The sequence below is a fragment of the Euprymna scolopes genome, chromosome 27 (assembly GCF_053919585.1).
Source record: "Euprymna scolopes isolate OS-2025 chromosome 27, ASM5391958v1, whole genome shotgun sequence".
NCBI lineage: Eukaryota > Metazoa > Mollusca > Cephalopoda > Sepiida > Sepiolidae > Euprymna > Euprymna scolopes.
In genome coordinates, this window is record NC_136508.1 from 83,314,749 (window position 1) to 83,386,837 (window position 72,089).

At 34.7% G+C, this 72,089-nt stretch overlaps 1 protein-coding gene across 1 annotated transcript; it reads left to right on the forward strand.

Annotated features, from left to right (window-relative positions):
• The first annotated feature begins 12,739 nt into the window (after positions 1-12,739).
• Positions 12,740-46,164, forward strand: LOC145248948 (leucine-rich repeat-containing protein 58-like). The gene is made up of 3 exons (XM_080110747.1): positions 12,740-13,488; positions 23,425-23,828; positions 40,196-46,164. Exons 1-3 carry the CDS (start codon positions 13,010-13,012, stop codon positions 40,387-40,389), a joined length of 1,077 nt encoding a protein of 358 aa, XP_079966873.1. The 5' UTR covers positions 12,740-13,009; the 3' UTR covers positions 40,390-46,164.
• The last annotated feature ends 25,925 nt before the right edge of the window (positions 46,165-72,089 follow it).

Below are 72,089 nucleotides of genomic sequence, written 5' to 3' on the forward strand. Positions count from 1 at the left end.
GATAGTGATTTCAATCCTACCCAAAAAGGCCAGAAGATTAGTTGGCCAAAACGTGATGAGACAACTATGGAAGGCAGTAATTACTGGGGATTAGTTATGAGACTCAGCATTCCTATTCTGTCATGGTTAATCATCTGAAGAAGACCAGAGGATGAGTTAGCCGAAACGTGGTGAAACAACAATAACTATGAAGATGAAGATAACAATCCACAAAAAGAATGAATGCACAAATTATGAAGCTTCATCTCAAAAGTATTCCAAAAATTAAAATAAATAATTGATTTTATTTTATTTGATAAAATTAACTGCTGTTTATGCATTGACGAATAGATTTTGAATGTTTATCAATATGTCATTTCACAATAAGTAATTGAAATACTGAAACAACAGAATGACTCATTGCGTTCGTTATATGCAATGCGAACAAATCTGACAAATCATCCTATAAAATGACCTGCTTAATAAAACTATGTTAAGACTTAAACATCAAAATTGTTAACTATTAGATAAGTAACACCTTTGATAACATCATCTTCCACTGTATAATAAAGTGCAATGTGTATTTATTTGTAACACAAAAAGCCTGCCCGCAAATGAGAGAAGGGAAATTGCATCTCTATTTCTGTAATCCTTGTAAATAGAACTGAACCCTAAGCATTTTATGAATATTAGCCGTGGTGTACCAACACTCAAATTTAGAAATGTATGATTTAGGTGTTTCATAAGAAAAAAATAAAGATAGATTTTAAAATTTATCATAAACCGTAATCATAAATAATGAATTCAATCATTTTGTTGCAGACCATCTACTAATTGGCCAGTTTTGTACAAGAGCGATAGGAGCCTTCTATCATGTCTGAAAGTGACACAATGTTCAATGAGTGAGATTGGAGATGTGCTGCTGTACCACCCATACTCTCTACCGATCCAGGTTATAACAGGACCATTGCCAGCACCCTTAAAATGTATTGTTGGATTGCCATGAATAATAGGAACATGCACAGAGTGATGAAAACAAAGTTTCCAACCACAGTTATGGTTTTTGGTGTGGTTTCAAGTGAGGGCCACATCATGCCACCTCACATCTTTGAAGTCGACTTGAAAGTCAACACCAAAGTGTACCTAGATGTGCTGAAAAGTGGGGTGATCCCCTAGTGAAATCAGGTGGCCACTGGCAGACCTTGGATATGACAGCAGGACTCGGCACCGGCCCACAAGTCCAAAGAGACCCAGGCTTGGCTTCAGAAGGAGTGCTACAACTTTGTACCCTTCTCTTACTGGCTCCCCTTTCTCCCCTGTACTGAACTCGCTGGACTACTTCATTTGATCATACATTGAGAACATCACCAACATGACCTCCCACAACATCAAAGCCAGCCTGATCGCCACCATCCACCAAATATTCACTGAGCTCTTGCCGGTGCTTGAGGATAAATGCTTGCTCCCAGTTCCAGGCCCATATTGAGATGGTAATTGAGGCTGAAAGCAGCTACATTGAATAGACTACATAATCTCTACTACATAATCAAGTTACCTGATTTGATTAATTTCAATAAAAGTTTTAAAATAAAGCTGTAGTGTTGTTTTCTTTAGGCGACACTTTTATCATTCCATCCTGTAAATTCATCAAATAATGAGTCAGCATTAGTACATACTAAAAAGCTGACTCTCTCTGAAGAAACTTGGCTCAGTTGACCCTCCGAGAATGAATATTTGGTTCTAACTTATTATTATTCATCCAGGGCAAAGCCGATTAAGAATATAACAACTTTGTTTTGTAGGTTTTGCCTTTTAGCTGGAGATACAAACACACATGCACACAAACAACTGCCATTTATATAATAGACTAGCAGAGCTACCTGATATTGTTTGGGACCATAAAAAAACTAAATAAATATCGTTAAATAGGGTTAGGTTTTTCACCCCCCCCCCCCACACACACACACAAAATTCCTTTTTTTACATGAGGAGTAAAAAAGTAAAACTTAGAAGGTTTTCAGATCGTTACTAAAAGCGCCAAATAAAATTAAGGATCACCCCCCCCCCTTCCCGAGTTCTAAAACTAAATTTTTCTCACCTCATTTCTTTGTAGATGAATGACAATAATTAATGATAAATTAAATCCTGCAATTAGTGTCTTTCAATTTGAAAAAATGCTGACTCATTTTCTGAGTTGTATTAAAATCATGATAGCATAAAAAAAAAAAATTGTTTAATTCTTACTAGCATTTTATGATACAAATGGCCATTTGAGTCCCAAAGCATAAATAATTATTTTTATAAATTTTAGATATTATTTTTCTGGGGTTATGCTGATTAAAATAAATGCTATCTTTGTAGGGTGTTTGTTGTGTGTGTGTTTAAAGTATTAGCTGGATATACAAACATACAAACATGCAGACAACTTTATATAATAGATTAGTTAGATAACATCATACTCAAATTTATGTTACAACTGTTTATTTGGAAGGTCAAGGTCATTTTTCCTTTGTCCATACAATTTGGTTTCTTCTTATTTTTTCTGCTCTCATTGATTGTTTAATTAATTAATAATGGAGTGTTGTTAGGTGTGTCCCGGTTGGTTGCACTGTTCCTAGATGACTTCAATTCCTACGTTTATCTTATGATACTAAATTCTTCCTCTGAAATTTCTCATGAAAATATGTAGACATCTGATGAATTGATGCAGAAATTTATCTCTTGCTGAACTTGGAATGGTTTTGGTTGAGATAAGTATAAATTGTTTACCAAACATATTGCAAACGGAAAAGATTAAGCTCGGCTGTAAGGAGCTCTCTAGTAGGTAATAATATAAAAGCAAATTTATGTAGTTCAGATCGATTCGAATAGAAATTGATATCCAAAAACAAAAATGAAGCTGAATATTTCATATTTAAACTTTAAATATCAAATTGAGCTATTAATAAATAAAATATTAAATGCAAGATAATATCACTATGATTTAATAACAATTTTGTAGCAAAATAATGTTACATAAGGGAGGGAGAAGAAGAGGATTTGACTTGGACACTTTACTTGAGGGATACTGGTACGCTGGTGATGACGTGTCCATTTTACTAATGAAGAGAAGAAGTTTACGACGATGAGAGAGAGAGATATTACGAGTGTTAAGAGACGAGAGAACGGGAGCCAAGATCCCTTAAACCGTTTGTCTAGTAGTTAGGACGCTTGTTGTATATTTATGTGTTTGAATTAAAGAAGATTCATACCTGGTTCCGTTGCTCTGGGAGAGTCTTCATCTGGGTGGAGCTCTCTTGCTGTTTTCGCCGGAATACACAAGATGAAGACAGATGTTGGGTTTTCAACCTTTTATTCTCCCAGGCATGATCTGCAGATGCCGCCATCGATGGTCTCCACTGTGGGTACCTACCACGTCCCACGTCTGGGGCGCGCATCTCCCCCCTTACTTAGGAGAGAACCATTTTAGATTTCTGCTCAGCTCAGCATTTTCTGAGAGACTCAACGTTTCACCAACCTTGCCACGTAGCATCACATGACATCCGGTTAGATGAAACGTCACTTCCTGCAACGTGGATTAACTACAAAAATATCTCTCTGACCTCCTCCCACCCTCTCCCTCTCTCTCTCGATCTACTATCTAATACAGACACAGAGAGAGAAAATAGAGAGAGTATGAAAGAGCCAGAGAGAGAGAGAGAGGAGAGATGCTCTTTAACATTCCTCCACCCCTTTTTTATCAAAATGTATGGCAAAGCCATACATTTTGAATAACTAACTAACTAAACTAAGGAGGGAATACATACGCTACCCACTGGCAAGAAGATTGTCCTACGATAAATCGATAAGCTCAAAATTAAATAAATACAACAATAAAACTGCCATGTAGCGCTACCCTGCGCTCTTCAAGGTCAAACTCCTTTATGACCCCATGGCTTCTTCGTACCCATCTCGGGACTTCCAGAGCATCCTTTGCTCCCGGTCGACACTACTCGTGGTCGATAATTTCACGGCTCCTAGCCGAACAACAATAAAACACAAAATCGAGGTCCATCTGCCTCCTACTTACATCTCAGGATTTACGGACAATCTTCTTTACTCCTAGGTAGCACAAAAACAAAAAAAATCCTATCCCAAACCTTCACCATTTCACATCAAATGTTCTTAATTAATTTACCGCCTCTATGACTATACTTAATTGGTCCAAGAGTAATCAAGTCGGTTTTATTTATTCTACCCCATTTACCCCCGTGTGGTCAACACACAATGGACACGTCCTCCAACTGTCCATATTAGTTACAGAGATTGCCCATTTCTCTATAACTATCTCGTGCTTCCCTGAGCACCTACCAAAATATGGATTTTTTTATTTTATTTATTACGAGGACGTTCTGTACCGCCCTCCACTGAATTACGCATCCGGAACAAAAAAAAAATCTGTCGAAACTACAAGAACAAAACAACAAACAAAAAATATGTATACATGACCACCTGGTCACAGCACCAATTAATACTATGTTGTATTGTGGTGTGGCCCCCAGGTTGGGAATCGTAGTAGTTCGTAGGACCCCCTGGTTGTGGCACATAGCAGTTTTAATTACGTCGATCGTCCGTGGTTTCACCTGTTTACTAAGCGGTTGTCATGACAACGAGTTAAGACTAGTGAGTTATCTCACCTTAGACTGGCACTTTTTCCTTATCTTGCCTCTCGTCAATTGTCAAAAATGTCATAACAACGTTGAACCTGAAAACAAATCGGTTGACAACTTAGAACGATCAGCCGTAACTTAAAAATATGCATTAAAGACGTAAGTCACAATTGCGTTTGTTTTTGTATAAAATTATATTTTACAATATTATACATATTTACAATTTAAACAGTTCGTCTTTTTTTCTTTTGGTGGTTTTGAAGTTCACAGCGATAGTAACAGTGTTCTCACAGTGATCTGAGGAGGGAAATTGACGTTTCAACGATCCGGTCTTTAGCCACGTTCTGTCCCTTGTTTCTCCTCTCTCTGCTAGCTCTGTTATCTGTCGCGCGTCTGTTCCTTATATGGCATTCAGCTCAACTTTCTGACGTCACGCGTCCTAGAGCTAATTTACATATAACTAACAGAATATTTAGGTCTCGGCTTCCACGTGAGTCCTTAGCATGTTTTTGTTTTATTTATTTAGTCGGACGATTACTTCTGCACGTGCCGATAATTCACCTGTCATCAGGAAATTCCATTCATTGTTTGCCGTAGAATGCCGTGCAAAATATGCGAATTCCAGTAACCTGTCAACAATTACGATCATCCGACTTTTTCTATTTACACTGCGAATTCTTTTTCTTTAATTCATACTAGTGGTCTATCAACATTCGAAGTCCACCTATCAAGTTATTAAAAAGGGATTTTATTTTAACCTTTATGTATCGGTTGGCCCTAGCCAAATGCTACATAACAATAACATTTACACATGTTTCTAGAAGTTTTGGAAGTAAACACAATCCAGATTGCTTACTTGAAGATTCCCTTTATCAGAAAGCTGAAAGGAAGACATACTATCGCAGTTGCATGTTATCGCTCCTTTATTTGCAATTGGAATAAAGCAAATGCAAGCATGCTGCCAGATTTGTTGTAATTTGCCAGATCGCTAATCCCATGTTTGTAAACAAAAACACCCTGTATTACTTACAGTTAAAAGTGTCTTCGGTGTTTATTAACTGTATTGATTTTAATCTAGGGTTGAAATAATAATCCTTTGTATTTGTTCAGTTTGTGAAAAATTAAGTTTTTGTTTTTTCTTTGTTATTGAAGAAAGGCGGAGTTCTCTGTTATTTTGTTCCAGATTAACATCATGAGAGGAAGTTGAAGAAAAGTTTGATTCATATTTCACATTAAAAAATAAAGAATTTTCCAAGCGAGATATTTATGAGCTCATGGAAAGATAGAATTAAGTTAAATAAAGCACAGGTCATTATTGTTATGGATAAAAATTTTCAAAAACATAGTTTTTCATTTTCAAGACGAAATTTTAAATCAGCAAAACTTTTGCACCCAGCTAATATATACTTATTGAGAAGTTTTCATTCCAACACCAAGCCATCATCTCTACAAATCAAGCAAAAAATGTACTATAATCACTTCTGTTTAATTACTGCATCCTGAACCCCCAAAATCAAAATGTAATAATCCGGTCTCAGTTGATTTTGTAGTGGGAAATAAGTTCTGTACAGTTTTAGGAGGCCCACCCTCCCAGGCTTTGCCGTCTTTCTTTAAGAAGGGGTTCGTTTATTGTTAATTGCCAGAAGCGTTCTCACTGGAGAATGCCGACGGAGCTTCCCAGGCACTTTTTGCAAGTCAGAGTGCTTCTCTTCTGGGGCGCTTACTTCTCAATGCCACTTTCCGACCCTGGTGTCTAAGTTCTTGCAGTGGGAGAAAACTAAATTCCGATTCTGTTCCATGGAACAACCTCCTAAAGGTAGTGACAATATCTATGATATTCAGGATTAAAGTCACCTTAGACAAAACATTTGGATGGTATATAAGTATACAAATCTTCTGACTTTTATGTAACTTGTACTTTGCTATTTTTTGCTAATAAAGTTGGTTTGAATTTATTTGATTTGGTAACATTTTCTGTTGTTTCTACATTTACGAATAAATGCTTGAATATTTATCAATAGGCCATTTAGATTCCAGTGACCAAATTTCTTTAAAGTTTTCCTGTTCATTTTTTTTCCAAACTCAAAATTTCAAAACATTTTCAAAATTAATATGCCAATTTCAAAGCTTTTGACCAAATGTTCTTCAGAAATTCAAAGTTTGCATACAGAAAAGTATATTATAAAGTAGTGTTGGGACGATTAATCAGAAACAGAATCAGAAAAATCGAAACTTTTTGGGGTATCACAATCGGTATTGGAAAAATGTGTGCCTATATTCTGATAGCAAAAACAATTATTTTAATTGTCTTTTTTATTTGATTTTGTTTAAAACTAATCTTCCATTGATAGATTTAGTTATCAATTCAATAACGCTTTTCATACCAAGGTATTTCAAAGCCTAACGCTTTTCATCAGAAGAGGAAAGGGGATGCTAGGTAAAAAATAATAAATGCTTCATCTAATGATAAGCACATTAAGAAAGAATATTGGGGTATCTTGGATAGAAGGTAAATATTAGAAAGGTGGAGGGATGGAAAGCTGGATAACTATTGCATGGAATAATAATGGATGTAAGAAGCATGGAATAGGTTTAGGGGGTTTGCCATGATATTTTAGAGGATATGAGTTCAATACATTTGACATTGGAGAAGATGTACACAATTAAATTCAAGTAAAACTAGAAGAAGTAATCTTTTTCTATTATATCAATCTCACCTGTCTGTTTAAATGTATGTATGTATGTTTGTATGTCTGCCTAGAACTTTCGATAAAGGCGATGGATTTTCATAAGATCGGTATCGTTTTGAAGCTCAACCCTTCGGATGACAAATATTGAAAAATTGGCTAAAAACATTAATTCCTTCACCTTCAACTGGACATTTTTCTATAAGGAGGGGTCGCTTTTTTCACTGATATTTTCGAAAGTCATTCCATTGTCTAGCTTTAATTAAAACAGTTGCCACTTCCGGTTTGGCGATGGACGCAACGACAAAGACATCACTTTTTTTTTTCACATTCTTTTCCTCCTTCGCTGTACAGGTTCGAGCCTGCTTGCCTACAACAAATTTTTTATTTTTGTTTTTGCTCAACACACATCTCCAAACACCCAGACAACGTCGGGCACCCAGGCTAGTAAGAAATAATTGCAAAAAAGATCTTATAGAATTTGTATTCTATAAGATCTTATAGAATTTGTATTCTATAAGATCTAAGAATAGGAGGGTAGCTTGATTAAGAATTACCTAAGTATAAAAAGCATTTATATCTCTTACCTCTTTTGATGTAATTTTATTATTGAATTGATGATTACATCAATATATATGTTTTGTTTATTTTTGTAGTGTCAATTTTTTTCCTTTTTATATATTAGGTTGAGAAGAAAGTTCTTGCGGAATTTTTAATTTTGATTTCAAATGATGTACTTTTTCAAATATGTTTTCATTATAATACCTTTAATTTATATATCATTTTAAAGAGCGTTTTTCGGTCTATCTAATCGTTTAAATTACAATTGTTTTATAACAATTATGTCCTCTTTTCAGAACATTGGATACAAGATGGAAAAAAGCAGATTCGCACAGTTTTCTTATTTCAATTCCAGCTAGGCCGAAAAGCTGCTGAAACAGCTTGCGATATCAATGTAGCATTTGGACCAGGAACAACTACTGAACACACAGCACATTGGTGGTTTAAAAAATTTCGTGGTGGCAACAAGAATCTTGAAGATGATTAGCGTAGTGGTCAGCTATCAAATGATCATAATGATCAATTAACTAGTCAAAACCAATCCACGCACAACTGTTCGAGAACTTGCTTCTGAATTAGATGTAACACACATAATGATCTCCAACCACTAGAAAGAGATTGAAAAGACAAAAAACTTGATAAAAATGTGCCTCACGAATTGAACGACAACCAAAAGAAACAATGTTATGAAGTGTCATCTTCCCTTCTTTTACGCAACAAGAACGACCTATTTCTCGATCGGGTTGTTACTTTCAATGAAAAGTGGGTTCTTTACAACAACCGGCGATGCTCAGAGTTGTACCAAAAGAAGGTCATGTTAACTGTTTGGTGGTGTATGACCGGTCTCATCCATTACAGTCTTTTGAATGCAAGTGAAACCATTATGGTGTAGAAGTATTATTAACAAATGAATGAAATGCAACAGAAACTTCGACAACAATACCCAGCATTAGTCAACAGAAAATGACAATGTCCGACCACACGTTGCTAAACTGACCCCGCAGAAGTTGAATGAATTGGGCTACAAAACTCTACCTCATCTGCCATACTCTCCAGACCTCTCACCCACCGACTACCACTTTTTCAAGCATCTCAACAACTTTCTGCATGAGAAATGCTTCAAAAACCTAATCAAAATCAAAAATACCTTCAGCAACTTCATTGCCACCAGAATGCAAGATTTTTAATTATTTACATAAATACACTTGTTTCGTGTTAAGTGTGTTAATTCTGGTGGTACTTATTTTGATCAATAAATTTTTGTTTGAGCCGAGATATGTTCATCTGAATTTAAAAGTTAAAAACTGCAAGAACTTTCTTGTCAGCCTGATATATATATATATATATATATATATATATATATATATATATATATATATATATATATATATATATTACATTGACTAAAACGTAAAAATAACTAAGATGGGAATGGTAGTCTGAATAGTACAAAATAAAAAGAATTCATATTAAAAATAAACAACAATTGTCTTCCAAGACTTCATCTAAGAGTCCGTTCTTGTTCGATATGAACTTGTGTGTAAATGTAGTTGACCCTTTTCAGACTTCATTTGCTTCACTTATCAGCTGTTTTGCTTTTTCATCTGTCTTTATACTGATAAGTCCATCATCCACATTGAAGTTTCTTTGGATCAATGCCGCAGCCAGAGGATACTCCTTTTGATATTTGTTGGCTAAATATTTGAATCTATAATTCGCACAACTCGGATATGAGCATGCACCCAAAATGTGGACTTGCATACGATATTCCTTCGGTTCAGTTTTTTTGTCTCCATCCTTCCACCAGATGAATCTAAGAAAGTCTCTATCTTCAGGACTTACATGAAAGTGACGGAACATTCTTTTACATCACATATAAGAGCGATACCATGTTCTCGGAACCTGCACAGCTAGTGCATTGGATCTGTCAGGAGGTAATCATTTAATGATGTGTTTGGAATTTAGCAGAACAGTCAAACACAACTCTGATTTTCCCAGGTTTTCTTGGTGAGGAATGTGCCATGTGCTTTCCCAGGTTTTCCATGGTGAGGAATGTGCCATGTGCTACCATCATTTAACGCCTCACAGACTTCTTTGGCATCTCCTTCGTTGATGATTTGCTCCATAAATTTGATGTAATCTTCTTCAAATTTTGGATTTTTTATAAATTTGGTCTTCAGATGTTTAAGACGAACTTCGGCCAAATGTTTATTTTTTGGAAGATGGGGACATGCATGAAAAACGTTTCTAGACGTTCCTCATTATTATGTTGAATTTCTAGATGTTCCTCATTATTATGTTGAATTTCTAGATGTTCCTCATTATTATGTTGAATTTCTAGATGTTCCTCATTATTATGTTGAATTTCTAGATGTTCCTCATTATTATATTGAATTTCTTCATTTAATATCTGGAGGAATTTTACGTCTTCTTGAGACACATGATTTTGGGATTTATATTATGGAAGTCCATCTCCAAGGCTCTTATTACTGAAGTAGGAGTAATAGGTGGAATTTCTTTGGAAGAGATTTGGTAACAATGTCCAACTGTGTTTCCTGGGTTGTTCAGATGTGCTGTTGGTCCCATTATACACCACCCAAGATTTGTCTTGACAGCGAATGGATCTTTATCCTTCCCTGTGATCACCTTTCTTGGTTTTAGCGCACCTGCATAGTCATACCCAATTAACAGTCCAACAGGACAGCCTAACTCATCTGGCATTTCCTTTGCTATACTTATGCGGTGCTCCCATGCTTCAGCTGTTTTACAGGTAGGTATATTATTTCTTTCCAGAAGGATGTATTCTCAATTGTAGGAAGGCGGCAATTCTATTTGTTTTTGTGAGAAATACCCTCCTACTTCCAGTTTTAATATACGTCAGCAGTTCTCTATTGTATTTCGACTGGCTATTAATGATAACTTCAATCAAATGAACTGTTTACCTTAATTCATTCACAAATATCTTCATTGATAAATGTGTTGCTGCTTTGGGTATCTAGTAAGGCAGTCACTAATATTTCTGGACTTTCAGAATCTGTGCAGGAGAGCCAAACAGGTATGATCATAGATGTATGATTGTTGTTGCTCATCCTTTTGCAGTACAAGGTTGTAGCACTGATTTTCTTACCCGGTTATTTCAACTTCCTTGCACTTAAGTTTGCCCTCATGAAGTGGTGTTGGATGTGCCCATTTGCAAATGTTGCAAGTAACTTTCTTCTTACAATCCTTTGAAAAGTGGCCCACCCTGAGAGAACTAAGGCACATATTGTTGCCGAGGACAAAACTCCTTTTCTCGTCAAGCAATAGAGCTCAAAACTCTTCACATTTGTAAATAAAGTGGTCATGCTCACAGCAGTGGCACTGCATTGGCTGTAATATAATGGTCTCTGAATCATTACATTTGGGTGATTTCTTACCTTCCTTTATCATGGGGTTTCTTCCTTTGGGTGAGGTTGCTGATGTCGCTAGTGCATTAGCTCTGGTCTGAATTTTATCCGAACCCTTTTCGGCTTGGTTCAAGGCATAAAGGGAGGATTGCATGCTATTCATACTTCCTCCACCAAATTCCTGAAAGCTCGGGTATGGTAGGTTCTTAGTGATGTACCTATTCCAGCGATCTGTGATCCAATTAGAAAGTTTTTCAAGTAATTTCTGATTCTGTTCACAGTCATTCAACACGTACAGACCAGAAATATACGACATTGCACTGCAGCATGTTGTAAGAAAGTCACTGAATGTCCTCAGCTTGAAGGATTCTCTGGGTCCTATTCTCGCCAGTTTTTGAGCTTTTCTCTGAATGCTCTTTGTATTGAAAGGGGTGTCCATAGCGCTTCTGTAGAATATCCCAAGATTTGGTATCTGCCACTTCATCTGTTCGATAGAACATTCCCTGTAATGCTAAAAGAGTTTCACCACCTATGTATTTTTTTAAAGTAAAATAACTTATGCAGTGGGTTCTTACAACCCATTTTAACTAGCAACTTAAATGTGGTGTTCCACTCAATAAATTTGGGAGGGTCTCCTTTAAAAACAAATGGCTCTAGTGTGGGGAGTTTAGATAAAATAATTTTTAAGCCAGTAATGGGAATTCATAGTCAGTACAATAAAAATCTCACAAGTCTGAATTATGCTGAATTATCTCCCTGGTTTCTTGAGACTTTTTCAAAATGGCGTCACGAGACAGTCTCTCCTAGGTTAGCCTTAGCGATTTTCTTATTTAAAAATAAAATTACTTGATCAATTTACATGATTTTTGGAATATGATATTTTCTTTTCGCCACAAGTACATATATCGTACAAATTTTTCTTTGTTTTTGTTTTTAATATAGGGGGAATTCTGGACAAGCACCAAAACATTTTTTACTAATTATTAATAATAAATAAATAAATAAATTTACGTTTTCCGTTTCTGGAAGCTGGTTTTCATTTTTTGTAGGTGCCTCCTGCCCCCCTCAGCGATTTTCTTAACTCGTTACTGGATTTAACTTGGCCACGGGGCGATGATGCACCGCACCGAATTAAACATAAAATTTGTAATCAATATGTTAGGATGCGGCATTGTAACCGACTCACTCATGTAAAAAATTACACATTTTTGAAAGAAGGGTACTTGTTTTTGTTTTCTTCCTTTCTCGACAGTAAAGATTTGGGAGGGGAGGGGGTGACTCTAAACACATGGACTCCGAAAATAGAGCAAATAATAAAATAATACAGGCTTAACGCCGATCGCCCATCGTTTTTTTATTTATTTTATTTTATTCTCTCTCTCTCTCTCTCTCTCTCTCTCTCTCTCTCTCTCTCTCTCTCGCTCTCTCTTACCCCCCTCCCCCCGATTATCACCCTCCTCTCCCTCTTCTTCCTCTTCCTCCAAATCAAGTATCTTATGTAACGTCGGAGAGAGAGAGAGAGAGAGAGAGAAAGAAAGGCCGACCTGGAGAACCGTGTACCGCCGCGTGTTACGGACGGTCGGGCGCATCGACCGACTGAAAAGCAGCTGATCGTGGTCAGTAAAGTCGCAATCACCAAGTTTCAAAGACGACCCGAAACAAACTAAAACGAATGAAATAAAGGAAAAATCTGACCGTATATACAACAACAATAACATCGCCAAAATAAAAACAACAACAATCCAAGATGGATTCTGTTTTTACGGACACCGAGAACTCTAGCAGTTCCGACTTTAGTGGCGAATATGCCGAGGATTTATCTTATTCCTCGTTGCAGGACATTCCGGGTCCCGTGCTGAATAGAGCATCGGAACTGCGGGCCCTTTCTCTCGCCTACAACCATCTATCGCCTTTCATCGGTCAGAGTATCGCCGCTTTTCGAAACTTGGTGAAACTGGACATTAGTAACAACGACCTCTTCCAATTCAGCGAGGAAATCGGTGGACTGGTCAAGCTGCGTACTCTGATCGCCCGCAACAACCACCTTTGCTCTGAGAACATCCCGAAATCTCTGGCCAATTTGAAGACTCTGGAAGTGGTCAACATGAGTGGCAATCAATTCGTAGACGTTCCTCCTATCTTTTTAAAATTGGAAAAACTCCGTTACTTACACTTAGGAGCAAATCAAATCAAAGAACTTCCCGTACAAATCAAAGAACTGACCCAGTGAGTAACTTTGTTATTTCATTCGATTTTGCAAGATGAATCTATGGGAGACCAGTGGTGCTATAAAATAACTAGATAATAGTGTCGCCAGAAAATACACAATAGTTTGAAAGTAATACTTGTTCGTAATCATTTGGGTCTGAGCGACTTAGAATCTCAAATAATAATTAGAGTCTTCGAATAATAGTTCGGTTGGTCCGGTCCAAGGTTAGAGGGATGCTTAAGTATTAGGTTGGTGCAAAAATAATGTCATTTTTATATATATACTTACACATCAAAAAACGATATTATTTTTGCACCAACTTATTATCTTCACATTTGGATAATTTTAGACTCCCTCCCTTCTCCAAACGGGTGTTTTTGTTTTGTTTTATTTTTTTTTTTTTCGAATGCCATAAAAAGATACTTAAAATAAAATATTCGTTTTTAACGGCTTAACATATGTAGGGGGGGGGACGGTTTGGAGCCGGGAGTGATTCTGTAAATACCTTCATTCGAGTAGGAGATGGGTTCATCGGCCGCTGTCGTCTGAGGCCGATTAGTCTGATTCAGCCTAAGTTATTTTTATAACCTATCAGTGTCCCCGACGCCCCAGTAAGGGATCTGAAACCCCTCCTCACTCAACGTTAAATTGACTTCATGTCTAACTATACAGTGGAAAGAAACGAATAAAAAACGGTGCTAATGCAGAGAGTGATGATCCGCGCTATTTTTTTAAATCGTATTTCCACGTTTAATTAAAGTTTTATGATATGTTTTTATTCAATTGTTACAAAACGCCCCCTCCCATGTTAATAATGGCTTTTTAAATAATAATGTTATTATTTCAGCACGAATCACTCTCTGCATGACTCATGCAGAGAGTGATCCGTGGTTATTAGTTTTTTGGTACTCATGCACTGCATGAGTACCAAAAAACTAATAACCTCCTTTTTATTTCAAGAAACGTGATTGATCTTATTAACCTACTTTATTTCAGGAAATCTTAAGTGTTTGCTTTTATTACTAAGTTTTATTTTTTTGTCTGTTTGTGTAGTTTGTTTTTAACCGTATTTTTTCTGACAAAAAAATTTTTTTTTTTTTTTAGTTTTATGGCATTCCATACAATTTTTTTATGTAACAGTATCCAAACACGATGAAAGACCAGATGCATAGCAGTTGGTGTTCGTTTTAATAAGTAAAACCTAATTTTCAGAAAGGCAATTTCCAGTGGTTTATCAATCATATTATTGTTCTCCATAATTTTAATTGCATTTGACGAAGTCAATATTATTTGGTGAATAAACTTTGCGAAAGTGGAGTTTAGTTTTATCGGAGAAAATGACTGCAATTTCTTTCTCCTTTGTCTCATTTTCTTTAAGATTATCTTAAAAATGATGCTAAAAATTTATTTCTAAGCAAATTATTATTTTAGTATTTGTAAGAAATAGGCAGCCTGAAATGGCGGTTGTTATGGAGTCAGTTCCCAGTATTAACGGAAAATTTCAGAAATGGCCAAAGATGTTTACTATTTGGAAGCTACTTTGGCGGACGTTTACGAAACTGCCCCCCTCCCTTCTAAATTCTACAATTTACACTTTTTTCCGTTTTCACGTTAATCTCATCTATTACAAACTTTCAGATTAAAAAATCTTTTGAAAAGATTTTTTTAATGACTTTTATCGTCGAGGATCAGTTTTCAATTATAACGTTCTACTAAATTAAAACACCCACTTTGTGACCATTTATTTCTCACGTGACCGGTGAATAAAAAAGGGGGTTAAGGTAAATTTACTTTCTTTTCAACTCGACGACGACTTTATAGGTTTTCGAGTATCCTGTAGACGAATATCACAGTAATGTTCTATTTTAGTGTCGAAAACAATTTCTAAAAATAGTGAGTTCAAACAAAAAAATTGAATACAAAGTTTAATTATAAAACTATTCTTTCGGGGTTTGTATTACTGTACACATAGATTCGAAAAAGTTGAGAAAAAACAAATATATAACAAATATTAAATGTTATCAAAGGTAAGATAAGTTACTTTTCTTCCAAACTGGATATATTTTTCGTGTTTTTATTCAATGTAACATGTTTATTCAGCTCGAAAAACATTCAGTGTTTACCGATGTATTGGAAAATTCAAAATGGCGCCCGACTTTCTCTTTAACACAGTAAGTTTGGGAAAAAGGTGTTATAAACAATAAGTTAGACAAAAATACTATTAAAAACCCACCGAATATATGTCAACCTATGTCACGGTAACATATATTGAGCGAGTTTCTAACAGTATTTTGTCTAGTTTTATGTTTATAGCACTTTTTCCCAAACTTACCGTGTTAAAGAGAGAGTCGGGTGCCATTTTGAATTTTCCAATACTTCGGTAAACAGTATGTTTTTCGAGCTAAATAAACATGTTACATTAAATAAAAACACTGAAAACATCCAGTTAGGTAGAAAAGTAACTTATCTTGCCTTTGATAACATTTATTTGTTATATATTTGTTTTGTGACAACTTTTTCGAATCTATGTGTACAGTAATACAAACCCTATATATATATTTGGGGGGGGGAGTTTTTTGTCAGATTATAGCTATAGGTAAAATAAAAACATTAGAAACCCTTCAAACATTGGTGAAGGCACTTAAACCATAAAAAAATTGCGGTAACATAAATGCATAAACACCAAAATTGTTTTTGTTTTGTTTGTTAGTTAAATCCGGCTAAAAAAAAAACAATAACAAAAATAAAAAATAATCCGAAAACCGCAAAGTTCAAGCCAAATTGAAATTTTTATTTGTTACGTTTGAATAAAAAATAATTATTAAAGCAAAAACAGTCGTGTTCTCGTCGAGTAAGTTTTTTTTTTTTTATTCAAGAAAATAAAAGGTACTCATTTTTGTTTACAAGTGCTACTAATCTGGACTTGCACCAATTTTGTTGTTGATAATTACCTATAACTATAATCTCTGCCCCCCCCCCAAAAAAAAACTATCCACAAGAAAATAAAACATAACAAAATAATCCGAAAAGCGCAAAGTTCAAGCAAAAAAAAAAAAAAAAAAAAAAAATGGGCCAGTTGTCAATTTGGTCTCATTTCGTTTTCCGGTACGCTCGATCTGACTTTTTGATCACCCGTCTGGTCGGCCATATTAACATTTTAACTCGAAATGACCCCTAATGTACTAATGTATAACATAACACAGAAAAAAAAAACGTTTATACACAGCTTTATTTTCTCATATAACCACCGTACGCTTTCAATGGATATTACCATATTTATTTAGCTTACATTAACTTGGTTTAAATACGTTATTTGGAACAATTATAGTCATATTGTCGTTTCTACACTATTGGGACGGAATTTCGGAAATTGTAAAACTGAATTTCACATGAAAACAATGGTATCTAAGTATTCCTCGTATTTTTAAGATGATTATATTCAAAGATTACGAAAATTGGTAAGGTAGAAAATTATTTATTAAATAATAATGTTATTATTTCAGCACAGCTGAGGCTCAGCTGTGCTGCAGCTGCACTGCTGCAGTGCTGCTGCAGTGCTGCACTGCACTAGTACCAAAAAATAGAATTTGATAAAAATGTTCGTAAGACACAGGAGAGTTCAAAAGAGGGGTAATTTTCCGTTTTGTATTAAACATATGGCGGCAATTTTTACCTGCTAACCCGATTAAAGTTTTTTTTTCTTTTTTGCAATAATTTTTTAATAATTCAGTAATATTCAGGTAATTTCGATTTCGACTGCATAATTTGGAAGCTACCATTTTAACTTTATTAGAATTGACAAAAAATCTGTTGAAACCATTGTTTTTTATTTTAAAACTCCATTTATCGACTACAAAATCTTGTCATAATTCTAGAAGCGGCGTCATATTTTTTCCGACGCTAAAATAGAACATTACCAATGACATTTATATTCGAGGCAGACAAGTAGTTGTTTAAATTCACAACAAATAATTGTTACTAAAGGCAAGAAATAATTTATTAAAAAACAACAACAAAAAAAAAACATAGATAAGTGAGATGGTGGGGGGGGGGGCGGTAAAAAAAAAGTTCCCTTCTTTTTAAACGGGAATATTCACCGGTCACGTGAGAGGCATGATATTTTTTTTCTCGGTGATGGTGATGGTCGCAAAGTTTAATTTAGAGCGTTATAATTGAAAACTGATCCCCAACGATAAAAGTCATAAAAATGTTTATTCAAATTGTTTTTTAATCTAAAAGTTAAATTTCTAATCGATGAGATTAACGTGATAAATGAAAATAAGTGTAAATTGTGGAATTTAGAGGTTGGGGGCAATTTCCTAGACGTCGTCCGCTGCCATCTTTGTTGTATTTAGTACTTAAAAAAAAATATTGAAATCCGAAGTGTCATCTATCCCGTTTTACTTATATATTTTTTTTAGATTGCAAATTATTTCAGCCATTTCTGGGACTAGGTATTTCTCACATCAATACTCCAAGTCTACTTCATGCAAACTAATATTCTTTAAATGCTCATTCATTACAACTATTTCTTGTTCTCTTTCAGTGGAGGAGAAATCCTTCACGACTGAGACAATTTTTATTTTTGTACCTTTTCTCCACGTTAAAAAACGACCCTGGTGTCTAACTCTGTCCCGTGGGGAGGCATAGTAAATAGGTACAATTATGAAGTCATATATGTTGCAATTGCATCTTGACTCCTTGTCTAAAGGGAGGTAACTCTATTTTACTATTTTAAAAAAATAATTAATCATCCTGCCCTTTAATACTTCAGAATTTTTGTAGGAATTTTTGACACCCCTAACACGAAACTGCAAATAAAATATAAAAAAAACTCGTAATTTCTCTTTTAAAAGTGGGTTGTTTATTTTCTTTATGGATTATACTTCCAAAATAAACTATTAAAGTTGTTTTAAAAGTAATAGAAATTTTTTTTTTTTTTAAACTAATGAATTTTACGAACTCAATATTTTTTTAAATTTTTAAACTTTAAAAATCTATCAAAATTTTTCTATCGATTCTATTTTTACGGTATTTTCAGGGTCAATGTGAAATTTTATGCTCTTTCCAATAAACCGAATATAATATTGTAGACAAACGTTTTTTTTTTTTATTCACGCCCCCCCCATTTTCAAGTGTCTATTAAAAAGTAAATAACTAATTTACTCACCAACGTTTTATATATCATAAATTGAAGAGAAAAGGTCAATAAATAATATATTTAAATTTAAAACAAAAACAAAGTAGTGTTTTTTTAGAAATTTACCTGTAAAGTTCGAAGTTTAAAACCTTTTTTTTTTTTAACCACGTTGTTTGTTTTTTCTTTTTTTTTTTTTTTTAATGAAACCTTGGTCCTTGCTCCTTTAATTGAAAAAAAAAAAAGGGGGGGGTTGAATTACATTTTTCGAGTAGTTATAAGCTTGGAAAGACAGGGGGTCGAATAATTCACGCCTCCCATTTTGAAATGTCTATTAAAAAGTAAATAATTAATTTACTCACCAAAGTGTTATATATCACAAATGAAGATAAAAGATCAATAAATAATATATTCAAATTTAAAACAAAAAAAATAGTGTTTTTTAGAAATTTACCTGTAAAGTCCGAAGTTTAAAACCTTTTTTTTTTTTTAAAAAACCACGTTGATTTTTTGTTTTTTGTTGTTTTTTTTTAATGAAACCTTGGTCCTTGCTCCTTTAATTGAAAAAAAAATTAGGGTCGAATTACATTTTTCGAGGAGTTATAAGCTTAGAAAGACGGAGTGGAATTATTCAATATTTTTCACGAAATTTCTGACACACCTAGTAAGATATCCTTTTGTAAAGCAATATGCAAATTTATTTATTCTAGTGACGTCAATTGCATACACATGGATGAAATCGTTAAACTTAGATGAATATACACACTCCATTACTGAATCGATTTCTAAATAAATTTAGGAACAGATGAAAAAGATGAAAATCTCACGAGTTTATCAAAATCTTTAATACTATCCATACCAGAGAAAACATTAAGAGATTTGTCAAATAATAAAAAAATATCTATATTTAAAAGTAAATAAAAACCCTCAACTATACTTCCCACCCTTGAAAAAAAAATACACGAGATTCTATTTTGAGATGATTGTGTGAACACCCTGAAAAAAACATCTTGTAAAATTTAATGTGGGTGATTAGTTTTGCATATAAATTAAAAGTAAAATGATTCCCCATTTTTCAGGCCATTCTAATTTTTTAGGGCGGTTAACTATTTTCTTAATTATTTTTTTAAGGTAGCTAACTAATTTTTTAGCTATGATTCTAAATGCAACTAGCAAAATCCTAAAACCACACAAAATCGCCTTAAAAATCTAAAACACAAAATTTATTTCCCATAGCAAAAAAAAAGGGACGTTAACAGCCCTAAAACGTTTTGATGATCCAGAAATGTGGATCATTTTATGTTAAATTAGACTGCACGTTTTGTACCTGCCACTGTCCACCACTAATCACAATAAAGGGTTTGGTTGATTTTTCATCTGCTCTAAACATTTTTAAAATAAGAAAGAAATTTTATGATTAAAATATTTGCCGATTTTACAATATATTTTATTTTATTTTTAAATTTTTCCTTTTCAAAATGAAATTGATGTTACAGTGGGTGATCATTGTGATTTGCATTGAGGCACAGATTCTTCAAAATGGCTATTAAAAATTGTGTATAGGCAGTAATAATTTTTTCTTTTTTCTTTTAAATATTATGACATGACAAACGTTTTAAAATTGAAACCAATTTAGTATTACAAAGGAAACCCACATTTCAATACTTTGCATCATGGCATTTTGAACGATAGACAAAAACTTGAACGGAAACTGTAAATGAAGCAAAGTAAAGTCTTTTAGTGAATTATAATTTTGTTTTTTGTTTTGTTTTTTTAAATTAAGACTTTAAAAAGTTTTCATTGTTTTTCAAAAGAACTTGTGTTGAGATAATGCAAGAATTACGTTTTATAACATAATTTCATAAATATTTGAATTCAAATTAGTTTTTTTTAAATCTATAAAAATGTTTACTTTGTTTCAGCTAACGTACAACTCCTTTATTATTTATCATTTTTAGCTAATAATTTACTTCCATTCTGCTATATTGGAAATTTGCATATTTATTTATCTTATAACGTGTTTTCCTTCAGATTACATGTGCAATACTAAATAGATTTTAACTCCAAAGGATTGATCATGTCAATATCTTTAAAAAATAGTTATCACTTATAAACAGTTTTTTATCACAATTTGTGCCTGACATGAATCTTACTGTTTATCTTAAAGTGTAGTATATGTTCTGATACTATACTATGGTGAAAGTACAGTATAGTTAGCAGTCAAGAAATCATAAAAAAAAAAAAACAAATAACCAAATGCTAAAATATACAAGTCGATAGATAATTAAATTTTTCCATGCTAGAACTGTTTTTATTTTTAAATCTATTTTTACAGCACGAGAAATAAATGATCACTTGTCGCTTAAGTAAATTTTATGTATAACGTTTTAAAAACTGTAAGAGCATTGTTGGTGTAAGAAATTAAAATGGCTGACATAAATGATAAAATATTGGATTAAAGTTACATTTTCAATATTTAAAAAAAGTATTTCAGAAAAAAAAAAACAGTTTAAAGCCAATAAGGTTACATAAAATTTGGGTGAAAAGCAAGTGAAATATAGATGAAATATTCCAACTGACCCTATACTACGATTGAACAATTTTAAATTTATTCTTTACTAGTGTGACATCTGTCTTTAGTATTGCAAAAATAAATTGAGAAAACTAAGAATTACAAACTTCAGTACATTAACCGGAGAGGATTAGAAAAACTCTTTTTTTTCCTCCACAAAATGCTAAGATTCACGATATAAAAAAAAAATTGATGGTTATAAATGAGCAAGATAAAATGAGTGAAATGAAAATAATCATTAAGAACTAATAGTTAGTTAATAAGATGTCCTTTTGTAAAGAAATATGAAAAGTTATGTATTCTAGTGACGTCAATTGCATACACATGATTTAGTGTGTTAATAGAAAGCTATTTTTGTTTTATTATATGTATTTGCCCTTTAATCTCTCTCTCTCTCTCTCTCTCTCTCTCTCTCTCTCTCTCTCTCTCTCTTTGATAAATGACACAATATAAATATACAGATTTTATTTGACAAACAAACATTTGCGTTGTCAGTTTTAGTGACCTTTTTATTTGATAACTGTTCTCTAAATTTTGAAAACTAATTCTTTTTTTTATAAACTAGCATGGCTACCCAGGGTTGCCTGGGAGCAGAGTTAACAACATAAAAAAAGTTTTAAAAAATGTGTGTAAGATCTTTTTTTTTTTTTTTTTTTTTAAGACCCCACCCTTCTCCCTCTCTTTCTCTATGTCTCTCTCTATCTATCTGCTTCTCGCAACCTATTCAATATATAAAACTGCTGGTTGATTTAGCTTCAAACAGCAGTAAGAATGAAAAAGTAATTTTCTTTCTGTCACAGGTATGTACATCTCCAATACTATTACTACACTGTCCCATTGATTACTGTACACACAATAACCCTTATCCCCGAGTGGCCCTTGGGCCTTGATAAGTGGTGAACTCCATGTAAAAAAAAAGAAAAAAATGAAGATTCTTGATTTTTGTCTTTTTATAGGAGGGAATTCCTGACAAGCACCAAAAGAAAAAGTTTTATCCTCATCATAGTCAGTATTGTTTCATCACGTTTCAACCAATTATTCATCTGACCGTCTTCAGATGGTTAACTGCAACAGGATAGGAATGCTGAGTCTCTTAAAAAATAATATATAATACCATTTGGTATGGACTCGACGATAGAAGACCAGATAAAAATGAAAACTTGGATCTATAAAACCAAAAAATCCAACCTCGATTGCTATTCGGGGCCTGTGGCGCAATGGATAGAGATGTTGAATCTCTACTGTTCCGGGTGAGTATTGTCTGAAGCTAGCGGTTTCAATCCTACTCAAAGCAGGCCAGAGAATTAGTTGGCCAAAATGTGGTGAGACAACAACTATGGAAGGCAGTAATTACTGGGGATACAGACTCAGCATTCCTATCTTGTCATGATTTACCACCTGAAGAAGGCCAGAGGAATGGTTGGTCGAAACATGGTAAAATAACAACTATGAAGATGAGGATAACAGTTTGCAAATAAATATACATATTACTCATCTCAAAGGATTCCAATAAAAAAGATAAAAAAATGATATATAAAAATCCTCCTATTGTTTTCTTGTATCTTGTATTGTCAGCATGTAAAATGTATGTTGAATCGAATATCATGACGATTGTGTACCTAACCCTAACCATTTATGTTTGTCTTCAAACTATTTATCTATGAATAACTAATATATATATAACTAGCTGGCAGCCCGGTGTTGCCTAGTTGCACAATATGCTTAAACACAATATTTTAATTTATGCAGATTGCGTATGTATTATTATAGAATCAATCATCTATTGATTATTATATATTATGAGGAATAATTTGCCCAGTGGACTAATTTGCAAAAAAAATTAAAAAATAATGATAATGTCGTTCATCAAATTCTGTCTGATACTTGGGCTTGACGATGAACTCGCCTAGGAGCCCGGTGTTGCCCGGGTGTTTGGAGGTGTGTGTTGAGCAAAAAAAAAAAGTGGTAGTAGACAGGCAGGCTCGAACCCGTACCGTGAAGAGGAAAAGAATGTGAAAAAAAAATGTGACGTCTTTGCTGTTGTGTACATCACAAAACCAGAAGTGACGAACATCAAAATTAAGGCTAGTCAATTTAAGAGTGGATGACTTTCAAAAATATCGGCAAAAAAAAGCGACCCCTCCTTATAGAAAACTGCCCCATTGAGGGTGAAGGAATTAATGTTTTGGCCAATTTTTTAATATTTATTGTCCGGTTTATTTATTTATTTATTTTTTCTTCCAGCTTGGAAGTGCTGTATCTTGGAGGCAACCTGTTAACTGAGATCCCATCCGAAGTTGGCTGTCTCAGTGAATTGAACACTCTTGCTCTCTGTGATAATAAATTACACACTTTACCTCGGTCACTGATTCACTTACGAAAACTCCGTTCACTTAGCCTTCATAACAATCAACTTTCCACATTACCACCAGAGATAGTATCTCTTGATTTGGTCGAACTCTCTCTACGTAACAACCCTTTAGTTGTACGATTTGTGAAGGACCTTGTCTGTGATCCACCCTCTCTTCTTGAGCTTGCTGGGAGAACAATCAAATATGAAAAACTGAATTATGGACAAGAAGATATCCCAGAAAATCTTCAGAATTACCTCGAATCGGCAAAAAGTTGTGTAAATCCAAAATGTAAAGGTAAGTGTTCAATTTTCTATTCTAGAAATTCTTGGATTAGTCTGTTTTTAAGTCATATTTTTATTTATCTATATCAATATATTATCTGGCTTTACGAGGATTGTACTAAGACTTGATGCTCCACAAATGTTTTTGTAAACAGTTGCCATATTATTTGCTTTCGGAACCCTAAACTAAAGACTTCACTTTTATATTATTTTATTTTTGAATTTTATTTTTGAATTTTATTTTTGAACAATTTTTAACATTTTTTCTCCACTTTCAGATTGTTTTATTTTTTATTTTTATCTATTTTTTTAATCTATTTTTTAAAATCTATTTATATATGTATTTCCATATTCCCTGTATGCTGTTTCTTCTCCTCTCCTTTATTCTCTACTTTCTCTTCTATCTCCCTAATTTTTTCCTTTTTTCTTCTATTGTTGGCCCTTTTTTTTAGTTTTCCCCATTATTTCATTGAGGCCTATAATTATTTTTTTGTATTATTACCTACATATATACTACCCCTCCTATTTTCCCCTTGTGTTATACCTACTTTTAATTAATTATTACTATTTACCATTTTATCCTGTATCTTCATTCTCATTTCATATCTAAATCTCAGTAAGCCAGTTTTTCATAATTGCATTTTGTATAATTGTGGCTCGTCTCTTCTGATGAGAAGCCTTTAGCTTTGAAATGTCATGGCCTAAAGAGGTTTTGTTTCTTAATTTTCCCTTATCTTTTCCTTATTGTTCTGATGCTATAATAAAGTTATATATAACTTATACTCTTCATCTTTCATTTTCATATTGGTCCCCCGATTTATCGGAGAAGGAATTATGTTTTCAGTGGCGTCCATGCATTCGTGAGTCCATTATTTCGGACGATTGCCAAATAATCGTCCATTAGTTTTTCCTGAAATTTTGCCACAAATTGTATTTCATTAAATAGATGTGCACAGATAAAAAAATATTTTGAGAAAATTCCCGCTGCATTCCCAGGGACTCAAAAGAGGTAAAAAAATGGCCCGTTTTGCCCCATAACTTTTGATCCATCAATTAGATTTTTCTGAAACTTGGCCGAAATGTGGAGCCCATTGTTCTTAATATAAATCCAGTATGGGTGACCCTGACAAAATTCTTGTTTGCATCCCTGGGGACTTTTAGTGCTTAAAATGCTCCTTTTTGTGACTTTTTTTTTTTTTTTTTTTTTTTTTTTTTTTCATATTTCTCAATAAAAACTTGATGTGTCTGACTATATAGTGTTTTTTACGGTGGTCAACTCAAATATACATGTGTTAAGGCCTGAAACTGCACCATTATCTATTTACATTTGGATTTGGCGTCCCCAGGAGCTCAAACGGGGTCAAAAATGCCCCAAAATGGCCCAAAATGACACTTTTTGCTCCATAGCGTTTAATCCATCCATTAGATTTTTCTGAAACTTGGCCAAAATGTGAAGGCCATTGTTGTTAATATAAATTCACTATGAGTGACCCTGGCAAAATTCTGGTTCACATCTCTCTGAGACTTTTAAGGCTAAAAAAAAGCATGCCTTTTTGGAGCTCTTTTTACATATTATTCCAAAACTTGATATGTATGTCTATATAGTGGTTTTCCATGGTGCTGAATTCAAATATACATGTCTTAAGGTGTGAAACTGCACCGTTTGTCCATTTTCACTGGGATTCAGTGTTCTCGGGAGCTCAAAAGGTGTCACAAACGCCCCAGAATTGCAAAAAATTACACTTCTTACCTCATAAATTTTGCCCCATCCATTAGATTTTTCTGAAACTTGGCGAAAATATGATGGCAACGTTGGCCCTTCACACTTCCCACATTCATCATTTCTTCACTATTTTTTGTGGCGTCATCTCACATGCATCACCAGAGGAGGACCATGCATGCACGGCTTGTTATATATAATATACTCATGACCCGTTTGGTCACATCCAGTAATACTATTTATTCTACTTATATTTCATTCAAAATTACATAAACTGTGATATATCTCTTAAGATATTGAGGACATTGCCAAGACTGCTGCAAAGAAGATGAGATCCATCTATCATGTTAGTTGTCGAACACAAGACTGTTAATACGTATAAAGAAAAATATAAACATATAAATGACGGACTTCGACAACGGATACGGAGAGAGTATTTTATTCGACCCCCCCACTAACTACTGAGTATATACAACAATGGCCGCTTCCCCACTCCTGACCGGAAACTGCCTCACTAGCACAGAGAGTTTTTCAGGGGAGATCACTCACACAAATTAACAGTTGTTCCTCCCTTTTCTCTTCTTTTCAGTTGGGCACCATGTAATCTGCAAAAAAAAAAGGGGTCAAGGTATTTACATAATACAGATGATTCCTTTGGGTCGGATATGAACCCAAGGATCTTGAATGATGGCACTCCTTTCTTTGTCAAGGTGTCCGCAATTTGTAGGTCAGTTGATGTCTAAGAGATCTCTTCAATTTCTTTTCTGTCAATCATTTCTCTTAGACGAGCCATCTCTATGCGAAGTCTCTCATCCAAAATTTGTGTTGAAGAATGTACAGAATCATAGAGGCAGAAATTGTCTGTTTTACAGAAGACCTTAATGTTGTTATTATCTTTCAGTTGTAATACTTCTAACAGAAGTTTTTGATAAAAAATGCAGGCTTCTGCCATGTCAACCATGGCTAAAGTTTCAGCAGCTAAAGTACTTTTGACAATTCTTCTAATACGTTTAGATTGCCAGGCAATGGGCATATACTTGCCATTGCTTTCAACCAAAAACAGTATATATAGCCTCCCTGTGAACCTACATCTGTTAAATTGCCAAAAGAAGCATCACTGTATGCAACAATTTTTAGGTGTTCAAGGTTCCCTAAGTCTGGAATATCTATATGACATTTCTCTTTTTTTGCTACCCTGTTAGCCTGTTTTAAGCATTTTACATCTTCTTGTTTTAGCATTGAACTTAACTTGCTAACATCATAACTAAGATCAGGTCTGGTTTGGGTGGCTAACCAATTAAGTTGACCGATCAATTGCCTGGTTTCAGTAACCTCTGTTGATGATATTGCATCTTTCAAATTTCTGCCTGCTTCTAGTGGGATACACTTTAGCTTTTTGACATATTCGTCCCGTCCAAGTTTAACAGCATTCCCGTTTTTCCTAATACTTAACCCTGTATACTCAGCAACTTTCTCAGATTTGATCTTAAACAAGTGACGAATCTGGTCTATAACTCTGCTCTGAAAAATTTCTGAGCCTGCGAAGCAAAAATCATGAGTAGCCATAATACCATGCAGCTTGTTTCCAAAGTTCCATGTGAATATGGCTTGATCATATTTTGAAACCACTGCTCCTGATTTCAATAATTCTTCTTTGAGTGTCAGATACCAGGACCTTGATGCATCAGTCAATCCATAAACACATTTGGAGAGTTTCCAAACATATCCTGGAGGTACATTGGCTTCTTTGGGAGGATGCAAATAGATCAGTCGGTCTAACTCTTTGCTCTGTAAAAAGGTTGTTTTTATGTCCATTGACTTACACACCCAATGGTTAGATGATATTATAGCATATGCTATACGTAAACTTTCTTTAGACCATGTTGGAGAATCATTTCTTATGTTGCCAGCATCCCTTTCCTGAAAGCCTCTCGCCACAAGCCTAGCTTTATAGACCTGTTTGCCATTGACATTTTTATTTGTATAAACCCATCTTCTGGATATTTATGGGTTGGCCCTGGTCAGGCACTTGGGTGTACACTTTATTTTCAACCCAGCTTTGGAGTTTGTTTTCTCTTGCCATTTCCAGGTTGTGATTAGGAGAGGAAATCTTTATTTTCCTCATCACCAGATGTAACTGCATCCTTATTTATTTGTTCGACTTCATTTTCTTTTCAATCCAATACTCCATGTTTAAAGTCGAGCCAAAAGGGTTCACCTTGTTCCATAGCCACATTCATTAAATGCTTATTTTTGCCTGCTCTACTTATGACCTTCAATGTTTGCCATTCCGAATCATCATCATTGGCAAGTTTGCATTTAATGGATTGTCCTGGTTTGGGAAGTGTGATTGTTTTGTGAATGGGGTTTTCTTTTTGTAGTACATGTGTCTCTCTCACAGTCTGATGTTGTGCAACATGATCGTTCAGGGTTCCTGGTTCTTCAGTAACATCGTTCTCGTCAGATATTGATAAGTTTGAAGATTCTTCAGGCTCATTTTGTGAAGTGGTGGATTCAGTTATAGCCTCATTTTCAGAAGAACTTTGATATGTTACTGGGTTAGACACGAGACGACATGGGTGCACTCTTACGTATGTACCTCCATGTTTAACAAGTACCTGCTTGTGCTCCCACCCTATGACAGTTCCTGAACCAAGCCATCTATCACAGAAATTTCTCTTATAGAAAACATCACCATTTTTGTAGGATCGTGTTGTACTCGTCCTAACTTGATGCCGAAGTGCACGTCTTAATTTTTCCGAAGACTCACACATCATAAACTGTTTTCTAGCTGCATGCATGGCATTGAGATTACTAGCAACAATCCCACTGGTAGAGACACTTTCTAACGCAAGGAGTTTATCATTCAAAAAAGAGGGCAGATTGGGGTTCTTACCAAAAACCAGCTGATTGGGGCTGAATCCATGAGCACTATGAAGCGTGTTCTTTGCACTTATAGCCCATGCTAGTGCTATCTCAAAACTTTTTTACCATCTCTCCCAATATTCCATTGTGCCATTCACTTAAGCCATTACTCCATGGGCTTTCAGCAGCGGTGGTATGCACAACGATATTCAAATTCTGTGCTATGTCACAAAATGATTCATTTTCAAATTCCCTACCATTATCGGTTAAGATAGATCCAGGAGTCCCAAAATACACTATCCAGTATTTAAATATAGCACTGATGATATCTGATCTTTCTTTACTAGGAATCCTGATGCCGACACTGTATCTGGTAGCATGGTCAATCAGGTGCAGTACTTTGTTACCATAAATCTCTTTAATATCCATAGCAACAGTTTCATTAAAATAAGATCCTAATGGGAATCCAACAATAGATCTAGGTTCATTTTTTTTTATAGCGAATACACACTTCACAAGAATTTGGAAGTGTTTGTAAAATTTTAATAAATTCGGGATCTCTTATCCCTGCGTTACTAACTAAATGACATAATTTCTTACTACTGGGATGACTACATTGTCTGTAATTTAGTTACAATTTAAAATTTTTCTGCTTTGTTTTTAGAGGAGATTTCTTTAACAAGGAGAATGTGTTTTAGCTTACCTCTATCTGGTAGGGGTCTGGTGATAGGGATGTGATAATGATGTACATTTCAACGGAATTTTCTTTTTCAACATCGTCACGCTGTCATGTTGAAAATTGAGACAAGTCCCGGCCCTTTTCATGGTTTCTTTGCTTAGAAGTGGAATGTCGGAATCCACAACATCGGTAACAATACTGACATCAGTGTCAGCGATGACACATGGTAGAGTCACATTGTAGAGAGAGTTCTGTTTGTTTCCATCACCGAACATGAAGGTTCTCCCTCCTTCTCTCATAATTTTTTTTTTTTTTGTTCTTCTGTTAATGTTTCGAGAAAACACTGGTACCATTTTGTTCCACAAACAATGCCGGATGCACCACTATCTAGGACAGCCAAACTAAGTGTTTCACCCAAAAGCGTGTTGCCATTTGCCTTCCGTTTTTGCTGACTCATCAGCACAATATTAGCCAGGGACGTATAACTTTCATGTTCGTCGTCCTCATGTTTGTCCATGGGTATCATCGACATAAGGGCAGTCGTATGACCAGTAGAATTTGCAGCCACATTTGAAACACACCGTAGTGTTGCCAGCAGGTCCACGCGGGTTCATTCTGTTTTTGTCAGTGGAGCGCGTTTTGTTATGTCGTTTTTCGCCGCGATGTGTTTTTCTTCAACGACTACTAAAATATGAACCACCGCGGTGCGTAGAGCGACCATAGTACACCTTGCTAGAGAAAGAAATACTATGGGAGCGCGTTTTGTTTTGTCAAGCGACAAGGCCATTTCCCAGATTTGCATTTCTTTTTTCCATGTGCTGTATTTGTCTTTAACTAAGACGTGCGGTGAAATGTGTTTTGAAGCCATAGTTACGTTTTGCTCTGCTACCAGTGTTAGTTGTCAAACACAAGACTGTTAATACGTATAAAGAAAAATATAAACATATAAATGACGGACTTCAACAACGGATATGGAGAGAGTATTTTATTCAATTCCCACTAACTACGGAGTATATACAACAATGGCCGCTTCCCCACTCCCGACCGGAAACCGCCTCACTAGCAGGGAGAGTTTTTCAGGGGAGATCACTCACACAAATTAACATATCATGCTAGAAAACTAACCACACTTGAGAGTATCCTATATATCTACAAAGCTACTATTTGCTAATGCATGGCATATCTGGGTTGGTGCATTTATTATTAGTCTCTCTTTTTTAGACAGGGTCCAAAAAGAGTCTCCAATCTAATAGGCTCTGCACTATCAGCCAACCTCTGGCCCCTATCCCATCACCACAATGTTCTTCTTATGTCTGCTTTACAATTATTTTAATGGAATGTGCCCTGAAAAACTCATGTGCCTCTGAACACCCTCCCCCCCCCCCAACTATCCTGACAAGCCCCTTCACTGTTCAGGTCCCTAGATGCTGGAAAGTCTTCTTCCCTAATAGGTTCTTCTCTCAAACTGCTAGACCTTGGAATCCTCTCCCAGTTTCCTACTTTTTTGACTGTGCTGACATGCAGAAATTTAAATGTAATCTGGACACATCTCCCTGCTCAACGTAGTGTATCTGTAGATATGATCTCAAAAGTAATCCCTTGCATCCAAGTGGCAATGTGCTTTGTTTGGGGTGAATAAGAGTAAAACAAAAACAAAAAAAATTATGTGTGCGGGTGTGGAGCACACATGGTATGTACAGATGTTCATCAAAGCAGCCAGATTAGAGGAAGATGGAGATAGCATGACTGATGTTGACTGCAGCCGGTCTTAGATCTAGGAGCGGGGGGGGGGGGAGTCTGTGCATCCCTTTTTTATGAGGCAGATTGTGGCTCCACCTGCTATCATAAAAATGGGAGGTAACTAATGTCTGACACCCTCTAGTGGAGAGTCTGTAATTGTGTTGAGAAAGGGAGATAATGCTACAAAAGTAAAACGATTTTTGATTCATGCTTAGTTTAAGAACCTCTCATCTTTGGAACACATTGCCACAGGATTGCTTCATTGCAGACTACAACATTGGTAATTTTCAAATTTAATGTCAACAAATACATGTCAAGCCCCCCCCCCCAGTAATCGATTTCTTTCTTTACCAACCGAATACAATTCATTAGTTAAGAGCCTCAGAACCTACCTTCCTTGGAGAGGCAAACAAACCCCTAATTAACTGTGAGATGCTCAGAGGGCCAGCTAACTGCCCGTCTGTTGGAATGCATATAAATAAGTGAACAAATCAAATATTGATTATCTAACTCCAGACGAGACAAATTTCCATTTTATTGTGCACTTCTCTCATTTGCAACAAACCTGTTATTTGCTTGCATTGCAAACATATGCACTAAACAAGGAAATAGCGAAGGCAGCAAGGAGGGTTTTTTTTCCTTCACTTATTCATTAGTCAGTTTTTTACATGTTAATGTTTTTGTGACAGAAATATATATATATACGGGGATTGGACAAAATAATGGAAACATCTTGTGAATTTTGCATCAATTAATAGGTGTTTTAAAACTATAAAAATTGAAAACTTACCAAAATGTTTCTATGTTTTCAGCAAGATACAAGTATTTTTAACGTGGTCTCAGGAATGTCTACAGAACCCTTGAGAGGAAAAAATGTGCTAGTGTAGTGCAAGGCCATTTGTACACCACCACCCTTGTCCAATACTGGTCATATCTAAATAATTCAGTTGCAAATTCCTGATAAATCGCCCCTCTGTTTCTCACTTACTACAACTTGGATGTCTTCAAGTCCAACATAAACAAATTCCTGAAAAACTGCCCCCTTAAGTAAGACACTTTATCAAATCTCCATTACTAATGATTACTACGATATTATCCCATTGATTACTGTACATGCAATAACCCTTATCCCTGAGTGGCTTCCGGGCCTTGATAAGTGGTGACTACCATGTAAAAAAAAAAAAAAAAAAAAAAAAAAAATTTAGAACTAGCAGTGGTGCCCGACGTTGCCCGGGCTTTTAGATGCCCGAGTGTGTGTAGATGATTTAATAAGAAACCCCCTCTCCAAATCAAGTGGTAGTGGCGGGTCGGGGGGGGGGATCGAACAAACAAGTGGGCAGAAGTGTTAAAAAAAAATAAGTGGTAGCAGGCAGGCTCGAACCTGTAATGCAAAGGAGAAAATAGGTTAAAAAAAAGCGTGACGTCTTAGCTGATATCTTGATCTCCTGAAGTTCAGAACATTGAAATTAAGCATAGTCCATTGGAAAGAAGACAACGACTTGCTAATATATCAGTGAAAAAGTGACCCCTTCTTGTACAAAACTGCTCAGTTGAGAGTGAAGGAATGAATGTTTTTGGCCAAATTTTCGATTTGTCGTCCAAAGAATCGAGCTTGAAAATGATACCGATCCTGTGAGAATCCGTCATGTGTGTTGAAAGTTTTTGCGAGACATACAAACACACACACACATACATTTTGCACTTTACATATATATACTAATATACTAGCGGAGATGCCCGGGTGTTTAGGGGGGGGAGTGGTAGTAAGCAAGCAGGCTCGAACCCGTGACACGAAGGCAGAAAAGAAAGTGAAGGAAAATCTGACATCTTACCGCGACGCTACGAGAGAAAGTGAAAAGTGTTTAAATTAAGCAATGTCAATCAAAAAGTTGACTTGAAGTGAATAAGTTAAGAATCACGTACGCACAGAAATGAACGTTGGCTGAAGGCCAATTAAGCTTTTAGCTTTCTGACATATTTTGCTTCCCCACAATGTTGAGGAAAACCAGTTTCACCCCACACACCCCCACACCCAAAGGGAGAGCTCTCCAAATGAATAGCAATTTTCTGTCCCAACATTGATCAAAGCTAATTGCTTTTCTCGAGGTCCCGGCCAGAAAGCCAGGTGATCCACTTTTCTTTGATTAGTTTCATTTTATTTATACAAAAAAGGATGGAATAGAGTGAATTTTTTGAAAGTCGATCAAAATAGATATAGACCTCTGTTCGCAAATCGTAGATATTATAATCTAGGAAGTCTAAATAAATGTAACGTTGTCGAGAACCCAGTGAAAAAAGCCTTTCTTGGACATACAAAAACGCAAGCAGCAGTTTTGCCTTTTATATATATAGATTACACTTGATTAAAAACCAAAGTACAGAAAAATCTTTATAATGTATGTACTCGTCATGGAATGAAGATGTCATATTCCAAAAATCACGTAAATTAATAAAGTAATTTTTTTTATTAAGAAAATCAAATTTTACAATTTTTAGCAATTAAAAATTTTAATTATTTTGAATACAAACAAAATTGTAGTCAAATTGAATTGTCGCCCTTGAACTTTGGCAAAATATAAAACAATATGGTCATTCTTGGCCTCCTCATGGCTTCCTAATATAATTTGATTTTTTAAAAAACATTACTTGATCAATTTATGTAATTTTTGGAATATGATATCTCATTTTGTGATGAGTATGTGCATCATAAAAAATTTTCTGTATCTTTGTTTTTTAATGAAGTATAATTCTGAAAAAGCACCATATTTTTTATTCCTCAGAACATATAATATAGTGCAACTGAATTATCTAGATATGGCAGTGTTGGGAAAGAGCAGGCAGAATAGGTCTTTTCTTTTACAGTTTTAACACTCCTATTAATTGATGCAAAATTCACAAGGTGTTTTTTTTTATTTTATCCAACCCCTATATATATAGGGGTGGGTTTGCTCAGATGGCGGAGCACTTGCCTTGCATGCAAGAGGCTTGGGTTTCGAATTCCAAGTTCGGTTATATTTAACTGATGAGCCCAAATGATGGCAGAACTCGAGTCTTGGATTTCTGTCATGGATCTAGTGAGCTGCGATGTTGTTTGGCTGTGGAAATAATTATATATATATATATATATATATATATATATATACAGTGGCACACAAAAGTATTGGATACATTACATTTTTCTACATAACTTTAATCAGGGTTCAAGATTTTACCTAAAATTTGGTCAGTATATTCCTATTACTATTTTAACTAATATTTGGGATAGTAATTACAAAATTAAAGTTTAGAAAGTTTATATTAAAGAAAAATATAAATCAACTAATGCAAAAGTATTGGGTACATTGATTTAATATTTGGTTGCATAGCCTTTATTGCGTTCAACAGCTTCCAATCGCTTTCTATAGTTGCACACATGTTTTTTGCAAAGATATGCAGATATTTTGCGCCATTCTTCTTTGCAGAACTGTTCTAGTTGTTGAATATTTTGTGGATTCCTCTTGTGAACATTGATCTTCAATATTTTCCACAAATTTTCAATTGGGTTGAGATCTGGAGACTGACTGGGCCAAATAAGAATGTCAATTCCATTATTTCTAAGACATTGTTTGGTTAGTTTGGCAGTATGCTTGGGATCATTGTCCTGCTGAAACACAAAATTGCTATTATATCACAACAAATCAGCAGATTTCTGGAGGTTTTTCTCCAAGATCTCCCTGTACATGCGTCCATTCATTCTACCATTGATGATTTCTAGTTCACCAGTACCTTTGGATGAAAAATACCCCCCCCCATACTATAATCGAACCACCACCAAACTTTACCGTAGGAATAGTATTCTTTTTGTTATAGGCAGTGCTATTTTTATGCCATACATGTGTTGCTGTGTTTCTTCCAAAGATTTCGATTTTCATTTCATCTGACCAGATTACCTTGTTCCAAAATTCTTGGGACAGAGTTAGACACCAGGGTCGTTTTTTAATGTGGAGAAAAGGTACAAAAATAAAAATTGTCTCAGTCGTGAAGGATTTCTCCTCTACTGACAGAGAACAAGAAATTGAAATGCAGCATCTGAAGAACAGATACTACACTTTGAGGTATTTATTTGCTCCCCCACTGAGCAAATTAGGCACAAGGCCGATTTTTAAAGTGAGGAGTGAAGGGGAAATGGGGACCAACTCCCCGGGGAGTAGGGGAGCTGGATAGTGACAATTGGTATGAAGGGTTGCCCCTACATTGACCAAGGTCTTATATGTGGGGTTTCCCCCACATATGGTCTTTGCTTGCAGGATCTGCCAGAACAGATACTACACTTTGAGATATTAAATCTTTTATTCATGTTAAAAATACAGTCAAAATCAACGATGAACAAAAAACTTAGGCACATGGCCAACTCAAAAGGGGGGATTGTGGGGGTTGTTGGTCATCCTTGTCACTCCAGAACTAAACAAAATCAAAAATCTCCCAGCTAGTATCTTCTTTCACCATAATACCACATTCACCCTTTCATATTTGGGGACGTCCTACTTAACTTCCAGTTTTTAAAACATTTTTTATTGATGTGTAAAAACAAAAAAGATAACAATAAAATGGTACAATAATTCATTTGTGTTGAGGGCGGGGGAAGAAAAAACAAAAGGTGATTAGTAGGACCCTCCCAACCCCGTCTAGTTGATAGACTGCCCGTTCCATTAGGTTTGTAAAAGGAACCTCGCTTCTGTGGGTCAGTCTCTAGGTGGGGATGCCCTCTAGATGGGGGTGAATGGAGAAAAGAAAATTTTGTGGGTAAGGGATAGGGGTTAGTTTGTATTTCTTTCTCTCCAAGATGGGTAAAATTTAGAGGAAGGGGTTAAAACAAAAATTGCAGGTAAGAGGGGGTGGGGATCTTGGAGGCTTCCTAATCGGGGAGGGATGAAACACACACTCAGCTAGCTGAGAGGCTACTTGTTTAATTTTACTTTACAGAACTGCGCATTCCACACCTAGGCGGGGAACATGTATTCAAATTTATCCATCTTCTGTCAAATGCCGCGCGATGCAGCCTTCTTCTATCACATCTGATCTTCACCCGTAGTTGGTGTTTAAAGAAAGCGATCAGATCTTGATCAGAAAAAGACAACACCCCCCAGCAACCTTGCAGACGCGACGTCCAAATCACCATTCTCGCCACGGCCAGGATCGTAACGTAGACCATTTGTCTTTCCCGGTCCCACAGCGGCCTCACGTTGTCCACAACATTGGATACGGTAATTGGGTGAGGATGCTCAGAATCGATGCGAGTCGTCACTTCTCTGACATACGACCAATACTGGCAGAGTTCGCGGCAATCGAAGAAAGCGTGATCAGTAGTTTCTACGGCCGTTGTCCCACAACGGCGACAATCAGGCGACTCCAAAAACCCGGAACTGCATTGTATGTTGTTGAGTGGAAGTGCAGTTTGGGCCAATCGCCAGGTCAGAGAGAACTCCGAATTGTTCAGATGACTCGAACCTGGCGCCCAGCTCCACGCAGAGCGGATCTCACTCTGCTGCCAACCCAAACGCGCGCATAGCGGGTCGGCGGCGGCCCCCTTCACTAGATCCCTGTAGAGTTCCCTACTGGTAGCAGTCACAAGGTCACTGGACCTTGGTAGTCGTTTTAGCGCGGCTCGGCACTCTTTCATGTAGGCAGATTCTTCCCGCGGCCTGCAACGGCTCTCGATGGAAGAGTCGAGAACGAGGTCGGGAAGGCGGCAGTAACCACGGGGTGCCACGGTTGGTCATCTTGCATATAGTGGCTCAGGAAGGCCAGCCTCTCAGCATCTCGATGACACTTCAAGTCCGGCATTCCCAAGCCTCCCTCACACGGACGTTGAATACAGACCTGTCTGCTCACCCAGTGTCTTCCTCTGTCCCAAAGGAGCAAGACAAGAGTTCAACAAGAGCTTTTAGGTACACTTTGATCTTGTCCCGAAGGCCAAGTAGACCAAGGGTTGTTCCCCATATGTTTTAACATAAATCAAACATGATCTGATATGTTTAAAAGCTTCAATAATGGAACTTTTCCTGGGGACCTTGATACAAAATCTGCACGATTTTAGAACTTTATTGATTGTATCCTTGCTCACATTAATCCCAGCTTCTCTGAGGTCGGTTTGAATTTCACCATGAGTAAGAAAAGGGTTTTTTGTACCTTTCTGCTTACCCACCTTGATTTTTTTTTTGTTTAATTTCTTGGCCGACCACATCTTGGAAGATTTGCAACAGCTTCACCAGGATTTTTAAACTTTCTAATAACATTTCCAACTGTGCTAAGTGATAGATTAAGTTCCCTTGATATTATTCGATACCCTTTTCCTTTTTTGTGCTTATCAATGATTTTTTTATGAATGTCTATTGACAACTCTTTAGTTTTAGGCATTTTTATAAATGAACTGGTTGACTTTCCAAACTGGAAGAATTTTATAAAATTATTTTAATATAAAGCTCTCTGATTGGTCAGTGATAACTTGTTTGCATTATTGCAACATGCTAAGGAAAAGTCATCTAAATTTATTTCAGAAAAATAATTTTTTCAAAGTGTATCCAATACGAAATGTAAGAAGCCATCAGACGTACCCCTCCACCGTACTGTATACCGATACTCTATGGCTGACTGGGATAGCTTCCGTACATTCATATCTGATTTACCTCTGCACTCCATGTTTAAAAAGGAAGTGTCCTCTATAGTATCAGATCTGACCGAATGGTTAATTGTAGGCATAGACCAATTCATACCATCTAAAAAATTCCAACAAAAACCTAACAGCCAGCCATGGTTCTCCCCAGAATGTGCTGCTGCTATCGCGCACAGAAATCACTTTTTCCATAGCTACCAACGTAATAGATGCACTGAGACTAAAGCTGCTTTCAGGACTGCCAGCAACCACTGTAAAAGAGTAATAAAAAATGCAAGAGAGCTATATGCCCAGTCTGTTAAATCCAAGGTAGCTGATCAGCGGCTTGGTTCCCACCAGTTTTGGCAAATAACAAATAGGATCCTGAACAGAAGTGTGCGTTCTATCCCAACCATTATCAATGGACCAGAGGTTATCTCGTCAGCGTCAGACAAGGCCAAACTATTTGCAAAAAACTTTGCAGCTAATTCTACCCTATGCGACGAAGGCCATCAACTCCCCATATTTCCTCCTATAACACAGAACAAGCTAGGTAACATACAAATATCCGTGCATGAGGTCGCCAAGCTAATAAAAAACCTAGATTCCAGTAAAGCAACTGGCCCTGATGGCATCCCAATTATAGTGTTAAAAAAGCTTCAACCAGAACTTGCTCCCATACTTACGAAACTATTTAAGCGCTGCCTTAAGGAGAAGTGCTTTCCGACCCCCTGGAAGACCTCATCAGTTTGCCCTGTATTTAAGAATTCAGGTGATAAGTCATCTCCCTCTCAGTACAGACCAATAAGTCTTCTCTGTGTTATGAGTAAGTTGCTGGAATCAATATTAAATAGAGAAATAGTCAACCACCTCAGCAGGAATAACCTTCTTAGTGACACACAATATGGTTTCCGCTCTGCAAGATCTACCGCAGATGTGCTGACGGTTATATCCCATAGGATTAGTGAATCTCTTGACAAAGGCTTCCTTTCTAGGGCAATTGCTCTTGACATATCAAAGGCCTTTGACAAAGTATGGCATAAGGGTCTACTTCACAAGATTTCCAGCTACGGTATAACTGGAAATGTTTTCTCAATCATTAAATCATTTCTCTCCGATAGGCTCATAAGAGTAGTGGTAGATGGACAAAAATCGGAGGCCTGCAATATAAATGCTGGAGTCCCTCAGGGGTCAATCTTGGGCCCAACTCTCTTCCTGATCTACATCAATGACCTCCCTAAACACATACTTAAATCATTCGTTGACATCTATGCTGATGACACGACCATCTACGGCAACACATCAAAGGCTGTAAATGACGAAGTTCTCTCGGATTCTCTCTCCTCTGATCTCGAGCGCGTGGTTCAGTGGGGGAAGATGTGGCTAGTTACCTTTAATGCATCCAAAACCAAACTCCTATCCTTACATCATCAACGCTCTGATCCCCAGCTGGCATCAATTGTGATGGATGGCTCTCGTCTGGGTGAAGCCCCGTATTTTGACAAGCTTCTGGGTTATACCTTTACTCCTGATCTGAAATAGAACACGTACATCAAGTCTGTTGCCAAGGTCGCTGGAAAGATGGTGGGATCCTTCTACCGCTCCAGAAGATATCTCACTACTGATGCAATTCTCTATCTATATAAAAGCCAAGTACGTCCAAGGATGGAATACTGTTGCCATATCTGGGCAGGAGCTGCCAAAAACAGCCTATCATGCCTTGACAGAGTACAAAATAGACTTCGTGGTTTAGTGGGGGATGCCCTTTTCTCTACCCTGCAACCCCTCTCCCACAGAAGAGACGTTGCGAGCCTATCCTTGTTTTATCGTTATTTTCATGGCAGGTGCTCGTCTGCACTCCAATCCCATGTCCCCCCTCGCCAATCTTTCACGAAAAACACCCGTCTAGCTGAATCCACTGTGAAAAATTTCCCCCACTCTATATCTGTGCCTAAATCAAAACGCGGATTTCATGAACAAAGCTTCTTTCTTAGAACTGCACGCCTTGAAACTCTGTTCCGTCTGCCTGCTTCCCTCCGGACTACAACTTGGATGTCTTCAAGTCTAATGTTAACAAATTCCTAATGAACCGCCCCCCCTAATTAAACACTTCATCAAATCTCCTCACTAACGTAATGTACTTGCAATAACCCTTATCCCTGAGTGGCTTCCGGGCCTTGATAAGTGGTGATCACTGTGTAAAAAAAAAAAAAAAAAAAAAATACTTTTGCGTTTGTTAATTCATATTTTCCTTAAATACAAACTTTCTAAACTTTGATTTTATAATTACTATTCTAAATATAATTTAGAATAGTAATAAGAATATACTGACCAAATTTTAGGTAAAATCTTGAACCCTAATTAAAGTTATGAAGAAAAATGTAACATATCCAATACTTTTGCATGGCACTGTATATATATATATATATATTTACCAGTGGTGAAAAAACTGGACTAGAGTGCTCAATGTGTAGCCAGAGCAGTATATAGGAAATTTATTACTTTGAGTCCAGAATGAGTTTACATATTGTTTCAGCTAGAAACAATATGTAAACTCATTCTCAGTAATAAATTTCATATATATATATATATATATATATATATATATATATATATATATATATATACACACACTCACACAAAGAAGCATTGCTCTTTATTATGAAGTAGAAAATAGTAATTTAAAATGTATTTTTAATAATTGTTTTTATATTAATTTTTTTTTTTTTTTTTTTTTTTTTGTAGGTGTTTATTTTTCATCACGCTGTGAGAATGTAAAATTTGTTGACTTTTGTGGCAAATATCGATTACCTCTGTTGCAATATTTGTGCACTCCTCGATGCTCCACTGCCAAACCTTCAGTTTGTGTCTCAAGTGACACAGATACAGATGATGAAGATGTTGCAGTCGCACGTATGAAGAAAGTCCTTCTTGGTTGAAAGCCATTTTGAATTGATATTCAAACTTGTTTCATTTTTATTTATTTTCTTTCTTTTTTGTTTCCATATTCCCGATACAATGTCACTGCCAAACTAATAAAATACAAATTCATTCACAATTGTCGCTCTCAAAATTATGCTCATGTTCTAAACTATTTTTTTTAAAAATGTGCAAGAAATGTAAGACAATGAAGACGGATGAGAACTCCAATGTGGAGAAAGTATATTTAGATGGCAAGGCGATTGAGGTTGTTCAGGAGTTTTGTTACTTAGGTGATGATAGCATTGGTGCAAAGGGAGGAACTGTTACTGGCGTGATAGCAAGAGTTATAAATGGATGGCGTAAGTTCAAAACTTCTGCCATTACTAAGCAGCAGAGCCTTACCACTGTCGATCAAGGGAACAATATATCAGACATATGATGTATAAAAGTGAAAGTTGAGGGTTGAGGACATGTGTTGCACGAAAAGAAATGATATAAGAATGATACAATATGTTTACTGTGAGTGTTAAAGACAGGCTTAGATCTGATGACCTCAGAGGAAGATTTAGCCTGGACAGTGGAGGGAGATTTATTCAGAACAGTAGATGTTGATTTGATTAAATTAAAAGAATGGATGAGAGTGCTTGGGTTAGTAGATGCAGAACAGTTGAGGTAGCAGGGTCAGTTGGCAAGGTAAGGCAAACAAACAAGTGAGGAATGTTATCAGGATGGATTTGAGAGAAAGTGAGATAAAGACCTTGCTACTGGAGATAGGTTTGTTTGGAAGTTCATTTCTAAAAGCCGTCCACCATATGTCAGTATGTGAAACGGATGTTAAATTGAATATGATTATAAATTTTTACATATTCCTGTTGCATTCTCACTGCCAAATATTAATGAAATACAAAATCACAATTGTCACTCTCAAAATGATGCTCACATTCTAACCTATTAAAAAAAAGAAATGTTTGAATACATTTTGATTTTTGTGAGTAGCTGTTTGCATTAGATGAAATACTAACTCTTCAGATTTTGTATGGACGTTTTTTAAAAACTGTGAATAGATGATGCCAACTGCAATGTGTTATATGGCTTCTTTGCATGTTGTGGCATTGTATATTTCTATTTTTTTTTTTCCACAAGATGAACCTAAAATGTACATAAAACATCTTAATGAGAGAACATAGTTAAATATTAAAACTATTTTATAAAATTAATGTTTTTGTACCAGTTATTAAAAATATATTAAGTCAGTGCAAAATGTTTTGCCAATTTAAAACCTCATTTTGAAAACAACTGCTTTTGAAAATTTTTATTTATAACAATAACTATCTTTGCTCTATAACTTGATTCCTTCTGTCAATGAGCTTATAAATGTCTCGCTTGTACAATTCTTTAGGTTGTGACGTGAAATATAGATCGAACACCTGTTCAATCTGTTCTTGCGTTATTAACCTAAGGCTATCTAAATGATTTTGTAATCCTAAAAATAAGTGATAATCCGAGGTAGGTATGTCAGGAGAATATACAAAATGGGACAAGATTTCCAAACTAAATTCTAAATTTTTGGTCAATAGAGCTGTGTGAGGACAAGCATTATCACTACAAGATGACTCCATTTCTCTTAACTAAAGAAAATCATTTTCAGGTCAACATGGATGAGAATATTGAAGGGAAATATGATTGATGCTTTAATAATCTGAAACAAAAAGTTATAAATTAATCATGGTGATATGTTATATAATAGTATGCATAAAATAAATTACCATGGTTTAAAATGCCTTTCTAAAACCGGCAAAATCTTTTGCACCAACCTGCTTGTAATTTTATTTTTGTCTGGTTTTAATTTTTACTTTTCTTTTTAAGTTTCAATTATGTTTAAAAATTCTTACACTTTGCATCATATTCTGTATAAAGAATCATTTTGGATTGAAAGACTATTCTCATCTTGTCTCACATCTTGATTAATGTGCCCGAAGATGATCAGATATCATCCAAAATGTTGTGAATATAACAACGAAAATGGCAACAGTAGTTTGAACAATACAAATTATCAATCTATCTGGAAAAGATCATTGAACTCCCATCTATATGGAGACAACCAACGCAATTATAGATTGTGGATACAACAAAGATTTAAAGATTGTAAAACTACTTTTTTATGTTTTAAAACTACTTTGCATATGTTTTAAATTATTATGTATTTTTTAAAAGAGGAAAGTTATTTATGATATAATATTTTCATTATTATTTGGATTGTTTGGACTATTGTTCTCATCCTAGTTGTTTTTTTCCACAATGTTTTGGCTGATGTAACCTCGGGCCGTCTTCAGGAGCATTCATACTGAATATTATTGGTGAAAGGTGAAAAATGTTTGATTTTCCTGCCTTCCCAACAAACACAGCCGTTAGAAATTTAAAACGCAAATAGCGCAAAGTTTATTACCTTTTTTTTTTTTTTCTAAATCTGGGTCCATTTCATTTTTTTATGTTTGCATATTTTTTAGATGAGAATCGATAATTATTTTTTGTTTTATTTCAAAATGAGAACAATAATTCAAATAATACAAAATAATATGAAAAATAATTATCCAGTCTCATCTGAAAAATATACAAACATATCAAACAAACGAAATGAACCCAAATTTATTAATAAAAAGAAATAGACTTGGTGCTATTTGGATTTCTAACGGCTGTGTTTGTTGGGGAGGCAGGAAAACAAAACATTTTTCACCATTCACCAATAATATCCAGTATGACTGTACCTGAAGACGGTTGGAAGTTACATCAGCAGAAATTTTGTGGAAAAAATACCCAAGCAATAGTCCAAACAATCCAAATAATACAATTCATTTCCAACCGAGCTAGAAAAATTTTGGCAGAAGTTGAGAATGTTATTCTTAATTTTTTTTAACTTCTATTGAAGATTAATTTTTATGAATGAATTCTTTTAAAAGTAGTAATTTATTTACATATTTTTTATTTTCAATTTTAAAATTGAGAATGAATTAATTGTAAAACAATTTTTTCCCAATAATTGTTGCATAGTAATCTATTTGGAATAAGATATTTTTTTGTATGTTATTTGGATTATTTGGATTACTGTTCTCATCTTTGGTGTTATTTTGCCAATGTTTCTGCCAATTTAACCTGCAACTGTCTTTAGATGCATCTTGTTAATCCATGGTGCTATGGATAAGGTGCTAAGTACAATAAATGACAGTTCGGGAGTTGGAAAGCTCCATCCTCAGTATGGGTGATACTATAAGTACAATCAATGATTACAACTTCTATCTGATTATGGTTAATGGACTAAATAAATGATTCTGTTGGAAATTGTGTACAGATTCCTGAATTTGGTAAGATTCATCTGAAGAAAATCAAAGAGATTACATTATTTCAAACTGGACCTAGACATGGGGATAGGTTATTCATGTTCTGTTAGCCTTGACCGGATAGAATTTTTAGGAAATTTTTATTTTATTATTAGTTAGTAATGCCTATAATGAGGATTAAACTTTCAACCTCTAGAAGATGGTCATGTAGAATCGATTATTACTTAACTTCATACATTACATTGCATAAAGTATCCATGTGTTTTGAGAATAAAATCCAAGATGAGAACAGTAGTCCTAATGATTCAAGTACTACAAATTATCAATACTTATCTAAAAAAAAAAAATTCTGAACAAGATTTTTATTTCTTATTTTAAATTTTATTTTATTTTTTACTGTATGTGAATCTCTTTCTTTAATATAAAATGTTTAAATATTTATCATTAACGATGTGTGCCTTCAATATTTCTGAAAGCTAAACCATATTGTGAGATTGTAAAATTTAAATTTTTGCTAAAAAGTATTTTATAAATATTTAAAAAAAATTGTCAGATGTGATCAGAATCTGAAATATTATTGCCTTTGTCTTTAAACTCTTGAAGAAATATGCTCATTGCTTAATCTTCCATTTCTACATCTTTTATTTTCAACATTTTTTTTCTAAAACGATTTCTTATTCAGTCTCTTCAAATAATCTTAGGTATTGAAAATTACATTTACTGAATCTAATGGTACAGACGTATCTCCAAGCTAATCTATATATATCTATAAAAATGAGAGTGTGTGTGAGTATGTACTTCTCAACCTATATACTCAATGAATTTTTGATCTAAAAACTTAAAATTTTGGTATATAATGTATTCAAACGTGGAAAACTTTTTAATTGGTTTTCATCTAGAAAAATGGCTACTAAGGAGTCAAAATTGAAAAATTGGAATGTAGTGGTCTTCGGATTTTTATCTTTTGTCAACTGTTTCACGAATGCGCATGCATGAATGGTTCATCTGACAGATTCCTTATGTTAAGAATAAGTAGATTTGAAAACACTTTTTAGAGATTGTGGCAAGCTGGCCTAATGGTTATTATACTTGACTCACTGTCTTAAGGTTTTAGTTTTAATCTCAGCTTGAGTATTTTATTTTTATTTTTTTTTGCTTACAAGAAATGAACTGTTTAGAAAAAACGTAATGCTCGCATGCACATGTCTCAGTTTCTGTATGAATTGAAATATAATATTTATGCATATTTTATGACTGGGCAACACCAGACGGCCTGCTAATTGTTAATGAAATTCACAATGATTTCTGCAATTCAACCATATTTGGTACAAATAAACTTCAGTCTATGCTTGATTTGTCTACCAAGTTTCAATCTTGAATGTCCAACATCCTTTCTTTTATTACCATTAAATGATAAGCACACCTGGATACAAAGTGCAAAATTGTCACTAACTTTCTCATACTCCTCTCTTGGAACTGTCTTAATTTTGGCTGTGATGGCCCTTTTCAATTCCAAAATAGTCTAGGGTCGATTTTGATAGACATTATTTTTGAAGAACTCTACAGATGAAAATGTGATGAGTTCATTAAGAGTGAAGCCCATTCAAGATCACACTATTTACTAATGAAACGGTCACCAAAGTGTCCCCTGTATAATTGAAAGTTGATAAAATAAAGACTGTTAGGCATTCATGATTGAAATTTTGTGGAAGAGTCGAGTATAGTCTAAAGTTTATTTTGTTTCAGAATTTTTTAGATTAGAATTGATAATTTGGTTTATTCAAACTACTGTTCTCATCTTGAATGTTATTTTTACAATGTTTTGACGGATGTAGTTTTCGACTTCCTTTACATTCATCTCTTCTAACTTGGTAATCTATACAAAATTCTAGATAAATCTCCTTGTCCGGCAAGATGCACCTAAAGAAGGTTGAAGGTTACATTGTCCGAAATGTGAAAATAACCAAAATAAGAATAGTAGTTTGAATAATCCAAATGATTCAAGTGAGGTTTATTTGTATTAAATATGGTTGGATTGTAGAAATGATTTTTGGATGTTATTAATGATTGCTAGTATTTATTACTTTTATGGATTATTGGATATCTGTATCTAATATCTTTTAACACAATCAAATTTTTTTTTTTTTTTTTTTTTTTTTTTTTTTAATCTGACTAATATATCAGTATTTTTATTGTAAAATGCTTTAGCATCTATTCAAAGAATTTTTTCCCCTGAGTGGCTTCCGGGCCTTAATAAGTGGTGACCTCCATGTAAAAAAAAAAAAAAAAATTATTTGGTTTTATCCAGAATTTCTTTCCATGGAAAACAAAATTAAGAAAAATCTTTATGATGTACATACCGGTGATTTTGTTTAAATGGTGATGCCATCTTGAAAACACTCCTAATGGAGATAACTCCAAATAATTCAAACTTGTGAGAGTAAAAAAAAAAAACAACATTCTTAACATGGTATAGGGGGTGGGTTATTGGAAAAATGTAAATCTGCTTAATAAAAATAAATCTACTTGATCAATTCACATTATTTTTAGTGTACAGTATTTTTTTTCTGATTACATCATACATACTTTTCCTTATTTTTGCTTTTTCATAGGAGAGTTCTGGACAAGTGCCAATTGTTTAAAACAAAATTTGAACTTCACTGCTTTGAACCTAATAAAATTATAAATAAAAATATGAAATGATTATAGCAGATAAAAATCATTTAAAAAATAGATCTTGAGAATTTTTGTTTTTTCAGATGATTGTCAAGAATTAAAACTAATTCTGAATGTTTTGACTGGCAGAAATGAGAAGAAAATGTAAAAAAAATTGGCATTGTGTTTATTTTATTAAAATTTTAATGTTGATTTATTACCTCTTGGCACAACATATTTGTTTTATAAAAAAGGGAATAAAAAGAAGAAAATTTAAATAATTCTGTTTTTAAAGTAATTAAATGGAACTATAAAATAGGAAATATGATATCACCTCAAAAATTTGATTAATGATGCTCGCATTATGACTTGCGTCACAGCTGTATGAGAAGCTTCATGCTATTTGGCAGCCTCATGCCTGTCCGCAGTGCAATAACAGATCTATGATTAGATTGATATGCAATGTAAATTCTGACCAAACCCAACATATTAGGTCGGAGGATTTCTCGAAAGCACTACATTTGCCAAGCATTAAAGGTTATCCTAAGGACAAATCGATTACGCTGATATAGTCAGGTGGAGCATATTTGTTCGCCTGGATAAACCATTGCAAAAGCATGGATACCTTAAATTGCAGGAAAATTGACTAGTTTTGGACTTGGAAGCAAAGAATTGGTCAAGACCATACAGAGTGGAATTTGGAGAGAGTTGACCTTCTGAAAAGTGAACTTGCAAAATATCAAAGAACATCTTCCAGACAAAGAGAAAATGATAAGAGAAACAGAGAGGGATCGCAAAATTACAATTTGGGAAGAAAAATTAGCATAAATTGCTGACATGAACTAAACAAGAAAAAAGAATGAAAAACAAATATAGCTGTAGTCAGAATGGTTTGCTTCTTTTAAAAAATAAAGTTGAAAAACCTTTAAAATAAAAAATAATTGTGTGTAATTTTGGAAGCAAGGCTGAAAAAAATCTCATATGAAAATCATTTCTGTTAGTCTATTTTAAAACGTTAATTTTGTAAATACATTTCTTTTGCAGTTTTACTAATTATGTTAGACAAATCAAGGCAAGACAAATGTATGACAAAGCATGGCAGTTGCTCTTGCTGATCCTCTATTTGTTTGATATGTAGACATAAATTAAGCTACAACAAACTGCTTATGTTTTTTTTGTTTCCTTTTCCTAAAAATCTTTGTATAAAATAAACAAGTCCTTTTTATATTTTGTTTTTCCACTTGGAATATTTTTTAAAAGATATAAGTCAACCATAAAAAGAAAAAAATGTTTTTTTAAGTAAAAAAGAAAAGTATTGACTTTTTAAAATCAGAAATGTTTACAAAAAAATGACAATATCAACAATTTAATTCCCCCTAATCCTGGCCTGTCAGTCTGAAAAATTTTTTTTTATTTTTTACTAAGATTTTTAGCAGAAAAAAAAATTGCTCCTGTTTTTTTTTTTTTTGTTTTTTTATTTTCACACTTGGTGAAATATTATTTAAAAATATATGAATCAAACATAAAAAAAAATGTTTCCTTAAGTAAAAAACGTTATATTTTAAAACCATAAATGTATGTTTGTATTTCAATAGTAAATGTTTACTAAAAAAATTAGTAAATATTTACTAAAAAAAAAATTTTTTTAATTCCTCTAAATCTCATCTGGAGAAAAATTGTTTATTTTTTTTACAATAAAAAATATGCCAGTTTGTTTAAATTCAAATTCTTGTTATTGATATTAGAATCCCATGTTGTTCTATATTTGTTATGCCTTAAATTTGTCGTACATACTTTTGTGCAAAAAAAATGAAAACTTGTTACAATGTTTTTTATGTCAAAGTAAAATCAAGCCAAATTTCAAAATTATAAAATTATGCCAAAAATCAAATAATTACTCGATTTTAATGTTTTCTATAAACTTATTTTGAGAAATCTGAATTATGTAAAAAAAAATAAAAAAGAAATGAAAAATTATCTAATAAAAATTGCTTTTTATTTTACTTCCTTCATTTTAAACTACACAGAATAACGTAATTAAAAGAACAGCAATCTAATTTTTTAAAATCTATTTAAAAATAATGAGAAAATAATAATTATTTTTGTGCAAAACAGTTGAACACCAATGATGTTAGAGTTCATTTCTGTGTAAAGAAAATGGGAATAATTACCAGATTGTTACTTTTTTTTTTTTTTTTTGCTTTATTTTTTTTATTATTTTTCTCAAATGATGTGAAAAATTTGAAAATATGTACTTAAAAATTTAATTTTTTTAGTTAGTAAATATTTTTATGTGTAAATGTCTGGGTTGTTTGTTTTTCCTTTCTAAATCTGTTATTTGGGTGTTTTTCTTTTTTTTAATTTGTTACCTATTATATAAAAAGCAGTTGTCTGTGTGTATATGTTCAGCTAAAACTTAAAACAGGACTACAAAACAAAAACCCACAAAGTTGTTACATTCTTGATTGGCATTGCCAGTGTAGGTTTCAGGGGGAATAGGGCCTTATTTTTCAGTTATTTTAATCAGCTATTTTATTTATTCAAGGAAAGTAACTCTTATGTTTTATCCAGGAATATATATAAACGAAAATTGTATGTGTGTATATCCAGTTAGAGTGGAATAGACTTGGCAATGAGAAAGAGATGGTTGGGAGGTGGAGTAGAAAACAAAGAGGAAAAAAGCAATGGGTAGATAGACGGAAAGTAGCTCCCCTACTAAAAAATAAATAATTGTCTCAAGATAAGCATGGACTGTTTAAAAATTCCTTCATTTAAAATAATCATTAATAATATAGCAGGAAAATTTAATTGAAATAATTTAATTTATAATTTCGGGACAAAATTCATACAAGTGTATATAACTTTCATGAACAGAAAGACAATATGCAATAGCCTAGAAATTTATTATTTTTTTTTTGGAGATTATGACATATTGGACATGCAGGCATTAAAATCAATTTAGTAGAAGTTAGTTGTTATGAAAACATAAGAAATTATGTCTGGAAACAAATATCTTTATAAATATTTTGTTTTTAATGAATTTTTTTATATAATTTATTTGTCTTCTTTGGCTTCATCTTGGCCATTCTCTATTTTAACTTTTTAGATCAATCAGCTTTAATTTTGTCAAAAACTGTTAGCTAAATTAAAACATGCTTTTTCCTTTATATTTTATACGTAATACTAAATTGATGTATGTCATAATCTTTAAAAAATACAATTTGTTAGCTATTGTATATCATTTTTCAAATAAAATTACATAGTTCAGAAAACTACATTGTTAAGTTGACTCCCTTTGTATTGAGATAAAAGGAGTTTGTTCGTAGAGTGGTCTCCCTTGCTTTATTGTTCTGGATTATTGACTGGCAAACAAAAATGGAGGTTTCGATAAATGCCTGTGTGTTTGTGATTGGAGTTATATGAAGAGTAAATCAATATACATTATTACCAAAAATTATATACACTTGTCCAAAGTTTTGAGGAAATTATGTGATAATTGTTGGTTTTTAGCTTCTTCCAAAAATATTTCAGTTTATTTTTATAAGTTAAAATTTTATCAAAATCATAAAATAGATTAAATTAAATTTTCATTTAAGAAAAAAATGCTTGTATTATTAAAATAAGACAGAAAATTATACTTAAAACAACTTTACTTTGTATGCATCAGATTTAGTAATTTTCCATTATTCCTATTATTCCCTCTATATATAGCTAGAAATAAGACTGGTTTATTTCACAGGATATCCATCTTCCCTCCAAAAAAGAGACACTCTTGCTAATTTCAGAGTCATTTTTTAATATAAATTACATTTTTTAATTATTTTATATTGAATAAAATACACACACATGCATACACACATTTTTTTTTTTTTTTTGCTATTAATTTGTTTATTTACATGAAAATAAATTGCTGATTATAATAAAGAAAATTCGAATTAAAAAAGTTACAAATATTAAGTCAAAGTTAAGTTGTTTTGTTTTCATTATTGACTGACTATATATCAGTATGTAATCATTATTAAAAGGATATTAAAATAAATCAAGAATTAATTCAATTTCAGAACAAAATAAGGATAATTATTGTTTTTAGCAATAAAATGGTAATGAACAGCAGATTGTGACGATTTGCTGTTGACATGAAAGAAAGAGGTAATGCCTGTGAGGATAGTATATGACCACAGACATCCTCCACATTTGGGAGGATATTGAAAACTGAACACATACTACTCTATTCTCTCTCTCTCTCTCTCTCTCTCAAAAATAAAGGAGGTAATGCATGAGAAGATGGTATCATGACAGCAGATGCACCCTTCACAGGAGGAGATAATGTTTGGAGTATATCAAAAACAGAACACATACTATATTACTCTCTCTCAAAAAAAAGAAAAAGGTAACACGTGAGAGGATGGTATCATCACCAATTTTCCCCTTACTAAGGAACAAGAAGACGACTCCAGACCCCTGAATGAGGAAATTGCAAAATCCTCCCCCAATAACTATAGATTACTTGAGGTTGAAGCTGATATCACTGCCTCTCTAACCTTAATCTTCAACCCATAGCTTTCTTTTCTAGAATTTTAACTTGCGTTCCTTGGTTAAAAAGGAGGCCTGTGTTATTGTAGAAACAATCTGAAAATAGCAACACTTACTACTCAGGAAACATTTTAAACTGATCACAGATCTTATTTTTTTTATTATTATTATTTGCTGACTAGGCTTTGCAAGTTAATGATTCATCCCTACTCGGAATATGGGTCCTTAGTGTTCACTGGAGTTGGCAGGGTGTTCTGACTCTCTTGAGTGTCTACAACATTATGTTGTCAGATACATACAGCATATTCTCTGTTCCTTCTGGAGTATATGATCTGCTTGGATTAGATCTACTGTCTACTCTCTAGAATGTGATAGTTGCATTTGTTGCTTACAAATTATTTTATAGTTCTTGCTCCACCATAATGCTTAAATATTGTCCTGTGTTGCGGCTGAACAAACCAAACCTTCGATGATATACATTCACATTAGACCCATTGTCTAATCACACCAGTGTTTGCTCAGATGTACTGGCGATCTCCTTTTGCATTATGTTCTGCAATCCTGAACATGCTGCCTCAGAATTGTGTGAATGAACATGTATCATTGTCACATTTTTGCAATTCTGTATTGTGATTTTCCCAGTTTTATGTTTCTCTAATTAGCTAGATAGCCTCTATATATTGTTAACAGTTTTTATGACCATCTTCTATAATCTATATATATAAAAGCGAAAAGGTGTGTATGTATGTATGTATGTTCGCTTTTTGTGTATGTCTGTAACAGGCTTTTTTTTTTTTTTTGATGGACTTTTCGGTCGACTCATTCCTTCTTAAAACTTTTTATATCATGTCTAAAGTATAATATATATGAGTTACGAACGGGGGTCGCCTGTCTATTTAATTTGCCCGACTTTCACGCATTAATTTTTTCCAAATTTTTAGAGCGTCCCGTGTATCTTTCGCTTTTCAGTATAAAACAAGCGAAAACTGGCTTGCAGCCCCATCATGTTTCAAGGTCAAACATCACGCAACTTAAGGTTCTTGCACCTGTTAATTTCATTTTATGAACGTTAAATTAAGAGGTTTTGAATTCCTCTTCTCTCGTGCCCGAGATGGCTAGGGCCCAGGGTTTTTTTCCATTTCGTTTCCATCTCCACGTCAAAGGTTCGGGCTTCAAGCCTACTTTTCTACTAAAACTTTTAAACTTTTTTTCTTTTACGCCACCAAACACCCTGCCAACGTTTTTTTTTAAAACAGGGTTGTTATGATCACCACACCCCCACACACACACAACACACACCTATAAACACTCGGGCCACGCCGGCTACCCCCTGCTAGTCTATAATATAAATCTCACCTGTCTGTTTAAATGTATGTATATATGTTTGTATGTCTCGCAAAAACTTTTGACAGCGGCGACAGATTTTCACAAGATCAGTATCATTTTGAAGCTCGCCCCTTCGGGTGACAAATATTGAAAAATTGGCTGAAAACATTAATTCCTTCATCCTCAACTGGGCACTTTTCTATAGGGAGAGGTCGCTTTTTGCACCGATATTTTCGAAAGTCATCACCTCTTTTCGATTGTCTAGTCTTAATTTAAACCTACGTCACTTCCGTTTGACGATGGGCGCAACAGCTAATGCGTCACATTTTTTTTTTTTTTTTTAACTTTCTTCTCCTTCATCGTGGTATGAGTTCGAAACTGCCACTTTTTTTTTTTTTTTTTTGCTCAACCAACACACACACCTCCACTTTCTTTTCCGCCTTCACGTCATGAGTTTGAGCCTGCCTACTTACTACGATTTTTTTTTTCTTTTGCCCAACACGCATTTCCAAACACCCGGGCAACGCTGGGCACTTATGCTAGTGGCTTAATATAGGAAAAAAAATTTCAATCCTAAAAGCAAGAACAAAATTAAATATGAGAAAATTACAAGATGGAAATTAGAACTTACCTGTTTCAGCCATTGCCATTGCATATTTCTCAGGAAAATAAAATGCAGGTGCAAACGGGTTATCTCAGATTTTCTCTTCTATGACCGACTAACAAGTTACATACCTTGCACACGGATTTATGTCACCCAAGTGTAACCCAAATCCTACATTACATTTCAGAAGCAAGAATTTGCCATACTTTGTGGAAGATCTAAGAGTGGTCATAAGGTTCTTCCAAGTATGTTGTGATATAAAACCTAGGTTCCTTAAAATGGCTCTTCAAACTCTCATAAAAGTGAGTAAACCATTTAAATGAGTAAGTGTATATTTAAGGAACCATTACCATCTCGCAACTGCTACATACTAGTAATGACCGACAAATACGCTTGCATTTTCTTTGTTTTCTCTTGTGCTGACGTCTCAGCTGCAACTGTCCAGAAACACCTAATTAATTTATTTTCTCCTTTTGGAAATCCTTCTTTTGTACACCCTGATTGTGGTATGGTTTTCAGATCAAATGAACTCATGCTTATTTGAGGTATTGCTACAAGCCAAAGATCTAGTATTTATGAATTTATGAATTGACTGCTTAGATTATTAGATTATATAAGTATTATATTAAAATATATTTGTATTATACTAGAATATATAAATATTATATAAGAATATATTAATACTAACTGGGAGACCCGACGTTGCCCGGGATTGAATGATGATCAACGAATGTTTCACGCTCTTATATTTTTATTGCCATCAAAATCACTTAAATCGCCTATTTTCCAATCAAATCGATTGATTGCCTGTTCTAGTTGGAGACCCATTGTGGTGCATTGGGAGGAAGCTTCACATGCCCCCATCCCCCACAGTGACTTAGTCCACAATACATTGTATTTTACATTGCACTATGGAAAATCTGTTGATTTTATAAAATTATTTTTCTTTAAATTAATTAAAGTTTAAAATGCAAAAGTCAAGTATCATTATTTAGTTATGTTCTGAACAGAAACATTCATTTGGTATGCACCCCCCATCATATCAAAGAACCTACTGTCGATTTGATATGCCAGGCCCTTCTGCTTGTGTGGTAATAAAACTTTTCAAATGTACTTGTGATGTTAGGGTGTATAAGGTGTTAAGTTTGGTCAAAATCATCTGTTCCTTCTTTCATTGGATTTTTTCGATTATCGATACTTATTGAAGACAACTAAGAACACTGCCAAATACATAAAGTATATTTGTGTGAAATTTCATAAAAATCAGCCCAGCTGTTTTAGAGTCCATAAGAAACGCACTCGCGTGCGCACACACACACGCACGCACACACACACACACACACACACACACAAAGTTCCTTTTATTTAATAGTAGAGGTTATACTAGAATATATAATTACTGGCAGGTCGCCAGGTCATAAAATATGCTTAAATATGATATTTACATTTAAGCAGATTTCATATTTATTATTATAGAGTCCATTCTGCTTTATGGTATTTATTTGCCTCTCAGCCATGAGCACAGGCACATGCCAGTTGAAATTCCAATTTTGAAAATCAGTCCCGGAGAAACAGTCATTTCAGTGCCTATTTCTATTTACTTGCCCCACCACCTCCGAGGGTAGAGTTAGACACACAGAAGGTTTTCAACATGGAGAGAATCCAGCTCTCCAAAAAGTGGCACTCTGGATAGGAACAAAAATAAAAATTGCCTCCGTCTAGAAGGATTTTCCCTGACTGAGGACAGAACAGATGCTACACTTTGTTCCTAGCCAAAAAGGCAAAGTTTGATGGGTGTATTATTGTGGACTTCTGATTGGTTGAAATCCAATTTCAGTAATCAATCTGAATTAAGTATTTTATAAAACTTATTTTGCTACTACTGCTGGAACAGAGTTTCATGGTGACCTTTGTAAAAAGTGTGTTTACAAGGTCACAATTCCACACATTAAAATGCTGAAAACAATGACGACCTTGTGTATTTATTTATTTATTTTTTTGTAGAACGTGTCCTCATCTTATTAGTTGTTTCACCATGCAAAAAAATGGAGACACAAATTATGGAGAAGCCTCATTTCAAAGGATTCCAAAAAATAAAATAATATGCAATTCTATTCAGTATGGACTTGAAAATGGAAGACTAGATAAGAGTACGAGTACAAAATTGGATTTATAAGACCATAAAATCCAACCTTGATCATCCTTCAGGGCTTGTGGCACAGTGGATAGAGGCGTTGAGTCTATGATTCCAGGTGAGCATTATTTGAAGATAGCGGTTTCCATCCTACCCAAAGATTAATCAGTCCAAACTTGGTGCGACAACAAACAACTATCGAAGAGAGTAATTACTAGGAATAAAGTTACAAGACTCAGCATTCCTATCCCATTGCGGTTAACCATCTGAAGAAAGCCAAAGGATGAGTTGGCCAAAATGTGGTGAAACAACAACAACTATGAAGATGAGGATTGTATCGTTAAGATATAGGAACATTACATAACGAGGAATGACAAACACACAAGCATTTGGTTATTCATCTACGGTGTCCGTGAGATCTTTTATTGACTCTGCCATGACAATGCAATCCTCTCCTTCACTCATCGAGAGCTCGGGTCAAGGATAGATAACTCAGCATTAAGTTAACATGTTATTTGTTTTTTATTTTTATTTATTCATTTTATTATTGGAGCTGGAAGTCCTTAAATCTAGAAGGTAGTCGTCTGTTACGGACAGGTCTAGACCTGGCCTCTAGTCCTTTGTTCTGTATTATCTCTGTTGTTTGCAGGGTTTCATTCACTATTTGCGTTCTGGGTGTGGAAAGTGGTGCTGGTGTTATTTGTGTTTGTGTATTGGATTGGATAGGATAGGCAATTGTGAGACATGGATGCCTATCTTGTCGTTTGGTAAGCCGTCTGGTAGGGTGTCATCATGGGTCAGATTGCGAGTACCTGTGTTTATTTTGTGGAAGTAATAGCGGTTTCAGAGTGTGGTTCTCCTGCTGCCATCGACCACCATGTGGGTTTCAACAACTGTGCCTGTGTTGTCCCAGTGTATGGGTTTGTGTTCATGTTGATTTTGAATGGACATGTGTTCCCCGATTCTTAGTGGGTTGAGTTGTTGCCTGTTTTCAGTATGTTTAGTGTTGTTGATGAACCGCTGATTAATGGCCCTCTTATGTATATTGGTGAGTTCCACCTATTCACATCAGAATTTTGTTGGGTTTGGTTAACTGGTCATTCAGGGAATGAGCAAATACAAGTTTTGCAGGTGATGCACCTATGTCGGGTGGTGGTGTGTTGCGATGGAGTAGAAGTGCTTTTGCCACTTCGTCTGTGTCCAGTGAACCATTGAGGCTAATGTTTGTTGCTAGTATCAGCTTCATGTGCTTGACAGCTGTCTTCGCTCTGCCATTGCTTTGCGGGTAACAGGTTGATGACACTCACAGATATATGTCCCATGCTTCGAGAAATGTCTTCCATTCATCGGAGTTGTATGAAGGTCTACCATCATACGCAATTTCCTCTGGCACACTATAATTCATAAAGTGTCTACATAAAACGTTGCATACTGTGGATGCCCTGGCATCTTGGTGTATTGAAGATACCTCTGTCCAACCTGAATATCTGTCAGCATATATCATATATTTCCATCCAGCCATGTTGAAAATATCTGTCACTGTTGACTGGAATGGTTATTCTGGGTGAACAGGCTTGAGTGTAAGTTCTTTATAGCTTGATGGGGCAATTTCGTTGCAGTGCTTGCATTGATTACACTTTTCTTGCAATGGTGCACCAATATTAGGCAAAAAAAATCATTGTGTGGCATTGCTTCTCATGCTATTGACCCTTTGGTGGCCAATATGCAATTGGTCGATGAATTCACGGCATAGTTATTTTGGAATTAATATGCGCCCATCTTTGAATACTATGGACTGAACTATATATAGGTTACTCAACATATTCCAGAACTCCTTAATGTTCAAATGTAGATAATCCTTATGTTCAGGGAATCCATTTTCTATTGTATTCATGTATAGGTGATCTATCTTAGCCTCTTGTTGTATGCATACTATTTTGATTGGAGATGTTTCTTGGTTGTATTGAGATTCTATTTCAACTTGCAACACTTCTTCCAAGTTGTTTAATTCAGTTGCTGCGACTTTGGTGGTAAATACAGGTATATGGGACATAGCATTTGCCCCACTATTGGCATTACCTCGTATCGATAAACATACTGTCACAATTTAATTCTTCCATCTACCCTTCTTTCTCTCTTTCTTTTCTTCTTTCTTTAACCCACCCCTCTATGCAAATAGTTGTAGACTGCTACTGATAGCAAGTGACTGTTTCTTTGTTGACGATTGTTCGAGTGGTTTTTGTTCACTGATTTAAGTAAAAATGAAAGTGAAAAAAAGCAGTTGCTGCCTTGGCCTTTGGGAGTGAAAGTTGTATTGAAAATGTCGGACCTGGATGTCGTAACTCATCATGGCGAGACATCAGGAGGCTCTAGATGAAGGTTCTATTTCATCAGTTAAATTTTCCTCTAGGTGACGAAAAGGAAGAGAAAAATGCCGGCTGAGTTCAGTCAAAAAGGTCTTTAAAAATCAAGTCAAAAGTCTTGTCTAGAGGAAAAGAAATAAGTGCAAATGTTAAGCCTTAGACGAGTGAAAAAAGTGACGGTGCAAATAACAATAATTTGTTTGTTCCTCAGGAAATATTCGAAGTGAAAATGAAAGTGTATAATCTTCAATGGTGCAGCAAGAAGAAAGAACCTTCTCTAATGAGGAAAAAGTTTTTATTCAACTAAGCTGTCGAAGCTACATCAGGTCAAGTAATGTTTTTTTTCCCAAGTAAAGGCCGACAAATATGAGTAAAAGAAAGTTGAAGATGCAGATTTATTTGATAAAAAAAGAAGAGAATCCAACGAGACATTTTTTATTTTTATGCTATCTCAAGCAGGGATGCCAATTCTTCTCTCTAAAAAAAATTCTGTATAAATTATCCTTTCTTCTAAAAAAAACATTCTTACCTCAAACTAAGTTTTGCCTCTTCCTTAATCCTTTCTTATCTTTTAATTCTATTTTTTCTCTCTTGAACTGTTACTAGAACCTTTGAGGTTCGCCAAAAGGGGACATTTTTTTGGCAGTCAAAATACAGTCTTTTATATAGTTAAAAGGTGATCTTCAGACTTTATTATTATTTTTTTTTCTCCCTCCCCTTTCAATTAATTTTTCCCTCTTTAAATAAAAGTTTATAATTATTTTAAGTGATTTTTACTTCTACTTCTGTCTTACTTGTAAATGGTTATATGTAATTGGTTTTTACAGGTTCTAGTATTAAAATATGCCTAATTTGGCTGTTACTAAGTTAAATTTGGACAGCTTTGGCCCCTGGCCAAAGGGAGTATAAGAAACCAACATGGCTCGCTTCTAACTTACTTTATCATACTACAGGCCTACTCTCATCGATACACCGACACACACACACCCTACAACACGCAAACACACTGAGTACCTTTCTCTTTCTTTCTCCTTTAACCGGCCTCCTTCGTCCCGACAACTGTTAGATGCAGTAAACACGTGTGGACTGAGCTGTTCTCTCCTCAACAAGCCAGCAATATATTAAATCTATCTTTAAACACTTCCACCTACTTTCCCGTTTCTCTCTTGTACACGCTACTTACGAGGATGACAAATAAAGTTGTTTATTAAACGTTAAAATGAGACTTCTTATTGTTGTCTTCATTATTAATTAAACTGGTTTCACACGTGGATCGTGCAATAACGGGGTGGGTGCACATTGCTCGGTGGGAAAAATATGAGGTTTGTGATTTGTTCTTGCATAGCAAGCTGTTGTTGCATTTGCAACATGAAAATCATCGGATCAACTTCAGTTTGCCTTGGAGGTTCGTTTGGGTTAGACATTTTGAGATATTATTAAAATTTACCTCATGGTGTGGGTGTGCATCCTTTGGCTTCACTGGGTTTTTTTCTTTTGTTCCTAACTTGGGATGAGTTTTTTTATTCCACTTCTAACACCATGTATAGTTAAGATATAGGAACATTACATAACAAAAAATGACAACAGGACACAAGCATTTGGTTATTCATCTACGATGTATGTAAGATCTTTTATTGACTCTGCCATGAGAGTGCACTCCTCTCCTCCATTCGTGGAGAACTCAGGTCAAGGATAGATACTCAGTATTAAGTTAACAAGGACAACAGTCCACAAAAAAATGAATACACAAATTATGAAGTGTCATCTTAAAGGATAATAAAATAATATACAATAGCAACAACCTTGACTGCTTAAATAAAACGTTTAATTAAAATTCTAAAATCCTTCAAATTATTTTTTTACTTTAAAATAGTAAAAATGAAAATAATGAATCTGTATATGCAACAATATTTACGTATGCCTGAAAATGAGTCATTGAAAAAAAAAAGGCATTTTTTTTATGTCAAGCACACATTGTATGTAAATTTGAACATAAATATTTTTTAAATCATAGTTTTTTTTTTTATCTATGGATGCACATTATATATATATATATATATATATATATATATATATATATATATATGTTGTGAAGCTGGTTGTCCGAGAACAATCGACCCAACAACTAACAAGGTAGACATAGACAAAAAGTAAACAGAAAAATGGCAAAAAAAAATGACAGACACAGGTTGTTTGGTTAAAGATGAGGGTTCGCCTTTTATTTGCAAAGGAAGCGAAAAATCGTATGATTTGGATGCTGATTGTCCGGAAGGTCACATGTTACCGGAGACTAAGGTCTTGAGGTCTGGAACAGGTACTCTAGATATAGCTTGGTTTAGGGTTGCTCGCTGGGTCTGGAATGATCGGCTGGGCGTAAGGGCGATTTGGAACAGACGGTGGACACTGAGAATGAGGGGGTCAGTGTTAAGGAATGGGCGACACTGAGAATGTAGGGTCAGTGTTAAGGAACAAATGACACTGAGAGCGTAGGGGTCAGTGTTAAAGAACGGCCGGTCGGTAGAGAGCCAGGTGTAGGCGAGGTTGTAGACTGAAGGAGCAAGGTGCACAAGAGGTTGCAGATCAGAGGAACAAGATGCAAGCGAGGTTGCAGGCCGGAGGAGTGAGGTGCGAGGTTGCAGGCTGAAGGAGTAAGGTGCATGCAAGGTCGTAGGTTGGAGGAGCAGGGTGCAGGCGAGGTTGCAGGCCGGAGGAACGAGGTGTAAGTGAGGCTGCAGGCTGAAGGAGCAAGGTGCATGCAAGGTTGTAGGTTGGAGGAGCAGGGTGCGGGCGAGATTGCAGGTCGGAGGAGCGAGGTGCAAGCAAGGTTGTCGGAAAGCTGCAGGAGGAGCTGGAAGGCGCAGGAGTGAGTTGGAGACACCAAAGGCTGGAAGGCTGTAGGAGTAAGCTGGAGGCGCTGGAGCGAGCTGAAGGTACTAAGGGCTGGAAAGGCTGCGGGAATGAGCAGGAAGCCGCTGGAGTGAGCTTGAAGTGCTGGAGACTGGGAGTGAAGTTTGCTGCTGGTGGGTCTCAGGAGGCAAACAGTAGTGAATCGAATTAGTAGAAAAACTTATTAGGCCTGATAAGGGCTGTTTGAACTGCTGCTGAGACGGCTGGTGTTGCTGGGAATCCTTCAGCTGGTGGGTTTGGTTAATGTGACTGGTAGCGTCAGTTGCACTTTGGGAGCCTCTGCCCGCTCCCGGCCAGGACTAGCGCCTGGCTGAAACTGGCCTAGTTGGGCCGAGGCGGGCTGTATTCGTGATGTTAGAGGAGTCGCTCCCAATAAAACAAACAAACAACTCTAATTAATTCCAGAACGAAATTTATGCAATCAAAAGTAGCTTGGGAGTTTATTGATTCCATTTAAATTAATTTCGTCTAAAAGTAAAAAGTCAATTACCTGAATTATTGGCGTTTTGTTTGATATATTTTAATACCGGCATGTGTGAAAGAGTTGATGACAGAAAGAAAGGGAAGGTGAATGTATTCACTGAATCTGGATATGTTCATATATTTAGCTTGCGTTAGTCTATCGTGTCCTTTGTTTAAGGGAAGGGAAGGCGAACAGAAACAAAGTGGATGGAGAAAGAAAGAAAAATGGAGGCGATGATTTTGAAACTGCGATTTATATATATATATATATATATATATATAATTATTTTCTTACTATAATAATTAAATACCTACAGACACTAGTGTTTCATCCTTTCGGGAATCTTCAGTGCAGGGTGTCACAATTAATACCAGTCGAACGATTCAAACCCCGCATCACGAGACATCTCTGGCTCGATTAGCGAAGACCTAATCCATTCGGCTACCATTAACCACGTATATATATATATATATATATATATATATATATATATATATATATATATATATATATATGTATGTATGTATGTATGTATGTATGTATGTATAGTTGTTTCTTTTTAATGTAGAAACTGTATAAGTAGAACTGTATTTTTTATTTAATTATTAAAAAAGGAATTAAGACCTTCAATATGTTTTTAAAATGTATAGTTAAAAAGTAACCAAAAGACATTTGCAAAGTAAAAAGAAAGTAAAAAAACATGAGACATTAAATTAAATTAGATTGGAACAGGAAACAACCCACCCACAAAATCTAAATTGATTAATATTTTAAAAAAATGTAATATATCATTGATGTTTCAGCATTGTTGTGTACTATGAAATATTTGGGTCTTCAATTTAAAAGTGGCATGAAAGGGGGCGATAAATACAAGATCAAATAAAATTGTCAAATCAGATTTCTTCAAACGTTGGAAAAATTGTAACCAATAGACTTTTTTTCACGTGTTTTGTTCATTTAAACTTTACTTCATTTCAATTACCTTATTTTTTTTAACTGATTTATTAAATAATTATTTGGTGGTTGAATTTTTTAAATAAATCTATCTGATTTTAATGTATACTTTGAAGTTTTATTTAATTTTCTATTTATCACCCTCTTTTATATCCCCAGTTTGAATTATCTCCCCTCATAATGTTACTCTTTTAAATTAAAGACGAAAATATTTCATATGTACACAATGATGCAGAAACACCAGATTATTTGTTAGGGTAAAAAGTAAGAAAACACATTATTTGTCTTCAATAAAAGGGCAAAATAATACAGTATATTTTTCCTCTTAAAACCATAACACAGTGCACAACTTCAACATAACCCACTCTTTTGGGAAGAGGGAGTTAATTTATTACAATTGTGATCGTTACTTTTATTAGTAGTACATTTTCTAAAATTGCTAAATTCTGAATAGAAATATGCAGACTACTTCTCATCTTTGATGTCATTCACACGTTTCAGTCGATATAACTTCCGACCTTCTTCAGGTATATCTTGTTGAACTCAGGAATCTGCACACAATTTCTGCAAGGACCCCTGGCGTAGTAGATAATGTACATGGTAAAATTCAGTTGCAAGTTAGCTTTTTCTGGAGGTTGAAGGTGTAATCTTTTTAATTTTTAAGCATTTTTCGAAAAATTGTAAATCAGCTGCATTCTTTTAAAGGTTACCTAGAGAATTTATGCAAAGTTTATTTTTGTTTATTTTTCTTTATACTGTTGGAATTTCTTTGTACCAACAGTTGGGCATTCCCCTGCATATATTTATTATATTTTTATTCTGGTCCTTATATTTGATTTTCTGTATTTCGTATCTTTTATTGATCTTAGTTTCGTATATTTTGGGTTTGTACGAAACTCCCTTTAATTTGAATAAAAGGGCAATGCTAGCTCCTTGATTATGACGTCACTATTCCCAGCGTGAAAGTCGGCCTCTTTTGGATTCCAGCGGTGATGAAAAGATTGGACGTGAATTCATTGCCCGGCGCAGATGTGGAATTTCCCGAGCCTTTCCTTCAAAGAAGTATAACCCGGCAAAGAATACCCGGTCGCGATGAGGCAAACTTCTGAAAACTTTATTTACATGGCTCCGGTTTGCACATATTATGAAAGAGAGTAATTTTAAAAGACTTTAAATTGAGAAAAAACACATGTGATGTCTGCTGTTTGTGAGTACGTTCCTTAAAATTATTGTATTTGAGTTATTATTAGGAAGTACTCCTATTTGAATTTTAATATTGTATTCGTTCATTGATATGACATTTTCAATATAAAAAGTAGCGTTTTTTTTTTATTTTGTATTATATTTGGTTACTTTGGCGTTTTTTGTTTTTGTATTCAATGCCTACAAAGGGAAAAATTTGCAACTTTTTGTAAGTAAAATCTCTTCTTCGTTTTAAAACAAGACCTTTCTTTACCCCCCTTTTTATTTCATCCTTTTATTTTTTTTTTCTGCAGACGTGTCAAATTTATCTGAAAGAGGATAAATTTCCAACATTTTGCAAATTTAATGTTCCCTTTTTTGGAACACTTTAAAAATTAAGCGTATCCTTTTCTCATCGAGATACATTTTAATTCTCTATCTTTCAAGGTATTAATTTAGCTAGGGTTAAATTTAACTTCACCAGCCCACTTCTTGTCACTTCCCCCGCCTGCATCTATAAAACCTGTTTCTTAGATTCTCTCGATATTTTGCAAATTTTTTCCCCTTATTTAAAAATAGTTTGTAAATTTTCTGCCTTAATTTAAAAGCATTTTGTAAATTTTCTGCTTTTATTTAAAAGCTTTTTACAAATTTACTGTTCCCTTATTTCAGAATACTTTTCAAATTAAGTGCTCTGTTATTTTGAATCATTTTAGCGCACTAAGTTACTATTCGCATTGTATGATACGATATTCGTGCCCTCCCCTTTCTTATTTCGAAACTTGTTTGATTCTCTTTCTGTTAGGTCGATAAGAGGGGTTTAACTTAATTTCATTAGCCCATTTCATTGACCCTTCCTGTTACCTCCCGTACCCCATGCATGTATTTAGAACCAGTCTACTAAATTCCCTTCCCACATTAAGTTCTAATTTAGCATGTCTCTTAACGTCCATTTAAAAGATTCATTGAACTACTACAATTTCCTTTCTCTATTAAGTTAAAACTTATAATTCTGTGTCTGTCTCAAACATTTAACATTCACCTAACTAAAATTCCCGAATTTAGCATAATACGTCTGTATAGAGATTGGAATGTTATATTTAGTTTATTTCTGAATTTAGCATTTTTTATGTATGTCTAATGTCTTTATTTATATCTTCCTAATATATTTTACATACGTCTAGTATAGCGTACTATTTTTTGTATATATTTTTCCTAATAAAAAGGGGTTAAGCAATACGTATATACTTTCCATTTTCTACCTTTAAGAATTGAAGTTGTAACATTCGTAACTCTCCTTCGGAATATAATTTGCATTTTACTTGCATTAATTGAAATTGCACGGGTATTGTAGTTTATGTTGGGAGAAACTATAGCATTTTTTGTCCTTATTCAGCGAATAAGAGATCCTGCTAGACTGAGGTAATTTTATTTTTCGCCCTAATCCAGCGTGTTCGATATTTTTTCGAAGCTGGATTTTCTCCACTTTAAGAAACAATCTTTTATCTAACTATGCCCTCGTGAGGAAGCAAGTAAATAGGGACGCCGTGTCCGAAACCGGTGTTAGTTGTATGCATGTGCTTTTCCCCAATATATTAACAAAGGGGAATAAGTATATAACCTACTGTTTTGATTTATAATTCTCTCATGTGCGTTCTCTCACATGTACTAAATGTCTCTGAGTTGTGAATTAACTGGACGATACTATTACAAATATTGTATTATGCGTTAAAGTCTACTTTACTTAAAACTTGTTGCATTCGCATATGTGCGATTACTTTCATATTTTATTGTAAAAAGGATTTCTTATACGTTGCAGATATTTATGATAATTTTCACTAGCGAGTTTATTTGCTTACCAGACTGTGTTATACTAAGAGTTTGTGAAAAAACAAGTTACCTTTTTTTTTGGCCTTAGCCCATGTTTGCATTTGGTTATTTGGATTCCTTCGAAGATACACATGTGACATTAGTGGCACTTACTCTCCCCCATGTAGTTGGATATTTAAACTCTCTTCCCACTCTTTTCCTGGGTTGCATTTCAGTGAGAATATTACTATAAAGACTTTTAAACATTATTCTTCTTTTTCCAGTCAATTAACTTCCATATGAAAATTTAAATTAATTTTAAATCCACTTAATTCTAATTTTGAGTCATGGTGACCCTTTTAATTTGTAACTAGAGATTGTTTCCCTTGATATTTTCACTGCTCAATATGCTGTATGGGTCTTGTTTTGTTTTGTGCTATGAGGAAGGAATTTTATGCATATACCTTTATAACCTTGTGTATGCATTTTTTGTGTATAATATTTGAACATCTTTTTTTTTGTATTTGTTTGGAGTCAGTCCATATTTTTTAAAAACAAACGCTACACAATGTTAGTCACTCGTTCTTTCGGATTCCTTGTAAGGAAATGAAAGTTTTATTTTGGGGAAGATAATCGTTGTTTTAGATTTATTGCGGTTGCAGAGGAAATTACCAAAACCTTACTTTATGACAATGAAGGTTGATGTTGATGAATGGTTATCATCGGTATAAAACATAACTGAGTTGTTGGGTGATCGTTCCTTGCGTGAGGACATGAACTGTTCGCTTGTAGAAGTGGATGCTGTTAATGTTGTAGTGTTCTCGTCCCAGGTTTGATTGATTCTCTCAAGGTTGGCAGATGGTATGGAGTGTGATTCCTTGTGCAACCCTGTGATATTCAAAACCCCTAAGGAGATGCTTGGCGAGTTATCAACTCCTAAGCCCAAATGTCCAGACTCTGAAGACCGTTTGCTGAGTGCTGGCAAGTTTGGTTTGGAAAATACTGCATCACAGTATGAAAACAGTGTTGCAAATTCCACTTCAGAGGATCTGCATAGCCAAGCGCTGAAGTTTGATTTTTCTGGCGGGCAGTTTGCCAGTGATATTTTAAAGAAAAATATTGTATTGGGAGTGAGCTTCCCAGGTATCATGAATGATACCACTCGTGTCCACAACTTGTTAAACGCGGGCATGAATCACGTGAATATTGTGAAATTCATAGAACGATTTCCATGGAATGTTAGGATTGTTTTACCCTCTAACAATGTGAGTTAAAAACTTGCATATGTGGTTATTTACCGCAACTTTCTCAGAATACTGAGAGACTTAGTCATGACGGTGAAATATTACTCAGGTCATGCAGTTCTGACAATAGTCAGCGGTTGAAGGACAGGAGTCAATCCTGTGTGAAAGTGCCAGTTTTGTGCACTTCTTTAAGTGCTAATGTTAGCACTGGGAGAGAAATTCTCCATCAAGGCTATAGGACAGAAAGTCTTATATCCACCTGTCAACTTGTAGAAATCAAGAGGAGAATGGTTTTTGAGGAGTTACTCAAGTACTAAGGCATCCAAATTCATGTTGAGTGTAACTTGATAAAGAATCCCATGATGGATCCTATCGAATTTGCTGACTACATGGCTACATGGTGTGTAGTTCAGCTTCTCCAAGTTATTACGAGAGTGTAGGTTATGTTGTGCAGAGATTACTTCGTTCTATGAAGTTGCTCCTTTAAGTGGAACACTTCCTCTTTTGGAGTCACATGCAGGCGTTATTCTTTTTAAATGTATTTTGAAGATCTGCCTCAACGTAGTTTCCTGCAGTATTGCAAGAGTTATCGAAGTTAAGATCGATTTGTCCTGGGATGTTTCTGAGGTGTTCAGGACCATATTATACTTGGTTAGAAGTGGATTTTCTGATGCTGAGATGTTTGTTTCAATGATGAAGACAAGACGATTGAATCTCTCCTTGATAGAGGTTTTCCATAAGTATCACATCTCCAGATACTTTGTTTGGCTTTATGTATATAGCTATACAAACGTTTAAAACGGTGATTGCCTTGCATAATTTGTGCAGGATTTGGGTTTCAGTTTTATTTAATTCCCCCAAGTTGGAGAACTTATCTAAGCATAGGGGTTGATTGGATTCGTCCCTCTTGTAGCAGCGGTGTTGATCTCACTGGGTTCTTGTGGTTATGAGGGAGCTGAGCTATTTCGGTGTTTGCCAGAGATTCTATAAGGATGAGGAGGTTGGATGGTAGATTATGTGAACTTCTCGAGCCTTTATACCCTTTTATATGTAAATAGCCAATTATCTGGCGGAATATTCTCTGTTCAAACTTCTGTTGTGACCTTGCATCTGATCATTAGTTTTTAAATTTGAATCTGGTTAGATACTCCTCTGTTCAAACCTAAAACATGAAGGTTATCATGTGAATTTTTATAGAATAATCTTATTTGAATTTTTCTGCTTTTTGTTCTCATTTGTGTTTCCTGGAGATCTTCTGACTGTACATTGTGTGGTATATGTATATAAAAAAGAAGAAAAAATTGTATTATAAAATTTACAGGTATCATCCAACTGCAGGTTGACTGCCATTTCTTTTTAGAGGAGAATGTTGGAATTTTTTTGTACCAACAGTTGGGCATTCCCCTGCATATATTTATTATATTTTTATTCTGGTTCTTATATTTGATTTTCTGCATTTCGTATCTTTTATTGATCTTAGTTTCGTATATTTTGGGTTTGTACGAAACTCCCTTTAATTTGAATAAAAGGGCAATGCTAGTCCCCCGATGATGATGTCACTAGTCCCAGTGCAAAAATCGGCTTCTTTTGGATTCCAGCAACGAGGAGATTGGACGTGAATTCATTGCCCGGCGCAGATGTGGAATTTCTCGAGCCTTTCCTTCAAAGAATTATAACCTGACAAAGAATACCCGGTCGCGACGAGGTGAACCTCTGAAAACTTTATTTACATGGCTCTGGTTTGCACATATTATGAAGGAGAGTAATTTTTAAAACTTTAAATTGAGAAAAAAAGCACATGTGCTGTCTACTGTTTGTGAGTATGTTCCTTAAAATTATTGTATTTGAGTTATTATTAGGAAGTACTCCTATTTGAATTTTAATATTGTATTCCTTCGTTGATACAACATTTTCAATATAAGAAGTAGCGTTTTTTTTGTATTGTATTTGGTTACTTTGGCGTTCTTTGTTTTTATATTTAATGTCTGCAAAGGGAAAAATTTGCAACTTTTTGTAAATAAAATCTCTTCTTTGTTCTAAAACAAGACCTTTCTATATTTCTTTACCCGCCCCCACCTTGTTTTTATTTCATTCTTTTATTTTTTTTTCTGCAGGCTGTTAATTTCGTGTCGAATTTATCTGAAAGAGAATAAATTTCTGAAAAGTAAAATAAATTTACATCATATTTTTATGTTATGATGATTTTAGTTTTAGTGATAATTTAAAAACAATAAATATTTATTGTTAATACGAATAATGGAAAATTAAGTTAAAAATTTAAAAGAATCATTTTTGGAATTGGAAAATAGGCACAAATTATTCCAGATATCCCAAAAAGTTTCAACTTTTCTGATTTTCAATACTGATGCCGATTCCAATTAATTGTTCCAACACTAGTAGATATATTCAAAAGTATATTATCCACTCAAGGGAAAATTGTATCTATATTGCTATTTTTCCTATTCATAAATTTCCCGCCAATTTATTAGAACATTTCTATCACAGGTGACAAAACTGGGGGTGCGGAAGGATAAATTATTGGATGAGCATAAATTATTGGGGGTGGGGGGCTCATATTCCCACCTGCAAAATGCTGTATTTCCACCATTGTTTTCAAACTATTTTTGGCACCTTAACCGGGTTGAAAAATTTTGTTGGGGATGACATTGTATCACCCCCTCCTGTGCTGGCAATCACAAACGAATGCACAACAAACGCCCGTACAGACGATGTACACACACTACCGCAGACTCACATCCGAAGACAACGGCAACCACACCTCGTTCAACAAGAACGAATGCGCAACTAGCGCCTGTCCAAACAATGCACACATTACCACAGACTCACTTGCGAAGATACCGTCAACTTGACACACAACGTCAATAACGAAACAAAAAATTTTCCTTCCAAACGAACAATTCACTTCTTTGTCCAAGCAACTCGTTCCACATGTCAGCACACAACAAAAACCAAGCAAGCAAATGTCAGCCTAAAAAAAAAAAAAAGAGTAAACGCTTTTCCACGCGTAAGTAAATACTTTTTTTATGAACACACTCCGTTTTTGACTTTTTGTTTCAAACAACCACACCAACAGCAAAAAAGCAGGACGAAAAGTCAATTGCCGAAAACATTACTTAAAAATATATATATATATATATATATATATATATATATATATATATATATATATATATACACTGCATATATTTTTTTTCCTAGGAAGGGGAGTATTGCGCGAGCATTTTCTAGTCTCACACAAAAACATGCGTTCACATTTCAAGCTATATTACTTGTCATATACATACGCGCACACAAACATACGCGCCCACGTCCACACACGTATATATATTCACGTTCGCATATATACACTCACATTTACGTGTATACACACACACGCTAACGTACACACATGTACTCACATACACGCATGCATGGACAACGTCACTTCCCCTTTCAAAGGAAATCCACACATGCGCAAAAGACTACCGGAAACACCTATAAAAGAAAGAGCAATAAGCGGCTTCTTCCTTTTATGACGAGCTTTCGAGCTGTGCGGTTTACAGACCGACAAGGTGCGTTTTTAGCATGCACGCGCGTACCTCACACCACTTGCTACTATGTGGGACAAAAGACTAGCAAACAGTATGTACACCATACACTCTTTCTCTTTCTAATATACAAGTTGTCCCAGAGAACACTACCGCGTAGCTGACTTCTAACATGGCGCACAGTTTAACTGACGTCAACCCTCTATCCTTTTCTTTGTCTACACGATTGGTTGCCATTTCTTGTTCCATATGCTGCACTTCCATTTTTTGTTCTCTTTCGGTGGAGGATCAATCCTTCACGACTGAGACAATTTTTTATTTTTGTACCTTTTCTCCACGTTAAAAAACGACCCTGGTGTCTAACTCTGTCCCGTGGGGAGGCATAGTAAATAGGTACATTACTCACTTCTCTTCCCACGCGCGAACAAACGATAGTGACCCGAACGTGAGATAAATACACATTTCCTTTTTCTTTCTACACCACCAGTCCCACAACAAATTATGTTTACACCCGAACGCGGACATGAACACGTGTTACATCTAAAACATTCATTCTTTCAGTAAATAAACGACACGTTTATCTTATCCATCAATTGAGTTTTTGTTTCCTTCAATTCCATTCGTTTCATTATTTTCTTTTGTAACGGGATTAGGATTTATATATCCTAGTCCTCTACAAAAGAAAGAAAAAAAAACACAATTTGATTTTAGAGTGGGGGATCAGTTTTACATATAAATTTAACTATTTTAATTGTTTTAAATTGATCAGTACTTGTTTAGTTTAATCAAGACATTAAAAAATAAAAATACAGAAAAAAATTATATTGTACATACCCGTTATGGATTTAAGTTCTCATAAATTTTTTTTACCTCATTTGATTAGGTAGCTTTTTTTTTTTCAGACGAGGTGGAAGGAGGGGGGACAACAAGGGAGATGACTCTATTACTGCTTGAAGTTTGTCAAAATATGACAAGATTATTTTGAAACATGGGCAGAAAAAATACATAGTGGGCAGAAAAAATACCTAGATAAATATTTTAGGGTTTTTTTCATTTATTCAACAGAGTTTCTCTGTCCTTTGTTAATCCCGTTTTCATTTAAAAGGCACCCCTTCCCTCATCTGCGAAATAAACAAGATGGCCAGGATATGATTAATCGCATTAAAATTTGATTTTTCTCTATAAAAAAATAACTACTTGATATGTCTGGGAGTGTTCTTACATAGGTTTTGATGAGTATTGAAAATCGATAATCGAAAAAATTTGATCAAAGAAGGAGTTTGATTTTGACCAAAATTGACAATTTTATACAAACTAACATCACAAGTGCATTTGAGAAGTTTTATCACAGCACAAGCAGAAAGGCCCAGCCTACAAAATCAACTGTAGATTCTTTTATAAGATGCAATGAATGTTTCTGTTTATAGCACTATTGAACCATGATACTTGACTTTTGCATTTTGAATTTTAAGTGAAGCTATCATTTACAGATAATTTTGTAAAATTGATAGTAGATTCTCTACAGTGAAATGTAGACTACACAGTGTATAGTGGACTAAGTTATTGTTGGAAGGCATGTGAAGCTTACTCCCAGTACACTGCAGTGAGTGGAGTTCTCTAACTAGAGTAGGCAATTAATTATATATATATGTGTGTGTGTGTGTGTAAAAGAGATTTAGAAAGCTGTCACAATGCGATGAATGAATTATAGTCGCTGTTGGTAAGAGGAGACGAGAACAAGTGGCGATTTACAAATCAATAAGTACATACATATATATTTTTATTATTTATATATATATATATATATTTATTCAGTTGTATGGTAAAATGTCTTACTTGTAAGTCTGTGCGACGTATTCCATTATTAATTTCGGAAAAATGTTCCCTTTTCAAATGGTGTGCGTAACAGGTCGATTCAAAGTATGCTGGATGAAGGGCCAGAAGTTGCGTAGCTATCTATCCTCCATCTGATATAGTTACTAATCCAATACACCACTCGAGCAGCCCTTCCATCTACAATCATACAACTAGTAATAATGATAATAGTAATAATAATAATAATAATAATAATGAGAATAACAATTTTTTCTCCTAACAGCCATCCTAACACTAACAACACTTATTATCCCCTCCAAAATAGTCCTCATACAGACATTGTCCCACCATTTGTTGAACACTATGAACAAAATTCAAACTATTTAACTAATACAAATCAGCAAATTAATATTAATACCAGACCTCGAGCTTTTAATAAAGTACATACATATATCGGCGCTACTTCAACATTAATTAAGAAAAGAATATCAAACCACATTTCTTCTTTTAACAACTATAATTCTAATGATAACCAAGGAACTTCTCTAACCACTTTAATTAAAAAACTTAACTCTAACAATACTCCCTTCTCAATCAAATGGAAAATTATAAAAAAAGTTAAGTCTTATACTCCAGGCTCTAAATCATGTCGCCTCTGCACAACCGAAGCTATAACTATAATTACTTCCCCTCAAAGTAACAATATAATAAATTCTAAAAATGAACTGATCTCTTTCTGTAAACATAAGTCCAAATTTAATTATGGCAATTTTGAAATTACATAGTTATTACTTTTACCCTTTATATAGATATAAAGATTTTTCTTTAACTTTATCGTTTTTCGA

Coding starts and splice junctions, on each gene's coding strand:
- LOC145248948 (XM_080110747.1), top strand. CDS start 13,010: ATGGATTCTGTTTTTACGGACACCGAGAACTCTAGCAGTTCCGACTTT. Junction 13,489..23,424: donor CAAATCAAAGAACTGACCCA/GTGAGTAACTTT, acceptor TTTTTCTTCCAG/CTTGGAAGTGCTGTATCTTG. Junction 23,829..40,195: donor TGTAAATCCAAAATGTAAAG/GTAAGTGTTCAA, acceptor TTTTTTTTGTAG/GTGTTTATTTTTCATCACGC.